The 72,089-nt window shown below is 36.5% G+C and overlaps 1 protein-coding gene across 1 annotated transcript; it reads right to left on the minus strand.

Moving 5' to 3' along the window:
* Positions 1-4,231: 4,231 nt before the first annotated feature.
* Positions 4,232-58,244, minus strand: LOC128663441 (hexokinase-2). The gene is made up of 18 exons (XM_053717768.1): positions 57,737-58,244; positions 45,604-45,766; positions 32,999-33,147; positions 29,718-29,837; positions 25,605-25,700; positions 22,022-22,121; positions 20,142-20,325; positions 18,010-18,165; positions 13,004-13,237; positions 11,972-12,276; positions 11,586-11,734; positions 11,350-11,469; positions 10,541-10,636; positions 10,208-10,307; positions 9,384-9,567; positions 8,232-8,387; positions 7,100-7,333; positions 4,232-6,726 (listed from the first exon to the last, which is right to left on the minus strand). Exons 1-18 carry the CDS (start codon positions 57,797-57,799, stop codon positions 6,582-6,584), a joined length of 2,754 nt encoding a protein of 917 aa, XP_053573743.1. The 5' UTR covers positions 57,800-58,244; the 3' UTR covers positions 4,232-6,581.
* Between the last annotated feature and the right edge of the window lie 13,845 nt (positions 58,245-72,089).

Here is a 72,089-nt window from a genome sequence, read left to right on the forward strand (position 1 = left end):
TCTCTAGATTAGAAACTCTTTGTAGCCGGGTCCTCCTCCGTTTGTATCAATAGGGATATATATATATATATTGTATTGTGTGCCTAAATGGCTGCTGTGTAATAGTGCTTAAGAGGCAAAGGACTGCCCTCTGCTATTTATTAATGTGTAATTAGTGCAGCTTTTAATTGTCTGTAGCACCTGGCAGCATTAACTTTGAAAGCCTATGACATGTGGGAGCAGAGCAGAAGGCAACATCATTGGTACAAACACCTGATCAAGGTCTATGAAGCTTTAAACATGGATTACTAAGCACATTTAGAAAAACTAAGGCCTAGATTTAGAGTTTTGTCGGTAAAGACCTGCGGTGCTAACGCTGCTTTTTTTTCCAGCGCACCCTTAAGACAACGCTGGTATTTAGAGTTGTCTGAGTGGCTGCGTTAGGCTCAGAAAAGGGAGCGTTAAGCATAATTTAGCGCCATTTCAACCCTCAATACCAGCGTTGCCTACGATAGCGGTGAGCTGGGAAAACGTGCTCGTGCACGATATCCCATAGGAAACAATGGGGCTGAGCTGGCTGAAAAAAACCTAACACCTGCAAAAAAGCAGCGTTCAGCTCCTAACGCAGCCCCATTGTTTCCTATGGCGAAACACTCTCAAAGTCTACACCTAACACCCTAACATGAACCCCGAGTCTAAACACCCCTAACCTTACACTTATTGACCCCTAATCTGCTGCCCCCGCTATCGCTGACACCTACATTATATTAGTAACCCCTAATCTGCCTCTCCGGACACCGCCGCAACCTACATTATAGCTATGAACCCCTAATCTGCTGCCCCTAACATCACCGACACCTATATTATATTTATTACCCCTTAATCTGCCCCCCTCCCAACGTCGCTGCCATCTACCTACACTTATTAACCCCTAATCTGCCGACCGGACCTCGCTGGCACTATAATAAATGTATTAACCCCTAAACCGCCGCACTCCCACCTCGCAAACACTATAATAAATTGTATTAACCCCTAATCTGCCCTCCCTAATATCGCTGCCACCTACCTACAATTATTAACCCCTAATCTCCCGCCTGCAACGTCGCCGCTACTATAATAAAGTTATTAACCCCTAAACCTAAGTCTAACCCTAACCCTAACACCCCCCTAACTTAAATATAATTTTAATTAAACAAAATAAATGTACTATCATTAAATAAATTATTCCTATTTAAACTAAATACTTACCTATAAAATAAACCCTAATATAGCTACAATATAACTAATAATTACATTGTATTTATTTTAGGATTTATATTTATTTTACAGGCAACTTTGTATTTATTTTAACTAGGTACAATAGCTATTAAATAGTTAATAACTATTTAATAGCTACCTAGTTAAAATAAGTACAAAATTACCTGTAAAATAAATCCTAAGTAAATACACCTAAAACTACACTATCAATAAATTAATTAAATAAATTAACTACAATTATCTAAACTAAAATACTATTAAATAAACTAATCTATAATACAAAAAAAAAAAAACACTAAATTACAGAAAATAAAAATTTTTTACAAGAAGTTTAAACTAATTACACCTAATCTAAGCCCCCTAATAAAATAAAAAAGCCCCCCAAAATAATAAAATGCCCTACCCTATTCTAAATTACAAAAGTAATCAGCTCTTTTACCTGTAAAAAAAAATACAACCCCCCCCAACATTAAAACCCACCACCCACATACCCCTACTCTAACCCACCCAAACCCCCCTTAAAATAACCTAACACTAACCCCCTGGAGATCTCCCTACCTTGAGTCGTCTTCACCCAACCGGGCCAAAATCTTCATCCAAGGTGCGCAGAAGAGGTCCTTCATCTGGTAGAAGTCTTCATCCAGACGGCGTATTCAATATTCATCCATCTGGAGCGGAGCCATCTTCCAAGGAGCCAACGCGGAGCCATCCTCTTCATCCAGAGTCTTCTTAAACAATGACGGTACCTTTAAGTGACATCATCCAAGATGGCGTCCCTTCAATTCTGATTGGCTGATAGGATTCTATCAGCCAATCGGAATTAAGGTAGGAAAAATCTGATTGGCTGATTGAATCAGCCAATCAGATTGAAGTTCAATCCGATTGGCTGATCCAATCAGCCAATAGGATTGAGCTCGCATTCTATTGGCTGTTCCAATCAGCCAATAGAATGTGAGCTCAATCCGATTGGCTGATTGGATCAGCCAATCGGATTGAACTTCAATCTGATTCAATCAGCCAATCAGATTTTTCCTACCTTAATTCCGATTGGCTGATAGAATCCTATCAGCAAATCGGAATTGAAGGGACGCCATCTTGGATGATGTCACTTAAAGGTACCGTCATTGTGTAAGAAGACTCCGGATGAAGAGGATGGCTCCGCGTCGGCTCCTTGGAAGATGGCTCCGCTCAGTTCCGGATGGATGAAGATGAAAGACGCCACCTGGATGAAGACTTCTACCGGATGAAGGACCACTTCTGCGCACCTTGGATGAAGATTTCGGCCCGGTTGGGTGAAGACGACTCAAGGTAGGGAGATCTTCAGGGGGTTAGTGTTAGGTTTTTTTAAGGGGGGTTTGGTGGGTTAGAGTAGGGGTATGTGGGTGGTGGGTTTTAATGTGGGGGGGGTTGTATTTTTTTTTACAGGTAAAAGAGCTGATTACTTTGGGGCAATGCCCCGCAAAAAGCCCTTTTAAGGGCTGGTAAAAGAGCTGATTACTTTTGTAATTTAGAATAGGGTAGGGCATTTTATTATTTTGGGGGGCTTTTTTATTTTATTAGGGGGCTTAGATTAGGTGTAATTAGTTTAAACTTCTTGTAAAAAAATTTTTATTTTCTGTAATTTAGTGGGGGTTTTTTTTTTAGTATTATAGATTAGTTTATTTAATTGTATTTTAGTTTAGCTAATTGTAGTTAATTTATTTAATTAATTTATTGATAGTGTAGTTTTAGGTGTATTTGTAACTTAGGTTAGGATTTATTTTACAAGTAAGTTTGTACTTATTTTAACTAGGTAGCTATTAAATAGTTATTAACTATTTAATAGCTATTGTACCTAGTTAAAATAAATACAAAGTTCCCTGTAAAATAAATATAAATCCTAAAATAGCTACAATGTAACTATTAGTTATATTGTAGCTATATTAGGGTTTATTTTATAGGCAAGTATTTAGTTTTAAATAGGAATAATTTATTTAATGATAGTAAATTTATTTAGTTTAATTAAAATTATATTTAACTTAGGGGGGTGTTAGGGTTAGGGTTAGACTTAGGTTTAGGGGTTAATAACTTTATTATAGTAGCGGCGACGTTGCGGGTGGGAGATTAGGGGTTAATAATTGTAGGTAGGTGGCGGCGATGTTAGGGAGGGCAGATTAGGAGGTTAATAAAATGTATTATAGTGTTTGCGAGGCGGGAGTGCGGCGGTTTAGGGGTTAATACATTTATTATAGTGGTGGCGAGGTCCGGTCGGCAGATTAGGGGTTAATAAGTGTAGGTAGGTGGCGGCAACGTTGTGGGGGGCAGATTAGGAGGTAATAAATATCATATAGGTGTCGGCGATGTTAGGGGCAGTAGATTAGGGGTTCATAGCGATAATGTAGGTGGTGGCGGTGTCCGGTCGGCAGATTAGGAGTTAAAAATGTAATTATAGGGTTTGCAATGTGGGGGGGGGCCTCGGTTTAGGGCTACATAGGTAGTTTATGGGTGTTAGTGTACTTTATAGCACAGTAGTTAAGAGCTTTATGTTCCGGCGTTAGCCCATAAAGCTCTTAACTACTGACTTTTTTGGCGGTAGGAGTCTTGTCGGTAGAGGGTCTACCGCTCACTTGTTCCAAGACTCCAAATACCAGCGTTAGGCAAATCCCATTGAAAAGATAGGATACGTAATTGACGTAAGGGGATTTGCGGTAGCCTCGAGTCTCGGAATGAAAGTGAGCGGTACACCCTTTCCTGGCTGACTCTAAATACCAGCGGGCGGTAAAAAGCAGCATTAGGACCCCTTAACACTGCTTTTGACGGCTAACGCCAAACTCTAAATCTAGGCGTAAGTTCTTTGTTGTCTTCTATTTTTACTGTCCTTTTATATATTAAACTGTAGTTGGATATCATTCATACAGTGTTGTACCATTACAATACACATTAGTCAGGGCTAATCTACAAACTTGTTGAAGCAGTTGGTAAAGGGAAATAAAATAAAATAATAACAAAATGTTGGTTTAATCTTTCTACAAAGCAATCTGCATCTTTATTAAGTTACAATGTATATAAAGCAAATAAACAGCAAATATAAATAAACACACATTTTATATGTACATGAAACAAAAGACCTTCTTTTGAGAAACATAGATACAGTGCATTAAATGGAAGCGTGCTAAGAAATTCCCAAAAAGACTGCCCCATGATAATGTGTGGAATGTGACCATCAAATATAAGTCAGTCTGTGGTACTGCAGAAAATGAGACATGCTGGTATAATCACAAAAACAGACAGCAATTCTAATGAAGTTGCATACAGATCTTAATGAATTTATTTACAGTATTTATGTACACCCACCATCATATATTATTTACATATAATTATATATGGACATTGATTCATGGTATGCCATTCTCCTTATTCATGCATTGGGTACATATAAATACCTAATAATATGAATGTATGTGGGTATGCCTGTGCATGTGTGTAAATTAAGCATATTTAGTAAACAATGTTTAATAACCTATCCAATAGCTCTCTTCTCTCCTCTTCACTAGTAGGAAACAATAACCATTAGTTCATTGTTTTACCTTTCTTATCCATTTGGTCACATACCGTTCCAGTCCTCATTCCCACTAGTACCATTAATATTCAGTTTGTTTAACAAATACACTTTAACCAAATATAGTCAATTCATTATAGCGTCAATACTTGTTACAAAACAAAAATATTTATGAAGCTATATTGTAATCACAGATTTATGATCATATGTAATAAGTACTTAGGTGACGTGCCTGTTTGTTAATCATGTCTGATTATGTATATCTCCAATACGTCTTTTTCTGTATTATACTCTAGAAATGTATTAATCTACTTGATACATAAATCTATGTATCCTTGTATATGAATAGAATATTCTTTGGCAGTCATACACATCTTAATAGCAGCAAGAAAATATTATGAAATGCTCTGGTCTAAATATCCCATCATGCACTGTAAACACATTCTACCTAATAATGAATTTAGATTAAAATAATACACTATTCCTATTCTGAAATAATAAAATGTGTAAACTAGATCATCAGGCTCCATATGGTTTAATCTCACACAGAGGAATTTTTAACATTGCCTCCATATGTTTATGCTTCAAAAAGCCACTGCACTCTCTTCTGTTAGTTTACGCTGAAAGCAAAATCCTCTGTTATTAAATCCTCTGATTTGGTTAAGCCTTCAAGTGTTACAGGATATAATTACCCCCACTCAATAATCTCCATTTTACATTTAAATAATTTCTCCAACAAGCTACAATTTAACAGTTCTTCTAAAAGCAATTTTAAATAAAACTAAAATAAATAAAAACAGAACATCTCTTACATGTTTGCTTCCTAGAAAAATATGCTGAACAGGATCTTTCACTTAAATAAACAGAAAATTCACTAATACATCGCATAGAATATGTTACAGTCTAACAGAAAAACATTACATAAATATTTTCAATACGATTACATTACTATATCTTAAATTTATGTAATAAAATAGATGCTATTTATTTTCTACATATTTCTGAGTCATTTTAAATTTTGTAAAAAAAAATATTCAACTTTCTCAGTGGAAAAATATTGGTATTCGGCCTTTAAGGATATTGCATAATTTATATGCATTTTTCTTAAATACATTTGAAAAATAAAATAGGATTATTAAACAGATAAAAATATGGAGTGTACTCATTTTAGGTCTAAACATTTTAAAATATGTGTCTCTGCTAACTCAAGGATATCCAACTGGTAGGGACAGCCTGTTATGTTAGAAACACTAAAAACATTTTCAGCTCAGATGGATCAATAGTGTTTTAAAATCTCGTTCCTTGAAAAAAACAGTACCACTCCTGACATTTTCACACATTTGCAAACATACAATAGCATTCCAAATATTAGTCAAAGAAAATATTATTTTGTTAAGCAGTAAACTATTTTTGTGCCAGGTCAAAAGAGCATCTTCTCCACTATCCAAACAGCTTTCTAAAAAGCCTTAATAGTACCTTTGCAGCAATGCATCAGCATCTAACTCTAGCCACGAGCATTAGCAACAAGAGTCTGTAACATTTTATTTCCCAACAATGGTCCTATAAAACCATAATAAAATAATATTGACCTATTTACATAAAAACACCAGGTGCAAATGGAAAGTGTTGGTAAAATATTCTTCATCTACAAGCAGGATTCTTGGTGGTAGGCTGTCTATAGGGAGCAGGAGATGGATTGGTAGAATTTGCCTCTCTGGCCAGTGCACCAGAGTCTATGGTTGAGAATGGTCAGAACAAGTCTTAGTAGAGGAATGCACACAAATAAACCCTTGTAAATGTCTCCATCCTAGCGTTGGCCTGCTTCACGAATCCTACATGCCACTGCTGTAATCAAAGCTGCTCCTTTACCGCTTCCGTCTTCTGACTGAACAAATGTCACGTTGCATTTTGGAGAAAGTTCTTTCACAGTCTGATGCATTACAGAAGAGAAACTGGAAATGAATAAAGAAATATTATTTAATGAACCAAATATAAAAAGAATGTTAGATTTTTGGAATAGCCTATCAGCAGAGTGGTACCAGATAAAACGTTAACACAATTAATAATCGTGTGGCTAGGTAACGTCTGAAAATGACTAGGCCTAAGGTCTATTCTTTTTAAGCTTGTTGCAAATGATTATTTTATATTAAAACACAATTGTCTGGCATGTCCTGTATGGTGGTAGATTACATTTATTGTAACAATAGATAGATAGATAGATAGATAGATAGATAGATAGATAGATAGATAGAGACAGATAGGTAGTCATTATTTACAAGCTATTATACTGATACAAAAACTGTGAATTAACAACTCATAACTTACTGTGGGTGAAGTTTATAGAGGGTCCCATCCACTCCTACAGTAATTTTCATGGTGTCGAGTTTTCTGTTTTCGCGAATCTTATCTACCACTGCAGCCACACCAGCTCCACATAATTGACCAGCTCTCCGAGCCACTACCGTACACACTTCCTTCACGATGATACTGTCATCACATGTGCTGTTCAGACCCAAGTGCTGAAGGATTGAGCGGACCTGAAGCAATGCAAGGCGGTCACTGAAAGGAAAAGAGATGTTTTAGGTCATTAAGTGCCATTATCAAACACATAAACACTAACCACTTGTGAAAGACAAAAACAAGCTCCATGGAGTTATTTCTCCTTTCAGATTGGCATGAACTTGCAGATTTCAATTTACTATTTTAGTAATAAACAGTATTACTGGATTAATCCTAATAGCAGTCAGATGCCCATGGGCGCAGACAGATATTTGGCCAGTTTGGTCAGTTGAGGCAACTTTTCAAATTGCTTGTTATTGTCTTGTATTCTGGTTGCTTTTCAAATTCTGAGACTGCACTTGGGAATTAATGGGTACGTATACAGCATGTATTATAAGGTCACATACTTGTGGAGGTGAAATAGACATTTACAGGTTTCACACCTGAGATATACGTCTGGCCTTTGATGTACATAATTTTACTGGTTAAGTTAGTAGACATGGCGGTAGTAACATGCACTTTATCAGGCCCATTTATCAAAGGGCTTGCGGACCTGATCCGACACTGCGGATCAGGTCCGCAAGACCTCGCTAAATGCGGAGAGCAATACGCTCTCTGCATTTAACATTGCACCAGCAGCTCACAAGAGCTGCTGGTGCAACGCCGCCCCCTGCTGACTCGCGGCCAATCGGCCGCCAGCAGGGAGCTGTCAATCAACCCGATCGTATTCGATCGGGTTGATGTCCGGCGATTCCTGTCCGCCTGTTCAGAGCAGGCGGACAGGGTTATGGAGCAGCGGTCTTTAGACCGCTGCTTCATAAGTTGTGTTTCTGGCGAGTCTGAAGACTCGCCAGAAACACGGCCCTTCAAGCTCCGTACGGAGCTTGATAAATGGGCCTGATTCACTCTGCATATATTTCATATCCCAGCACTATGCTTTGTTTTTGTCTTCACTCACCTTTCAATCTGAGACAGGAATTTGGTTTCAAAGATACCCCTTGTTTTCAACCTTTCAGAAATCTTCCCACGGAAGAGAAGACCTCTTTTGGTGAAGTCTATCAGAACATTTCTAACGATTTCCCCTAGGTACATGCCACTGATCATCTTCTCAAACCTGCAACATCAAAAAAGACATTTTAAAATGTTATACACCAAGTGTTTTTTACAGACCATAAAAATCTATTAGAACTCAAAAAAACAGAAATATAACTGTAATTTATTTGGGACCTTGATGTGCATATACAGAATGTATACTATGAAATTGATGTTATTACTATTTTATGATATTCTATTTACCTTTTTTTTCAGTCTGGTTATTTCTTTAAAAATATTATGTGAAATATTCTAGTTTATTTGAATTGAGACCATTTAACTGATTAAATGTATTTAAATTATGATTATTCTATAATCAAGATTTTGGTAAATGTGCAAAAACTATATGAAATTTATTTATTTTTATTTTTGTGGGGTGACACGGGTTTACACAAAAATTTGGTAGCAAAATATACACTTCTACTGTGAAAATAAAATATGACATCAATTTGTTTCAATATAAATTAATGCAGTCCTATTTGTTTAAATAGTGACATTTTGACAATATGAACAATTTTATGTATTTCTGAGAATTTTTAAAAACAACATTTTGTAAATATATAAACACTCAATATTCTGATATTGTATTTTATTGTGTAGAATTTTAATAGTTGAAAACTAATTTGAGCTATAGTTTAACTTTTTATAAACCAGGAAATGATTGTGCTCATTAACATATGACATGAGGAAAAAATCTCAAGTATTTTTAAAAAACTAAGCTATGGGTGGTGAAACAGGCCCAAATGGTTTACAATAGATCAACGCAGGTGAATTTACAAAGCTATAAAAATCATGTAAAAAAAATATCTGTGGAACCCCAATATAAAGTATAAGTGACTTTTATATGGAGCAAAGCCATTTGAAAACCACACAATGACTTAATTTAATTATGGACTGAAATGGCTTAACATTTGAAAACCAAATGTAAAATGTTGATCTAATGAGTTGGAATAGACTTTCCTATGCTTTCTATCAGTAATGAGCTTGATATCTAGGATTTTCTGCCTCCTTTACAAACCTCTGTTTTCCAGAATTTAAGGACAGCTCATCAACAGCTCTGTCAAACTCTGTGCGGAAGTCTTCCAAGCAATCATTGTCCCCAAACGCGCCCCATTCCATATTGATGCACATCCTACCCTCCTGACCTTCCACCAGCTCCACATTCCTCATCTCCTCCATGTAACAAGCATTGCTGCCAGTTCCTATAAATAACAAACAAATAGACCCTTATAGTCCATTTAAATCCCTTACTCTAGTTCAGGGGTGTCCAAACTTTGCTCTCCAGAGGTTTTGGAACTACATTTCCGATGATGCTCTGCCAGCATTTTATCTAGCTGAGCATCATGGGAAATGTAGTTCCAAAACCTCTGGAGAGCAAAGTTTGGACACCTCTGCCCTAGTTTTACTGGTTTTGTCAACATTGCAAACTTTCCAGAAACCTACAAATGTATTAAAAGAATGATCTTAGCAGTCTATGTGGTTTTCTAATGCATCAGACACTACAGCATTCTATCATTTTGAAATTGGGCTTTGCCACTGTTTACACTGAGTGCTGCCTATTTCATTACTATATTTAATTTACCTCCTTTTTTAAAATATTTATTGTGTATCATTTTTATGGTTATTTCTTATAATTTTATAATTCTATAATTTGAAGTAAAATTTAGATTATCCATAGGATAAACAGGAACTGGAAATATTAATTTCTTAATTTCTGAAATTCTTCTTCTTTATCTAAATGGCATTTTAGGAAAGAGCAGAAATTTGGTCTGTGCTCTTTTCTTAATCCCTTTAATAACAATACGGTGTTCCTGTTTATTGACAGCATTATTTTTCTCTTACCAACAATAAGTCCCACTTCACAGTGAGGGTCTTCATAGCCGCAGGTCATCATTGTGCCTACTGTATCATTCACAACAGCAACTACATCTAGATCAAACTCCTGCCGGTCAGAAAAATAGAATTAAAAAAATACCTACAGTGACATTGCTAAACTAATTTTAACATATGGGCTTAATCTATATAATCAACTAGGAATTGATTATAAATAATGCATTTGTTATGTAAGGTTGATTTTAGAGCTGCCTAATTTGTTACAGTGTTGTGTTTTTTTTTTATTTAATTGTTATTTATTTTTTTTTAATAAGAAAAACCATTGCATTGAAAGATACTTACTTCTCGTCTATGGATAGCTTCCTTCAGCAGATTCACTACATCTTCTCCTTCACAGCCTGACGCCTTGAATCCTTTTGTCCACTTCAAGAGAATTCCCTGATGAGGATCAGAAAGATAGATCAGCTCATTAACCGAGATTAACTGATATGTATATATATAAGATACAAATGTAACCTGCTCAACGGAGCGCCCCTGGGGTATGTGAAAACAAGTCCTGAGATTATAATCGGCACTGATAGAGTGAGGGTATATGTGAAAAGTGATATAAAAATGTAGATAACATCCTAGGCGGCAAGCAAATATTCCCAGTGCGTCTGCACACGCACAAAATAGCAACAGTCCATCCAATGTAGGGAAAAATAAGCGCTCCAAGCCCACAGATGTATAAAAGTTCAATTTTATTCCAAACATAGTTTGGAATAAAATTGAACTTTTATACATCTGTGGGCTTGGAGCGCTTATTTTTCCCTACATTGGATGGACTATGTATATATATATATATATATATATATATATATATATATATATACCCTTATTTTTATAGGCTACAACAAAGGTTACTAAAATCTTCCTTTTTGATATGGATTTTGAATAGTGTACAGGTATTTGCTTTCTCTTGTTGGTAAATTGTGGCTAAACTCTTTCCTGCAACCACACATTCATATTAGGATTGTGGGTAAAGAACAGTCTAGAAGATCATACTATTCCTTATAAAAATTACATATTTAAGAGGTAATTATTTTCCAGGGAGTGAAAGGTGTGCGTTACAGTCATATATTATTAGGATAACATACAGTCATAGCAATTACCTCATCAAGGCTGTTCTGATGGCAGGGGAAAGAAAAGGTGAATCCCAAAGGCAAGCGTATTCCTTTCATACCCATGTATTCCAGGAAATCCGAAATGCATTGAACAATGTGATCAAAAAGCTGAAAAGAAATGATGATTGTCAGTCCATAGTATATAACCAAATGTGGATACTAATGCTCCATGTCTAGATTTGCAGTGAAAAAGGGAAGACTGTCACAAGTTGTCATCTACTCACCTCTTCTCCAGTGCCCTGCATGACGTCTTGAGGAATGGCATAAATCTTGTTGTGCATTTCTACTCCACGTCTCATGCCATTACGAACACGAACCAATAGCACACGGAAATTAGTGCCTCCAAGGTCCAACGCCAGGAAGTCTCCCCTCTCTAAAATGCAACATTTGAATAATTAGAAACTGAAGCATAGAGTGTACTTAGAATAGGTGCATTTTACTAAAGAGGATGTTTCCCACTAAAACTAGACCGTTCTAAATCAGGCATATGGCTTAACAATTTGAGTTCATGATGACACAATTAAAATATCTTGTGCCATAGGTGTACCACCACTGTACTAGTGTTCTTCTTGACCCTTAAGTGTATTCAGAAGTTGTAACGACTTCTCACCTGTGCCATCAGGGGTGGCCCTTACATAGGTTGGTAACATCTTGACTGTGGCACTTTCATGGCTTTCTGACTTTAGCCCTCTCTCCATCTCAGTCCTCATTATTTTCTTTATCTCCAGTAACTGCACATTGTTAAGTTTTAAGGAGTCAAGAATTGTTTCCCGTTCATGCTGCTGGTCTGCTAAACGATAGGCTACAGCCGTCACCATTGCTGCACCTTTTCCACTGCCATCCTCTGAGCGCAGGAATCTAACATCACAGTCTGGCACTAGGCGGCGAACAGTCTTTTGCAGAAGTCTGGCAAAACTTTACAAAAACTAACTGGTCAGTATAATGCCATAGACACCTTCATCCACCCTAAATTGAACCCTTGGGTGTAGCTAAATTAGTGGAAGATAACTGAGGTGGAACTTCTTAACCTTTTGCCCGGTAGCACATTTCTTTCAGGTTACACCCCTGACAAAACTGCATCATTTCACTATATTAATATCTCACATTTCTCAGATTCTTACTTAAACAAGATCTTTTGAGTCATCAATGGGAAAGTTCTTTTGATTTGATTTTCTCAGAACTTTCCTTCTACATGTCCATAGTCTTACATTATATAATTCATTGAGATATTTATATTACTTGTAAAAGTTTCCCTATTGGCTTACTATTTATAACATATAAAATTTGATAGATACATGATTGGTCAGAACTTTTCTTCTACATGTCCATAGTCTTACATTATATAATTAATTGAGCTATTTATAGTACTTGTAAAAGTTTCCCTATTGGCTTACTATTTATAACATATAAAATTTGATAGATAAATGATTGGTCAAATTGCATATTAAGGTTTTTAAACAATTTAACTTTTTAACTTTTTACATTAAAATCAGCTTGTCTATGTCCCAAATAAATATAGAGGTAATAAGCAACAGTGTAATATATGCTCCAGATATTACATTTGTGGTCTATTTCAGCCAGTACTTCTGTTAAAAAGCGTTTGGAACATATGTGGTTTATTCTTTTTTGCTACTTTACTTACTGTGGATGTTTCTTGTAAACTGATCCGTCTACTCCTACTGAGGTCCGAAGTCTCTCCACTCCCTTGTTCTCCTTAATACGCCTCAGCACCGCAGCAAGGGTGGCCCCACAGAGATTAGCAGAGCGCATGGACACAATCTGACAGATGCGGTGTGTGGCAACACAGTCCTCATGGGATGGCTCCAAACCCAGTTTGGTCAAAATTTCATGTGCTTTCTGTATCCCTTCTTTGTCTCTGAAAAATAAAAATGGCTCAATTAACAATCTAGAAGTTTGGGTAAGAAACAAAAGGATGAAAGAATGCATCATTGTAACCAAGGGCACAGCTCGGCTCTAGGCCCACTAAGCTTTTGCCTTCGGCAGAAGCAATCATGAATCAGAACATTTTGAGGGGTAGTTCTATGATGCCTTCCCACTACTATGCTCGCCAAAAGTTTTATTTATTCCTTTTATTACGAATTATTAGTTCCTGGTTTTCTAGGCAGCTTTACCTAGCATGGGAGCACGCTTCAAGTAGTTCAATGGCACAAGCGGGCTCACTGTGATTAGACAGTTAGCCAGTGATGCTCTATTTGAAAAAATAATGGCTTCTCACTAGAGGTATAAAGTATAATTTTAGGTGACAAATTAGGCATTTAAAAAAACAACAACAAACAAAAGGCTATTCTCATGTTACATAATTCTGCATATTGTGCAGAATTACGTAAGATTTTTCCCAGCGTTTACTGTCCCGTTAATAGTTTAATTCATGCACTCATGCCATGTGATTTCTGATAGTGTTCTACTAAATGAATTCTTTATAAAGGCAGTGCCTTTTGAACATGCCATGCAGTATGATGTTTAGGTACATGACTGTACCTTTAATGCAACACAAACATAATTGCATGGATTTTACTAAATGGAAAAAAATTTGGTGTTGAACCCTTTGAGTGCTAAGCACTTTCCCACCTGGGTGCTAAGCACATTTGAGGGTTTTTTAATTTTACATCTTTTAAAATATTTTTTTTTAATTTTTTTTTATACTTTTTTTCTTTTCGTTTCGGATCCCCAAGACTTATACTGTTAGAAAGGTTAGGCGATTACCTTTCCAACGGTGGGTCTTGGGGGTCTGTAGCTGCTTAGATGCCTGAGATACAGGCTTCTAAGCAGCATGCCCCCTTTCCCTATATTGTCCATTGTCTTTTTTTAAATAAAGTTGCGCGGTGACGTCATCAAGTCATTACGCATGACGTCACCACGCAAAACGGGAAGCCCCGGCGATGCCTGTCACTCTAAAGGCACGATCGCTGGGGTAGGAGCGGGTGGGAGCCCTCAGATCTCCCTCAAGGTGGGAGAGTGCTAGCGATGTCTCTGAGCCGTCGTTAGCACCTGAGTGAGAAACTCTGCGACGGCTCAGAGCCGTCGTTAGCACTCAAGGGGTTAAAGGGACACTGAACCCAAATTTTTTCTTTCATGATTCAGATAAAATCACGTAATTTTAAGCAACTTTCTAATTTACTCCTATTATCAATTTTTCTTCATTCTTTTGCTATCTTTATTTGAAAAAGAAGGATTCTAAGCTTTTTTCTTGGTTCAGACTATGGACAGCACTTTTTTATTGGTGGATGAATGTATCCACCAATCAGTAAGGACAACCCCGGTTGTTCACCAAAAATGGGCCGGCATCTAAACTTACATTCTTGCATTTCAAATAAAGATACCAAGAGAATAAAGAAAATTTGATAATATGAGTAAATTAGAAAGTTGCTTAAAATTTCATGCTCTATCTGAATCACGAAAGAAAAAATTTGGGTACAGTATCTCTTCAACAATATTGCTTTGTTTCCAGTTTCTAACTGACATTTACATTATTATATTATGAAGTATACCATAAGGTCTCTGGGCTGGCGTCATGATTTAAGAATGCTCATCAGCCCTTCTATTTCTCTGGTGGAATTCTATGAAGCCACTTTTTACTCTTAAAACAGGGTGTTTCACTAAGGATGCTTATACTGCATTTTTGTATGGTTCTTCCTGTGTACTTTGTCTTCCATTGCAAACGTTTACATAGCAGAGAGCTCTCATTATTTCTATGGGAAACATCTCACCAGTCACAAAGACAGCACATTCGTTTTTATAATTCCATGAGGGCTACTACCCCTGTGAGTGCTGGCATGGAAAACCAAGTCTAGACTGGCACATTTTATAGAATTGGCTCCTAAGTGGTCTTTCTAGCCTTCCCAGCTTCACTTGCTTTATCACCCTCTCCAGCTCCACCCATTCTTATGTTGTTCTAAGCAGCTAATTTACTAAAGCTCATTTATATTTCCATCACTTAGTAAATCACCTGCTGTGGAAGCTGCTGAAGCTAAAGTTTTCAGCTGGAGGCTGGAGGGACTTCTCAGTATATTTTGTCCACTGTATTATAGTAAAAATTGTCATTGTGCAATACATGTTACCAACACTAGATGGCTCTCTATATTTCCCATCTTCACTAGTTTAAAAAAAAAAATACAGAGACTAAAATAGAACTTTAATATATTAACCCCTTAACGACTGAGGACGTGCAGGGTACGTCCTCAGAAAAAAGGCAGTTAACGCCTGAGAACGTACCCTGCACGTCCTCAGTGTGGAAAGCAGCTGAAAGCGATCCTGCTCGCTTCCAGATGCTTTCCGGTTATTGCAGTGATGCCTCGATATGGAGGCATCCTGCAATAACCTTTTTAAGCCATCCAGTGCAGAGAGAGCCACTCTGTGGCCCTCTCTGCACCGGAGATCGGTGGCTTGCGGCGTTGGTGGGTGGGAGCCGGACCGGGAGGCGGGTGGCGGCCATCGATGGCCCTGCTGATGTGGAGGGGGGCGGGATCGTGGGCGGGGGTGACCGGGGGCGCGCACGGACGCGCGCGCGTGCACGGGAGGGCGGGGGCGGGCGGGCGCGTGCACGGGGAGGGAGCGGGTGGGAACCGCTACACTACAGAAAATCTTTAATAAATCATGTTAAAAAACGGTCTTAAAAGTATAAAAAAAAATGATAAGCAAGGTGGTGGGGGTTTGTCTGTGTGGGGGGGGAAGCTACACTACAGAAAAAAAAACAAAAAAATAAAAAAAAGCACTTTTTTTTTGCAAACTGGGTACTGGCAGACAGCTGCCAGTACCCAAGATGGCCCCCAATAAGGCAGAGGGGAGGGTTAGAGAGCGGTTTTGGGGGGGATCAGGGAGGTTGGGGGCTAAGGGGGGGATCCTACACTGTAGCATATGTAAATATGCTAAAAAAAATTAAAAAAAAATTAAAAAACCCTTTTATTTTAGTACTGGCAGACTTTCTGCCAGTACTTAAGATGGCGGGGACAATTGTGGGGTGGGGGAGGGAAGGGAGCTGTTTGGGAGGGATCAGGGGGTCTGATGTGTCAGGTGGGAGGCTGATCTCTACACTAAAGCTAAAATTAACCCTGCAAACTCCCTACAAACTCCCTAATTAACCCCTTCACTGCTAGCCATAATATACGTGTGAGGCGCAGCAGGATTTAGCAGCCTTCTAATTACCAGAAAGCAACGCCAAAGTCATATATGTCTGCTATTTCTGAACAAAGGGGATCCCAGACGAGCATTTACAACCATTTGTGCCATAATTGCACAAGCTGTTTGTAAATGATTTCAGTGAGAAACCTAAAATTGTGAAAAATTTAACGTTTTTTTTAATTTGATCGCATTTGGCGGTGAAATGGTGGCATGAAATATACCAAAATGTGCCTAGATCAATACTTGGGGTTGTCTACTACACTACACTAAAGCTAAAATTAAGCCTACAAGCTCCCTAAAAACTCCCTAATTAACCCCTTAACTGATGGGCATAATACACTTGTGGTGCGCAGTGGCATTTAGCGGCCTTCTAATTACCAAAAAGCAACGCCAAAGCCATATATGTCTGCTATTTCTGAACAAAGGGGATCCCAGAGAAGAATTTACAACCATTTATGCCATAATTGCATAAGTTGTTTGTAAATAATTTCAGTGAGAAACCGAAAGTTTGTGAAAATATTTGTGAAAAAGTGAACGATTTTTTGTATTTGATCGCATTTGGCGGTGAAATGGTGGTATGAAATATACCAAAATTGGCCTAGATCAATACTTTGGGATGTCTACTAAAAAAATATATATACATGTCAAGGGATATTCAGGTATTCCTGACAGATATCAGGGTTCCAATGTAACTAGCGCTAATTTTGGAAAAAAATGGTTTGGAAATAGCAAAGTGCTACTTGTATTTATGGCCCTATAACTTGCAAAAAAAGCAAAGAAGATGTAAACATTGGGTATTTCTAAACTCAGGACAAAATTTAGAAACTATTTAGCATGGGTGTTTTTTTGTGGTTGTAGATGTGTAACAGATTTTGGGGGTCAAAGTTAGAAAAAGTGTGTTTTTTTCCATTTTTCCTCATATTTTATAAATTTTTTTATAGTAAATTATAAGATATGATGAAAATAATGGTATCTTTAGAAAGTCCATTTAATGGCGAGAAAAACGGTATATAATATGTGTGGGTACAGTAAATGAGCAAGAGGAAAATTACAGCTAAACACAAACACTGCAGAAATGTAAAAATAGCCTTGGTCCCAAACGGACAGAAAATGGAAAAGTGCTGTGGTCATTAAGGGGTTAAAGGAATACTAAACCAAATTTCTTTCTTTCATGATTCAGATAGAGCATGCAAATTTAAGCAACTTTCTAATTTACTGCTATTATCAATTTTTATTCGTTCTCTTGGTATCTTTATTTAAAAAGCAGGAATGTAAAGCTTAGGAGGTGGCCCATTTTGGTTTAGCACCTGGGTTGATGGCAAAATGTAAGTTGGTAAATTAGAAAGTTGCTTAAAATTGCATCCTCTATCTGAATCATAAAATAAAAAATTGGGTTTCATGCAGGACTGGTACAGATTGTAATGTATCTTATATAAAAACAGATTCCCTTCCAAGATTTCAGAAACTAGAAAAAGTAGTAATTAGACTACTATATAACAGCTCTCTTACTTCTCAATGGCAGAGACAAATCCAGTCTCAAAATGGCCCCTGGTCAGTAGGTCAGCCGTGATTCTGCCTTCAAATAGCAGGTCTTCTTTAGCCATCTTGACCAGGATAAGTCTAACCAGCTCTCCCATGTACATCCCACTGATCATCTTCTCAAACCTGTAAAGAGAGGATTTTTTTTAACTTATTAGGGCTAAAATAACACAATAGAATGATCTTTTTTTCTGAAAACCACAAGCCATACATTAACCTTATCCTTCCTTTTCTACACTGGCAGTCATATGGGTTAATTCCCATTGGTATTTTTCTGTGATTATTTTTTACTGTTATTGTATACATCAATCAAATCACATTTTAAAGTATACTGGGTTACATTCAGCAAGGTAAGAGCTCTCACAGGAGACAAAAAAGAGTAAGAGCTTTCAAATAGTTTATAGCCAACAAGAAATCAAATGTATTTCCTTATAAAACAGTTCTAGAAAGTTAGTTTTGTTTAGTTTTTCTAGGTATTTAACTGGCATCCTTCACAAATTAAACTATTTTCTATAAATGTCTAAAGAAATGTAATTAAGAATATACAATTACACAAAATCTAGTTCAGGACTAGCAATAGTGTCTGAGCATAAATCTGCCAGCAGGGGGTGCTGCTTGCATGCACACACAATGACCATAATTATAGCCATACTTTTCCCAGTAGGATGCTGCTATGAGCTCTGTTACAATAACATTGGCTTTTTTTCCACAATATTCTGCTGCAAAATAACTGACTGTAACAGACAGAAGCAAACAATAAAAATGCCTTTACAAAAAAATTGTTTCCCCATTATTATGCTGAATCTTTTGTTACGTTTACATTTGTATGACTTTATTAGCTTAATACTTTACATCAGACATGACTTGTAAATACATTCACAGAGCAAAATATGCATCTATAGAGTTGCTGTTTATCCTGGCTTCTAACTTTGTGTTACAGTCAGGGGCGTAACTATAGGGGTCTCAGTCGTGACTGGGCTCATACATCTAAGGGGCCCATCTGGCCCTGCAATCGGTAGTGGCATTGCTACAGGCCTCACATTTTAAGGAAAGTGTATTTATTTGACTTTACAATATAGTGTCAGAGTTTCCAAGAAGGACAGCACAGTGTTGTTATGCAGAAGAAGTCTGTACAACTGCTTATCCCCTTGTGCAGACAAACCAAAGGGACGAATAACCCACAGTCAGAGAGCAGAACCTTCTTTTCCTATAGTGCCGCTAACTCGGGTTCTGCTTATTGGAAACTGCAAAAAAAGGCCCTGCATAGCCTTTGCCTTGGGACCCAGTGAGGTCTAGTTACACCTCTGGTTACCCTCCATGGATCCTGCAATGTGCAACTGATCTTAAAGGGACACTGAACGCAAAAAAAATCTTTTGTGATTCAGATAGAGCATGCAATTTTAAGCAACGTTCTAATTTACTCCTATTATCAATTTTTCTTTGTTCACTTGCTATCTTTATTTGAAAAAGAAGGCATCTAAGCTTTTTTATTAGTTCAGAACTCTGGATAGCACTTTTTTATTGGTTGATGAATTTATCCACCAATCAGCAAGAACAACCCAGGTTGTTCACCAAAAATGGGCCAGAATCTAAACTTACATTCTTGCATTTCAAATAAAGATACCAAGAGAATGAAGAAAATTTGATAATAGGAGTAAATTAGAAAGTTGCTTAAAATTTCATGGTCTATCTGAATCACAAAAGAAAAAATTTGGGTTCAGTGTCCCTTTAATTTAAAGGGACATGAAACCAACATTTTTTCTTTCATGAGTCAGATAGAGAATACAATTTTAAAAAGTTTCAAATTTACTTCTATTATCAAATAGAAGTAAATACACTGCTGAACTTACCTTAATGCTTTTCAAAAAAAGGATAACAAAAAACAAAAAATTATAGTAGAAGTAAATTGGAATATTGTTTAAAATGGTATTTACTATCTGAATCATAAAATAAAAATGTGGGGTTTAAGAGGCTGCTTGCTAGAACTGTGTATCTATCAATGGGCTTATTTACTCTGATGCAAGATGTATTTTAAGGATACTATGCAGGTGACTCACAAAGATTTGCAGCTCATAGTAAAGCCCACATACTAGAATACTTACAGCTGCTTGCCTGGATTTAATGACCCCATGTCAATTTCCCGGTCAAATGGGGTTCTAATGTCTTCTAGGCACCCATCATCTCCAAAGGCTCCCCATTCCATATTCACACACATCCGCCCCTCGTCTCCCTCTACAAGGTCAAGGTGGCGCATGTCTTCCATATAACATGCATTGGTTCCTGTACCTGTGTGAAAGAAACATCAGTCTTGAAAATAACGTTTATAGAAATGAGCCTAAAGGTGGCACAGAAAGCTCATATTCCTCCATACAAAAAAACGTGTTTAGCCACCAATCAGCAAGCAATATCCAGGTGCTGAACTTAAAATAAGCTGTCTACTAAGCTTTTATTTCTGCTTTTCAAATAAAGCTATCAAGAGAACGAAGAAAAATTGATAATGTTGCTTAAAATGTCATGTTCTATACGAATCATGAAAGAACAAATTTGGGTTTAGTATCCGTTTAACTCACTAGTGCATTAGTGCAGGAACATTAGGTTCTTCCAAAAAACTGAAATATATTTTAAAATGCCCTCTTTTAGATGCAGCAAGTAAAATGTGCCTTAACTTTCCCTTTAATAGAAGCCTTCAAATACATTAAAGGGACATGAAACACACATTTTTTCTGTCATAATCCAGATAGAGCATACAATTTTGTACAACTTTCCTATTCACTTCTGTTATCAAATTTGCTTCATTCACTTGGTATTTTTGTTGAAGGATCAGCAATGCACTACTGAGAGCTAGCTGAACACATTAGGTGTGCCAAGAGGTATATATGTGCAGCCACCAATCAGCGACTAGATCCCAGAAGTACTTCCTGAGCCTAACAGGAGCCAATTCTTTTTTTCAAAAAGTTACCAAGAGAACAAAAACATTTAGATAATAGATGTATATTGGAAAGTTGTTTAAAATTGAATGCTTTATCTGAATCGTAAAAGTTTATTTTTGACTTTACAGTCCCTTTAAATGATTTAATGAGGGTAATATTTTATAGTTGGAAATTACTAAAGCGAGATTGCAGATTCAGAAGTCAGTTGTAAATAAATAGCCTTGCAGCAGAAGTGCTAGAGAATGCTGTAAAGGAGTTCAGGAATACACTTTACATAATCATGGCTTGTCCTAGCAATCCAACAGAAGTGACCCTGACAGCCATCAAACCTTTTATAAGACAACATTAGTTGTGTATATTTTCTAAAAGATGGCAGATTTGCAAAACTATTTTTACTTTGAAAAATAAACTAAGCAATCTACAGCCTAGAAATCTCAGTATAATCTTGTACTGCTCCCTGATTGTTCAGTTCAAGTGAAACATAGGAAATACAGAGCAATGAATTCCCTGAGGTACAATATAAAAGTTTTGTAAACCATGACTGCATACTTTCCATAAAAGAAAATTCTGTAAAATCAAAAACCAATTTTTATCAGTGTGACTGACAAAAAAGTGTGCAAAACGCTACAAGAAATTAAAAGAACATGACCTTTATTCAGAGAATATATTACTACAGAAAGAGAACGCTATTTCTGTTCACAATTCTCCTTATAACCGTCTTTCTGTTATTCATTGAAAGGACATTAAACTTCTCTTGTTTTGTATAAAAATTGTGCTTTGTCCCAAGATCCCTAGAGATGCCAAAAAGATAACTGTAACCTGCAAATGCTGCACATAAATAGCTGGTTTAAGCAATGTGCAGCATTCTGAATACCGAGGTTACTAATTTTGCTTTTGGCCTCCATAGGGAGCGTGGAACAAAGCACAATTTTTACACAAAAGAAAGTGTTGTTTAAAGTCCCATAAGTAGTGTCTGCTTATTTCATTTTGTAGTTATGTAAATAATGTGATTAGAGAACTGCAAAACACAATCAGCATATTTGTTTTCTTACCAACAATAAGTCCAATTTCACAGTTATGGTCGTCATATCCACATGTCATCATTGTCCCCACTGTGTCATTAACCACGGCTACAATGTCAATATCAAAATCCTGGGGAGAGGAAGGAAAACTGAGTAAACAATTCCAGCCAATACAATATTTATTACAGCTTATCTCTGATATAATCGGTTTTATTTTCTGAGCAGGAATACATAATATTACCAAAAGTACATACAGTATACAAAGGTATCACTAGAGAAAAAAAAACTTAGGCCCTTGGGTAATGGGTGTCCTTAGGAGTTTGGAAAATATATTGGGAGCTAAGGGGACTAGTACTGAGAAATTGGTTGTGGCTAAGGTTAATTGCACTTGGACAGTTTGTTTTTTGCAGTATGGTTGCTTGGGTGGGCACAGGTGTGTCAATTATGATGTTAGATGTATATTAAGTGTAGTGGTGAGTTTGGGGCAATTGAAAGCAGGGTGTCTGGAGGGGTTTACAGTTAATAGCCTAGATGGTCATAGTAAAAAGCGTTTGGGGGTCTGGTCTGTTTAGGGAAACAGCACTGGTGTCTGAGCAGTAATGGGGTCGGTTGGTCTTTACCATATGGTCATTAACCAGTAATTAGCTGGTAATTATTAAGTGACACACAAAATACCAATTTAACTCTAAAATAAACAAAAATCTTTTTAATACCGACTCCATTTTTTTCCATCAATAGGAGTTAGGTAGGGATAGGCGAATGTGTTTATATTCAAATTCGAATGTTAGAACAAATGTTATTGTAGAAATTCGATTTACATAATCGAATGTTGATATGAATGAATATTCTTAAATATTCTATAATCAAATGCTATTTACAGTTTTCAAATGTCAATTTCTATTTGGAATGTTTATAATTAGATCAAATGTCCCCATTCAAAATTTCTAAAGTAACATTTCGATTTAACAAATATTATTCAGAAGTTCAAAAGTTCATGTGGTATGGAATTTTGTAAATTGATACATAATAGATACAAATATATCAATTCAAATGTTTCTATTTCGAATATTGCATAAATTGAATATTACATTTAAAGGAATAGTCTAGTCAAAATTAAAGTGAATGTAAAGTAAACTGGTCACGTACACTGCTAGGCATATATATTAGCTATACATAAACGTAGTCGCTAAGTTTTTTTTTAATCACAAATATGGCTTAATGTATAAATAGGTTTTACATTTTATACACTTTCTATGCCGACTCCTCCCCAATGATACTTCCTGCTTTTTCAGTCTTTGACGATTAGAGCGGTCCAGACAACTCTGTACGTAGCTCTGAAGCGCGCATATCCACTAAAGAGAAGAATTTTTATTTGCTGCATGCGCAGATTATAGAGTGGGTGTGTTAGAAAAAGGGGTTGGACCCCCGGGGGGGGGGCAACGTTGAATAGAGGATTGTTGAATTGTCATCCAAGATGAAAAATTACAATAATGTGGGTGGGGGAACGGCAGTAATATTTATTTGTTTAAAATGTTTAATATTGAAAATATAAGCCTTGATTAGTATTAGGATGAATTAAACTTATGCTTACTTGTGATAAATTTTAAATCACCGTTGCGCACTCTGCTCGACTTTACGTTCACTTTAAACTTTCATGATTCAGATAATTTTAATCAACTTTCTAATTTACTCCTATTATCAATTTTTCTTCATTCTCTTGCTATCTTTATTTGATGTAAGCTTAGAAGCCGGCCCATTCTTGGTTCAGCTACATTTAGATACCAATCAGAAAGTGCTACTCAGGTGCTGAACCAAAAATGGGCCTGCTCCTATGCCTACATTCTTGCTTTTCAAATAAAGATGACAAGAGAACGAAGAAAAATTTGATAATAGGAGTAAATTAGAAAGTTGCTTAAAATTGCATGCTCTATCTGAATCATGAAAGTTTAATTTTGACTAGACTGTTCCTTTAAAGAAAGCATTAGAAATACTATTATAAATATATACATTTTTCGAATATTGCATAATTAGAATCAAATTATTAGAAAAATTTGATTAGAATATTACATTTAAAGAAATATTACATTAAACAAATGTTAGAATGTTGTACACACATTCAAAATTCGAAACAAACAAATGAATGTGTTAACATTTTGTTTCATTTATTGAATGTTGCAAAACATTCGCCCATCCCTAGAGCTAGGCCACGTGTATTTAGTAATTCAATTCATCCCCATGACATGTTATATTCCTAGTATTCGCTGGATGAAAAAATGTTAAATATCCAAATGCAAAACACATGTAAAGCCCCTCAGATTTATTGTCTTCTCCTTTCTCCTTTATACTTCAGCTTTGAATTGTAAAACCATAAAATAATCTTTGCACAGTTGCACACAAAGATAAAAGGCAAACACTTCGAGGAATTATTTCATAGCACGATTAATTCTACTCCAGCTGAGAAGTTTAAAATTTTTTCTTTAAGTTGATCAGTATCTATCTCATAGTAATAAAACAATATATTTGAAGGAAATAACCTACAGAAATATTCATATCACAAGGAAGCAGATGTCTATTATGTTAATGACAATATGATAAAAGGGAAATACTTTCACTATATTTCAAATCAGCTTTGTATGTATCACTAGCGTAAGAGGAAGCTTAGTAACAATATCATATCCTGTAATTTTTCCATGTTCATTTCAGCCCACTCACTTGTGAATAATATGTGTACTATGGGTGTGGCTAGTCTAGCCATATGTTGTTTTTGTTTTTTTTGCAGTCATAAATTAAGCAAACGTAAAGTGAGATTAAACTAACAATTTAAAGCTCTATAAAATGTTTAATAATGTAAAAAGTTAATGTACATATTAATAATAATTTACTAATTTCTCCTGTTATTTCAAATGGTATTCTTGTTACTACCCCAGAGATCATGGAGTGCGTGCTACACACTTCAGGACTCTGCAAAATGCTATAGTTACAGAGACTGACTGATCGGTGTAAAAGCTTATTTTTATCCCTCTCTACCTAGCCTCAACAAATGTGATAAGATAAACAATAATCAAGACCTCTTCAAGTGGTGTGTCCCTAGATCTCAAAACAATGCAGATTTTAATAACAAAATTAATATCAAAATGACCGTTTAAAAGGACATTTTACAGTAAATGTATCTTCCCTTTAATATATTCCCAGTGATCCAATTCACCACCTGCAGCGCATTAAGTTGCTTGCAAACTCCTTCATCTTTATTTTGTTATTTGAAATAGCTGCCTTAACCAGTTGAAACTGCCACCTATACTGCAATGTTCAATACTGTAGTATTGGTTACAGAAAAACTATGTAAACAAGAGGCAATGTTGGGAATAACTTTTCCAGTTGGGAGAGTGAGCTCAGCCTATTTGAAACTGTTCATGCAGTAGCTTTGAATACAATTAATTCTTAGCAGCAGTTTGCCTGAGTACATTGTCCTTTAAATGTATTTGCAACTTGGGATGTGGATTTTTTCCAATTCAGTGATTAATAGTTGATATATATTATGTATATAAAAAGCTATAACATAAGTTCAGCTTGGAAATTGGAATCAAGATGGTGATACAGCAATGCACACACTTACCCCACGTCTCTTAATCGCACTACGTAACAGGGTTACAACATCTTTTCCCTCCACTCCACAGGCCTTAAAACCTTTGGTCCAGTTCACCAGGATGCTCTACACAAGAAGAGACAGAAAATAAATACATTGTGTAGATTTTAGAGAAATGGTTGTGTTAGACAAAGAGCTGATACCATGAAGCTGTAGGATTTGGTGTCTCCAGTGTGTGAAGTGATAACCTGCTACTGCACAGACAAATTTAGGCCTAGATTTGGAGTTTGGCGTTAGCCGTGAAAACCAGCGTTAGAGGCTCCTAACGCTGGTTTTAGGCTACCGCCGGTATTTGGAGTCACTCAAAATAGGGTCTAACGCTCACTTTTCAGCCGCGACTTTTCCATACCGCAGATCCCCTTACGTCAATTGCGTATCCTATCTTTTCAATGGGATTTTTCTAACTCCGGTATTTAGAGTCCTTTCTGAAGTGAGCGTTAGACATCTAACGACAAAACTCCAGCCGCAGAAAAAAGTCAGTAGTTAAGAGCTTTCTGGGCTAACGCCGGTTTATAAAGCTCTTAACTACTGTACTCTAAAGTACACTAACACCCATAAACTACCTATGTACCCCTAAACCGAGGTCCCCCCACATCGCCGACACTCGAATAAATTTTTTTAACCCCTAATCTGCCGACCGCCACCTACGTTATCCTTATGTACCCCTAATCTGCTGCCCCTAACACCGCCGACCCCTGTATTATATTTATTAATCCCTAACCTGCCCCCCACAACGTCGCCTCCACCTACCTACTTATTAACCCCTAATCTGCCGACCGCAAAGTGCCGCCACCTACGTTATCCTTATGTACCCCTAATCTGCTGCCCCTAACACCGCCGACCCCTATATTATATTTATTAACCCCTAATCTGCCCCCCACAACGTCGCAGCCAGCTACCTACAATAATTAACCCCCAATCTGCCGACCGCAAAGCGCCGCCACCTACGTTATCCTTATGTACCCCTAATCTGCTGCCCCTAACACCGCCGACCCCTATATTATATTTATTAACCCCTAATCTGCTCCCCTCAATGTCGCCTCCACCTGCCTACACTTATTAACCCCTAATCTGCCGACTGGAGCTCACCGATATTCTAATAAATTTTTTAACCCCTAAAGCTAAGTCTAACCCTAACACTAACACCCCCCTAAGTTAAATATAATTTACATCTAACGAAATTAATTAACTCTTATTAAATAAATTATTCCTATTTAAAGATAAATACTTACCTGTAAAATAAATCCTAATATAGCTACAATATAAATTATAATTATATTATAGCTATTTTAGGATTTATATTTATTTTACAGGTAACTTTGTATTTATTTTAACCAGATACAATAGCTATTAAATAGTTAAGAACTATTTAATAGCTAAAATAGTTAAAATAATTACAAAATTACCTGTAAAATAAATCCTAACCTAAGTTACAATTAAACCTAACACTACACTATCAATAAATTAATTAAATACAATTCCTACAAATAAATACAATTAAATAAACTAGCTAAAGTACAAAAAATAAAAAAGAACTAAGTTACAAAAAATAAAAAAATATTTACAAACATAAGAAAAATATTACAACAATTTTAAACTAATTAGACCTACTCTAAGCCCCCTAATAAAATAACAAAGCCCCTCAAAATAAAAAAAATGCCCTACCCTATTCTAAATTACTAAAGTTCAAAGCTCTTTAACCTTACCAGCCCTGAACAGGGCCCTTTGCAGGGCATGCCCCAAAGAATTCAGCTCTTTTGCCTGTAAAAAAAAACATACAATACCCCCCCCAACATTACAACCCACCACCCACATACCCCTAATCTAACCCAAACCCCCCTTAAATAAACCTAACACTAAACCCCTGAAGATCTTCCTACCTTATCTTCACCCTGCCAGGTTCACCGATCCGTCCTGAAGAGCTCCTCCGATGTCCTGATCCAAGCCCAAGCGGGGGGCTGAAGAGGTCCATGATCCGGCAATCAGATTGAGCTTGCATTCTATTGGCTGATCGGAACAGCCAATAGAATGCAAGCTCAATCTGATTGGCTGATTGGATCAGCCAATCGGATTGAACTTGATTCTGATTGGCTGATTCCATCAGCCAATCAGAATATTCCTACCTTAATTCCGATTGGCTGATAGAATCCTATCAGCCAATCGGAATTCGAGGGACGCCATCTTGGATGACGTCCCTTAAAGGAACCGTCATTCGGCTAGTAGGCGTCGGGAGAAGAGGATGTTCCGCGTCGGAGGTCTGCAAGATGGATCCGGAAGAAAGAAGATTGAAGATGCCGTTGATAGAAGACTTCATCCGGATCATGGACCTCTTCAGCTCCCGCTTGGATGAAGACTTCATCCGGATCATGGACCTCTTCAGCTCCCGCTTGGATGAAGACTTCAGCCGGATCATGGACCTCTTCAGCCCCCCGCTTGGGCTTGGATCAGGAGATCGGAGGAGCTCTTCAGGACGGATCGGTGAACCTGGCAGGGTGAAGATAAGGTAGGAAGATCTTCAGGGGCTTAGTGTTAGGTTTATTTAAGGGGGGGTTGGGTTAGATTAGGGGTATGTGGGTGGTGGGTTGTAATGTTGGGGGGGGGATTGTATGTTTTTTTTTACAGGCAAAAGAGCTGAATTCTTTGGGGCATGCCCCGCAAAGGGCCCTGTTCAGGGCTGGTAAGGTTAAAGAGCTTTGAACTTTAGTAATTTAGAATAGGGTAGGGCATTTTTTTATTTTGGGGGGCTTTGTTATTTTATTAGGGGGCTTAGAGTAGGTCTAATTAGTTTAAAATTGTTGTAATATTTTTCTTATGTTTGTAAATATTTTTTTATTTTTTGTACTTTAGCTAGTTTATTTAATTGTATTTATTTGTAGGTATTTTATTTAATTAATTTATTGATAGTGTAGTGTTAGGTTTAATTGTAACTTAGGTTAGGATTTATTTTACAGGTAATTTTGTAATTATTTTAACTATTTTAGCTATTAAATAGTTCTTAACTATTTAATAGCTATTGTACCTGGTTAAAATAAATACAAAGTTACCTGTAAAATAAATATAAATCCTAAAATAGCTATAATATAATTATAATTTATATTGTAGCTATATTAGGATTTATTTTACAGGTAAGTATTTATCTTTAAATAGGAATAATTTATTTAATAAGAGTTAATTAATTTCGTTAGATGTAAATTATATTTAACTTAGGGGGGTGTTAGTGTTAGGGTTAGACTTAGCTTTAGGGGTTAATACATTTATTAGAGTAGCGGTGAGCTCCAGTCAGCAGATTAGGGGTTAATAATTGAAGTTAGGTGTCGGCGATGTTAGGGAGGGCAGATTAGGGGTTAATACTATTTATTATAGGGTTAGTGAGGCGGATTAGGGGTTAATAACTTTATTATAGTAGCGCTCAGGTCCGGTCGGCAGATTAGGGGTTAATAAGTGTAGGCAGGTGGAGGCGACGTTGTGGGGGGCAGATTAGGGGTTAATAAATATAATATAGGGGTCGGCGATGTTAGGGCAGCAGATTAGGGGTACATAGGGATAATGTAAGTAGCAGCGGTTTACGGAGCGGCAGATTAGGGGTTAATAATAATATGCAGGGGTCAGCGATAGCGGCAGATTAGGGGTTAATAAGTGTAAGGTTAGGGGTGTTTAGACTCGGGGTACATGTTAGGGTGTTAGGTGCAGACGTAGGAAGTGTTTCCGCATAGCAAACAATGGGGCTGCGTTAGGAGCTGAACGTGGCTTTTTTGCAGGTGTTTGGTTTTTTTTCAGCTCAAACAGCTCCATTGTTTCCTATGGGGGAATCGTGCACGAGCACGTTTTTGAGGCTGGCCGCTTGCGTAAGCAACTCTGGTATCGAGAGTTGAAGCTGCGTTAAAAATGCTCTACGCTCCTTTTTTGGAGCCTAACGCAGCCTTTATGTGGACTCTCAATACCAGAGTTATTTTTATGGTGCGGCCAGAAAAAAGCCGGCGTTAGTTTTTCGGGTCGTTACCGACAAAACTCCAAATCTAGCCGTAAGGTTGTACAGTCATCAAGTGGAAACCTAGCATGTAAGTACAATAGTATAGTATTTACCTCATCCAGCTTTGTCTGATGGCAAGGAAAGGAAAATGTAAATCCCAGGGGAAGTTTCTTGTCCTTGATGTTCAATTTATCCATAAAGCTGGCCAGACATTCAGCAATGTGGTCAAACAGCTAAAACAAAATAAAAATCTTGATTATGACAATGAAAAGTGTTTTTATCGAGAGATGTCCCTATCTAGCGATAGAGCTGTCATGTGTATCTCTATGTGCCAATGGGAATTCACGCTGAAGTATGCAGTGCGCAAAAAAGGATTTCAATAAAGATTCAATATAGATATAAACATATTTTGCTTTGTGTAAAGAAATATATTTTATTTTCTTTGATCATGAACTAGATAATAAAGTGTGTATAACAAAGTGACATTGCTAAGTGTTCAGTACCTGCTAGGACTTCGTTATATCAATTGTAGTGACATATTTAAGGGGCACTCGTACATTGGTCAAAAATATACTAGTGGCAGAGATATGTTTAAGAGGTCTGTCTTCTTTATAGCTGCAAGTGCACTGATTTTAAATTACTTTTTCAGTTCATGAAGTCTACTCTTGGGAGGTTTGGTGATCCTTTTTTATGCTGGTGCTTTTATATAGCATTTATTCAGTGTTTAATGTTCCTTTAATGTGTCTCTAAGCCCATACGTGATGTTGTCATGTATTGTTTGTAAACTGAAATACTGAACTAACAGGGAGCACTTTTAAAGTCCTAAACACATTTTACGGACAATCTTGATTCTAGCGAGGTGTTTACTACTAATGCTCTAAATACTTAACAGCATTTTATTCTGGTACTATGCTTGTTTCGGATTAGGGGCCTGATGATCGAAAGCTCCACCATGGTGAGATTATCTAATAGGTCTAGTAAGTACTGTAGGCTCCCTTGTTGAATTTTAGAAAGTCACACTTTAGCCTGAGAGCTGTTTTTCTTAGTAAACAAGGTACAGGAGGTTACATACATTACAATTATTGCTTAAACAAATTATTGTGTGATTTCTCTCTTTAACGGTGTGTTTTTTGTTCATAAGGGCCCACTAGGGGGCTCAACGTCGGCAGCAACCACACAGAGAAGAACACTGCAAGTGAGCCAATCAGGACACAGCTATGTAATCCCCAATAAAGGAGTTCATAGTTAGGGACAAACATTAGTTCAATAATAAAATGATCTAGTGCAGTGTTTCTCAACTCCAGTCCTCAGGACCCTTAACAGGCCACATATTCATTATATCTTAACTAGAGCACAGGTGAAATAATCATCTGATGGGTGAGAGCAGGTTGGTAACCATAGTTACTGATCAGCTGATTATTTCACCTGTGCTCTAGTTAAGATATAATGAATATGTGGCCTGTTAAGGGTTCTGAGGACTGGAGTTGAGAAACACTGATCTAGCGCATAACTAAAGTTTCAATTTGGCATATTATATCCTTTTAATGTTTTGTTGTAAAGTTTTTTTATTTAAATAGGCCCATATGCTTTTTATAAAGAACACGAGGACGGCTAAAAAAAGAAAACACCTCACTGACATTTATGCCCTATTTAAGATATAAAAAAAATTTTTAAAAGTACTTTGCAGTATCCAAATATTCCACATTTTCAGAAGTGGCTTTCCTAACTCATTATTTTCTTTGTCAAGCTCCTAAAACCACACGTCAAATTAACTCAGCAAATCAAAGATGACAGGAGCTGACATGAGCAGAGCCAGGATTGTGCAAGCTATTGTATTTGGACCATCATGTTTTTATACACAAAATCACTTGCTGGCAGGATAACTAAACTTGCGTGCAACCGCTGGGTAATGGGTAACACGGAGGAGCTTCACAAAATGCTGAAGAGGGCAGATTTTGGAGGGTAATCATACACATGCAACTCACAGCTAGTTGTGAGGCTAATCTGTTACAAAACAAGACAAACAAATGAAGGACTGTAGTGCATTAAAGGGACACAACCCAATTTTTTTCTTTCATGATTCAGATAGAGCATGCAATTTTAAGCAACTTTCTAATTTACTTATAAATCTTTTTATGTGCACACTTTCTGAGGCACCAGTTCCTAGTGGGCATGTGCAAGAGTTCACTGTATATACAGTAGATATATGCGTTTTTTGATTGGCTGTTGGCTACCACATGATAGAAGTGGCTGGGAATATAGAAGTATCTTTGAAATTTCTCAGAAAAAAAATCTACTACAATTTTGAACTTCAAACTAAGTGTTGTTGCATTGTTTGTTGATTATGCAATTCCACAGTATTTAATGATTCTTTAACCAATTAATCAATAAATGAACCACAGATAGAAGACTCTCAGAATTGAAATTTAATGCCAATTACTAAAAAGGGACATTGGGAACATATTAAAAGGGAGAAAAAATTATACTACAATTACCTATTTTACCTGCTGGTGTGTTTTAAAATACATTTAACTTTATTTAGTCATTTGAAATAGTTGTCTCAGCCTATTAAAACCACCACCAATACTAAATATACAAATAATTTTGTATTCTTTAATGAAAAGCTATGTAAAAAATAATCCACAGTCCAGTAGAGTAGGAATGACATTTATTAAAATGTTAATTTTTATTTTCTCTCTTTAAGTATCAACCTTTGAATATTGGCAAATAGATAATATAAGGGGGCATTTGTGTATAGAGAAATAGAAAAAATAAGGATGTCTGCTCTTTCTGCAAGCTCAGACTATTTTAATGGATCATGTTTTCAATTAGCAAAAACAAAGATAAACCTGATACATTTATAATACATTTTATACTCTGCAACTGGTATAACAAGACATTGGAAATACATTATGGGGGAAACAATTTTCAGTACAATGTTCCTTTAAGACAAACAGTGAGAGAAACCTTTAAAAAGAATCACAGGGGAATGTGATAAATATAGGGAAAAATGGAAAACATAAAATAGTATAAGCAGGGTAAAATATTAGAGATCAAAAGGAAAACAATCAAATCTTAAATTAGGACAATACCAGGGTTTCCAGAAGTGTGAGTGATTATCATTTTATAATGATATCAGCTGATGGATTTGCTAGTGATTGCTAATTTTGCAGCATATTCTATACATATAAATCAGTTGGGGGTGGGTGGGATGTTAGGGAGGGTGGGAAGTGGATAAAATCAATTCCTATTTTGAAAGAGGATGGGTGAGAGTGTGGATGTTAAAAACAAAATGGAGTCTAAGTGGATAAAGTGAGGAAATTTTATTTTGTCATCAGTTAGCTCTTACATATGTCAAGCACATAGGTCTAAATATCCTTCTTAACATTCTCACCTGCACTCCGCTACCTCTCATCATATCCTCAGGTATGGCGTATATCTGATTCTCCATTTCAACTTTCTTCATTCCATTGTCACAAACCTTGACACGCAGCACTCGAAAATTTGTTCCTCCTAAATCCAGAGCCAAGAAATCTCCATTTTCTGTTGGGCAAGGCAGAGAGGAAAGACATAAGAAAAAAACTAAACGCAAAGGCTTGAAGACAACAACAAAATAGCATATTAAAATGTTTTATCTCAATTATATTTATCCCCAATAGTTTGATTATTAACCTACAAAATATAAAGGACAGATTTGCCCAGTTTTCTGTGAAAATCCGATATTTCAGTTTTTGCAATTCCACAAGAAAACCGAAACAAAACCCCAAGAGATTTCTTAGTAATTTTCTAGGAGCAACAAGAAAACAGCTGTAGTTGTAGCAGCAGTAGGGTTATGAGGAAGGAATGTGTGGTTTTGCAATGGAATTATTCATTTAGTTTGGTTGAGGAGACATTTCAAGGTCTTAGCAACAAGCTATTGAAATTAGTCTGGTTCAAGGGTTGTATCAATAGTTATAAAACACAAATGGCTTAGTGCATAACTTAGTTTTGGAAATTGTCAGTCCCACATATAAACAGTATTATCAAAGTTCATTGATAGGTCTAATAATTTAATTTTTTTACAATTAAATAAACATCAAATGTTAAGCAGAGCACTCATTAACAATGACATTTATAATACAGAAATATGCAATGCAATACATTTTCATTGCCTTACAACAATAAAACATGTCTATTATGGCTATATATTGCTTATAATAGTCTACCAATAAAGTAAAAGCTAATTAAAGTGATGGTTAAAATGACGTGTTTTTCTTTTTTCTCAATCTGAGCATATAATAGTATCCCCCAACCCCCCTGGAGTGGGGGCTGAAAGACATAATACTTTAAAAAAAAAAATATATTGAGGGTTTGATAGTCCCTAAATTCTTGCCAACACGAGTGGTGTCTCTGATATTATTTCCTTTAACTCTGTTTGAGAGGTTGCCCCACTGAAGTGGCAACTCCATATCATATGTGGTTCATAATATGTGTTTTTCTTTATTTTGTTGCTTTTTGACTCTCTAATTTGTATATTCGAATTATGCTATTTTGTTGATATATGTCAGATACACTGTCTCGGATCTGTGTTTTTCTTTTTCCCTCAATAAAAAACTTTGATTAAAAAAAAAAAAAAATGACGTGTTTTAAAATCAGGTCCGAAATCTAAGCAATAGATGGACTTTAATTGATCACTTCTAATGAAGATGCTCTGTAACTTACTTTTTATCCTAGCCGTGCCATTCTAATACCCCGCTCTCCAGCTTCCCACTTCAAACTTATAGTTTTGTGAGTTAACGGTTTAAACTGTTCTCCAAATAGCGCTCTAGCTATAAAGAACGTGCCATATGGCTAGAGCACTAATTGGAGAACAGTTCAAACCGTTAGCTCACAAGAGTTTTGAAGTGGGCGGCAGGAACATGGGGTATTAGAAGGTATTAGTAAGTTACAGTGCATCTTCATTAGAAGCGAACAATTAAAGTCCCAATAAATATCGCTTAGATTCCGGACCTGATTTTAAAACATGCAAAGTTTACCATCACTTTAATTCAGTTATATGTGTTACTGCTGATAGTTCTATAGAAAACATTACTTGGCTTTTTTTTTCTTTTCTTAAAGGGGCATGAAAGTAAAAATGTAACTTTTATGATTCAGGTAGAGCTACAATTTTAAAGGGACATCAAACAAAAAAAATATTTGAAGGGTTCAGATAAAGCATACAATCTTAAACAACTTTCCAATGTATTTCTATTATCAATGTTGCTTCATTCTCTTACTATTCTTTAATGAAACAGTATCAATGCGGTACTGGGATCTAGCTGAAGACATCGGTAAGCCAATGACGACAGGCATATATGTGCAGCCAGCAATCAACAGTTAGCCCCCAGCTCCTGAGCCTACATAGGTATGCTTTTCAACAAACTATACCAAAAGAACAAAGCAAATTAGATAATAGAAGTAAATTGAACAGTTGTTTAAAATTGTATTCTTAATCTGAATAATGAAAGAAAAATTTTGGGTTTCATGTCCCTTTTTCAATTTACTTCAGTTATCAAATGTTCTTTGTTGACTTGTTATCCTTTGTTGAAAAGCATCCCATGATAGGTTTAGAGCAGTAATATAGTTGTCATTATGGCTTTAGACATATGCCTCTTGTTGGTTCACCAGAATTGTTCACCTTGTCCCAGTAGTGCATAGCTGCTCTGTAGTTGACTTTGCAGGTGTTAAAGGGATACTAAACCCACATTTTTTTCTTCCATGATTCAGATAGAGCATGCAATTTTAAGTAACTTTCTATTTTACTACTATTATCAATTTTTCTTTGTTCTCTTGGTATCTTTATTTGAAAAGCAGGAATGTAAGCTTAGGAGCCGGCCCATTTTTGGGTTAGCACTCTGAGCAGCGCTTGTTGATTGGTGGCTACATTTAGCGACCAAGCAGCAAGTGCTACCCAGGGGGCTGAACAAAAATGGGCCGGCTCCTAAGCTTACATTCCTGCTTTATCAAATAAAGATATTACCATATGCACGCAATATTTCAATAAAATGATCCATCACAGAGCATTTTCATTTTACACTTTTTATATTCTTTTAATATATATACAATTTTAAACAGACTGTAATATTTTGTAAGTATTTATAAATAACAAAAAAATAAAGATATGGAATTGCTATTGAGACGTGGATGCTGCATGCAGACACCTAAGATTTGCTGTGTGAAACTCATATCCTCTCTTTTTACCACAAGAAAATGTCGCTCCCTCTGCACTCCTCTTATGTAACCTGTACGCTCCAATACACACAGTAGATTGAACCATTTTTTGTCTGAGCACATTATAAGGATTTGATGTTCACTGCAGTTCCTTGTGTCATTGATATAGTAGTGTCCCAGAAATCTACAGAGCACCTTCTGATTCTAACATAGTACATTAGTGGTTTCAAAACAGGATAGGCGCAAACATACTTAACAAAGAGGTCCTGTTGTTAAGATTTTCGTAATATAAAAATGTATGAAAATATAGCATAAATATTGCAATAAAAGCCCTGCTAATATGGTGTTTGTTTGTTGTATCAAAGTTTAAACAAGTGATCATTTAAAATCAGCCCCAGCAGCTTTAGGGACTGAGTTATGCTACATAATTAATTATGCAAATGTTTGCTAATTGTGTGGCCTGTATTTCTTTCCAAGAAAAGGGGAATCCCTTAAAGGGACAGTGTACACCAATTTTAATATAACTGCATGTAATAGACACTACTATAAAGAAAAATATGCACGGATACTGATCTAAAAATCCTGTATAAAACCTTTTTAAAAACTTACTTAGAAGCTCCCAGTGTAGCATTGTTGATGATGTAGTCTGGGACACCCACTGAAAGGGGCTGAGTAAACAAAAAGAACAGACACTTCCTACCTCCCCCCTTCCCTGCATATGAAAAGACAGATAACATGAACAGGAGTCTGTAAATGCACGTATACAGAATGGCACTGCCCATTTAGTGAAGGATAATTATGACCTTAGATAACCTTTCCATGAGAAACCAATGAAAGTGCTGTGCTGGCTTTGCTGCACTCCCCTGAGCCATTATCCTAACACAATGTAGCCTCCACTGAAATGTCAACAGCCAGCATTATCATTGTATGCTGTACACAGCCTGTTTTTGATATAAACAGTGTTAGACAGTTATTGGTTTGACAATAGAGATTCCTATATAGGATTCTTAGACAGAATCCAGTTGTATTTTAACTTCCAGGAATCCAATCAGAAAGGTACAAATTAGATTGTGAGCAGTTTAAGGTAGCCTAGTGTTTTACAAATATTTCAGGTGCCTATTCCTGTTTCATAGTAATGCAAATCTTTTGAGACTTAAAAGGAACAAATAGTATTATGGATTATAGATACATAATGGATAGGAGTAAAACACAGATGAGAGCAAAGCCTATGTACAAAGAGCCTTACAGTGTGTCTTCTTTACATAATATTCTTATTGTTTATTTATTTTATTGATACAAAGTAATTTGATCAAATTAGATATCTTTTCCACTAACTAACTTTCAGTTTTCGTCCAGCAGATAGGCTGACAAATCTTAAACAGACATATGGAGAGGTACAGTCAGACAAAGAAAGACAGATATGGACATACTATGCACTTCAGATCTCTAGTGTCACCGGATGCTCTCATACGAAACAGAAATGCAGGACAGCTGTGAATGGAAGCACATTCTATATGAATAGTTCTACTGTAAACTAGCCTAGCAAAGTCACAGTGTATATGTATCCCTGTGTATAAGAATATAACATAAAACTATACTTTATGTTTTAGAATATTTGAATTACTTGTAATAAAGTTTTACAAGATCATATGACTATTAGCAGTGCATATCAGTTTTATAACAGAGGCTTTTTTTTTTTTTTGCTGTAACGTATAATTGAAAATGCTTCTAATAAAACATAATTGTTTCAGTGATAGCTTTTGCAGTGCACAGTGCATGTGTACATATGACCTATCTAATTGCATTTAAAGGGCCATTAAACCCAAAAAAATGATTTCACGATTCAGATAGACAATACAATTTTAAACAACATTCCAATTGACATCAATTCTAATTTGCTGCAATCTTTGTATATACTTTGTTAAAGAAATAGCAATGCACATTGGTGAGCCAATCACAGAGGCATCTATGTGCAGCCACCAATCAGAAGCTACTGAGCATATCTAGATATGCTTTTCAGGAAAAAATATCAAGAGAATGAAGCATTAATAGAAGTAAATTAGAAAGTTGTTTAAAACGGTATTCTCTATCTGAATCATGAAAGAAAAAATGTGGGTTTAATGTCCCTTTAAGTACTGCATCTGCTCAGAGAACAGCAATGGTATTTGATTCAGAGTACATGGAACATATTTACATATGCTCCATGCATAGTACAAGCTATCACTGAAAGAGTGATAACCTTTACTAGAAACATTTTCCTTATACACAAATATTTCACAAAGGCTTCTACTCAAATCAAAATGTATTTATGTGCATTTAAAAGTTGGGTTTATTTATCTTATATTACATTTTGTGATTAGTATTGTATTTTATTGTAATACTGTTTGGAATGATAATATTTGTTCTTTTCTTTTTCCTTGAAAAAAAACTGAACCTTTTCAAGAACAAAAACAAATGAATGAATAATAAGTTACTGGAAGCAAATTAAGCTGTACATGGTATAAAAATAAAAATAATAATAATCCTGTGCAAGACGTACTGTGATGTTTCCTGGGTGAGCAGATTATGTTGAGATTTCAATAGCCACTTCCATAAATAACAGAAATACAATACATAGGAAGGAAGAGAAAGGTTCATTATCTGAAATTAAATCTTTATACTAAAATCCTCTAAAAAAGACCTTATAGATGAAAGCTATGTGTTATATGAGGTAAATAATGTGTGCTGAATATAATAGCATAGAAGGAGCAGATGGAATTGCAATAGGGAGAAGCGATATGAAGTGATAGGAAGAGGTAAAGAAGCTGAAGGGGCACTAATCATTTTTTATGCATTGGTAGGCTCTGGAGCAGCAGTGCACTGCTGGGAGCTAGCTGCTGATTGGTAGCTGCATTTATATACTTTTTTATCAATAGCTCAGCAGCAGATGTGTTCAGCTAGCTCCCAGCAGTGCACTGCTGTTCCTGAGAATACCTATGTATGCTTTTCAACAAATGTTAACAAGAGAATTAAGCAAATTTGATGATGGAAGTAACTTGAAAAGTTGTTCAAAATTGCATGCTCTATCTGAATCATGATTTTTTAATTTTGCACTTTATTATCCCTTTAAGCACTGGATAGGAGTTGCATATAAAATAAATGTCTTAAAAACTAAATAAATGTGCCATTTTGTCAGCAATATTTAAATTATTATACAGCCAAGGTATATATCCATTAAAAAGTCTCCTTAGTATGTTTACCTTGCCTTTTTGCTGTAGCCAATTACGAAAATATGTAAATAAGCTCCTGCGCTAATTAAACTCACTGTGTAGTATGCTGCAGGACCAGCATGCTGGATTCTGCAAGGGAAGTGGAAAAGCATAATTTTCTATTTTAAAGTATGAGAAAAGCAGGCAACAGGACCAGTCAACACAGTAGATTTGCATAATCAACAAATGCAAGATAACAAGACAATGCAATAGCACTTAGTCTGAACTTCAAATGAATAGTAGATTTTTTTTCTGACAATTTTAAAAGTTATGTCTATTTCCACTCCCCCTGTACCATGTGACAGCCATCAGCCAATCACAAATGCATACACGTACCATGTGACAGCCATCAGCCAATCACAAATGCATATACGTTTATTTTGTAAATTCCTGCACATGCTCAGTAAATATATATAAAAAAGGTTGTGCACTTTTTTTTTAATAGAAATAAATTGGAAAGTTTTTTTTAAATTGCATGCTCTATCTGAATAATGACAGTTTAATTTTGATTTGAGTGTCCGTATTTATTATGCAGCTAATTAAAGACAATGGGCTAGATAACAAGTACCAGCTATTAAGAGTGGCTGGTTTATGCTAACTCGAGCTCGTGGTAGTAATTTGCTCTCTGAAAATTAACCAGAGGTGAGACCTCTGGTTAATTTAAAAAATGTCTCCCAGTTGCCCACAAAATAAAGCGTTTTGATCCTTTTTATTAATACAAAATATGAGTGGTTTACCGTCTAGTATACTTTTCCAAATGTTGTGCTTATAATAAGAGTAGGCCGCCTGAGATACAGATGTAAAGTATTCTGAAAGTGGCTATCTAAATATGTTTTCTAAAAGGGTGTACATGTCTGACACTGTGAATTGGTTTATAATGGAGCAGGGGTGTCCATGTACTGAGGAATATTAAAATAAGCCCTGAACAGAACTAGGCATTTTAGAAAAAGTTAAAAGGAACATGTAAGTCAGTAATAGTAATTGTTGCACAGTTTTGTCAGATAAACTATTTCTTGATATTTATAGGGTCAGCTTACCCTAAATTTTTCTCCCCTTTATTTTATTCCCAATTATCCATTTTACCTGCTGAATTGTATTAAATTGTACTTTACCTTTAAATAATAGCTACTTTACCTTTATATAACCATTTTGCTTGTGGTATCTGTACCTATACTCAACGGTTTTATACTTAAAGGGACAGTCAACACCAAAAATGTTATTGTTTAAAAAGATAGATAACACCTTTACTACCAATTCTCCAGCTTTGCACAACCAACATTGTTATATTAATATACTTTATAACATGCAAACCTCTACATTTCTACCTGTCTCTACGCCACTACAGATAGCCTCGTATCACATGGTTTTTTATTTGCTTTTCACAACAGGAGACTGCTAGTTCATGTGGGCCATATACAGTATCTCACAAAAGTGAGTACACCCCTCACATTTTTGTAAATATTTTATTATATCTTTTCATGTGACAACACTGAAGGAATGACACTTTGCTACAATGTAAAGTAGTGAGTGTACAGCCTGTATAACAGTGTAAATTTGCTGTCCCCTCAAAATAACAACACACAGCCATTATGGTCTAAACCGTTGGCAACAAAAGTGAGTACACCCCAAAGTGTCTAAATTGGGCCCAAAGTGTCAATATTTTGTGTGGCCACAATTATTTTTCAGCACTGCCTTAACCCTCTTGGGCATGGAGTTCACCAGAGCTTCACAGGTTGCCATTGGAGTCCTCTTCCACTCCTCCATGACAACATCACAGAGCTGGTGGATGTTAGAGACCGTGCACTCCCCCCATCTTCCATTTGAGGATGCCCCACAGTTGCTCAATAGGGTTTAGGTCTGGAGCTATGCTTGGCCAGTCCATCACCTTTACTCTCAGCTTCTTTAGCAAGGCAGTGGTCATCTTGGAGGTGTGTTTGGGGTCGTTATCATGTTGGAATACTGCCCTGCAACTAAAACTCCAAAGGGAGGGGATCATGCTCTGCTTCAGTATGTCACAGTACATGTTGGCATTCATGGTTCCCTCAATGAACTATTGCTCCCCAGTGCCGACAGCATTCATGCAGGCCCAGACCATGACATTTCCACCACCATGCTTGACTGTAGGCAAGACACACTAGTCTTTGTACTCCTCATCTGGTTGCCGCCACACACGCTTGACACCATCTGAACCAAATAAGTTTATCTAGGTCTCATCGGACCACAGGACATGGTTCCAGTAATCCATGTTCTTAGTCTGCTTGTCTTCAGCAAACTGTTTGCAGGCTTTCTTGTGCATCAGCCATGCAGATCAATTTTATGCAGTGTGCGGTGTATGGTCTGAGCACTGACAGGCTGACCCCCCACCCCTTCAACCTCTGCAGCAATGCTGGCAGCACTCATACGTCTATTTCCCAAAGACAACCTCTGGATATGACGCTGACCACGTGCACTCAACTTCTTTGGTCGACCATGGCAAGGCCTGTTCTGAGTGGAACTTGTCCTGTGAAACCGCTGTATGGTCTTGCCCATGCTGCAGCTTAATTTCAGGGTCTTGGCAATCTTCTTATAGCCTAGGTTATTTTTAGGTAGAGCAACAATTCTTTTTTTTTCAGATCCTCAGAGAGTTCTTTGCCATGAGGTGCCATGTTGAACTTCCAGTGACCAGTATGAGAGAGTGTGCGAGAGCGACACCAAATTTAACACACCTACTCCCTTTTCACACCTGAGACCTTGTAACACTAATGTGTCACATAAGACCGGGGAAGGAAAATGGCTAATTGGGCCCAATTTGGACATTTCCACTAAGCGGGTGTACTCATTTTTGTTGCCAACGGTTTAGACATTAATGGCTGTGTGTTGAGTCATTTTGAGGGGACAGCAAATTTACATTGTTATACAGGCTGTACACTCACTACTTTATATTGTAGCAAAGTGTAATTTCTTCAGTGTTGTGTGTGCTCACGACCGTGGGTTCTGCACAAGACAGAACTAATTGGCTAAAATTCAAGTCAATAGATAACAAATAAAAAGTCATGTGATCAGGGGGCTATCAGAAGAGGCTTAGATACAAGGTAATCACAGAGGTAAAAAGTATATTAATATAACGGTGTTAGTTATGCAAAACGAATGAGTAATAAAGGGATTATCTATCTTTTAAAACCAATTCTGCTGTAAACTGTCCCTTTAAGTAAAGGCTATAGAAAAGCTGTGTAAACATAGCAAGCAGAAAAAAATACACTCTCACTGGGAGGTAGGAGAGATAAGTAATAAGATTTTAATTTCCAAATGTTCTCTCTAAGAGTCTAATATTCAAAACATTGCTGGCATGGAGAGAAATCACACAAAATCTTTTTAAGACCTTGTATTGTAATGTATGAGTCTCAGTTTCATACAGAACACTACATAGCAACGTAAACATTTCTCAAGATCAAAATTTGTGTTTTTAATTTTTTTTTAAAGGGCCTTGTCTGGGCAACGAGTTTTTGAATATCAGGCCATCAGTATTGGGATTTGGTATACAAATAGACATGATATGAAAGCATTTGTGTGTACAGAAAGTGATAAAATAAGGAGATATGATTTCGTATTTTGATGAGTTGTGGTGTCAAAGAACAAAATCAGTTATTTTGTATACAAAATAAACCTAAACAAGCAATTTCTCATACATTTCACACTTTGTTGGTGGTACAATAAGTCAATGGGAACAAAAGCAATTTTACAGTATACTGTCCCTTTAAAGATAGATAATATTTGCATTTGTTATAGATGTTTTGTAGTTCTGTGTATCTGTGCGTCGCCTTGATGATATTATACTTACACAATGCACTAATTCTCAAGTGAACTCTATCACCTGCATGTTTGATCTTGCGTGAAACCACTGCTGTCATAGAAACATTACGCCTCATATTTGTGGCAGGAGTGGCTGTCACATGAAAACCTATAGTATGGACATGGTGACTGCCACACGAGATGTTTAAACAGTGGGTGTCTACTCCAGTCTGTTTCAACAGGTTACAGCCAGAGACAAAGGCTCTGTCAAATCCTTATATGGAAAATGGTGGGAGGTGAGCCAACTGCAACTCTATTGGTGTAATTCCTGTGATCCTAGCCTGGCAAACAGGTGACATTATGCAAACATTATTGTTTAAGGATATGGGGAATTAACTGCCAGGAGAACATCTGCAGACATTGCTCTATTAACCAGTTCACTGCCAGATAGCCTGAAGTATAATGTTATTAAATGCACCTTTTTTTGGTTGTTTGTTTGTTTAGAGAAAAAAAAAGAGAGAAAATTATATATATATATATATAGATAGATAGATAGATAGATAGATAGATAGATAGAGAGAGAGAAAATGAGTAAGAAAAATATATAGAAAAAGAAGAGAGGAAGAGAGAGAGGAAGAGAGAGAGGAAGAGAGAGAGGAAGAGAGAGAGGAAGAGAGAGAGGAAGAGAGAGAGGAAGAGAGAGAGGAAGAGAGAGAGGAAGAGAGAGAGGAAGAGAGAGAGGAAGAGAGAGAGGAAGAGAGAGAAAGAAAGAAAGAAAGAAAGAAAGAAAGAAAGAAAGAAAGAAAGAAAGAAAGAAAGAGAGAGAGAGAAAATGAGTAAGAAAAATATATAGAAAAAGAAGAGAGGAAGAGAGAGAGGAAGAGAGAGAGGAAGAGAGAGAAAGAGAGAGAAAGAGAGAGAAAGAGAGAGAAAGAGAGAGAAAGAGAGAGAAAGAGAGAGAAAGAGAGAGAAAGAGAGAGAAAGAGAGAGAAAGAGAGAGAAAGAGAGAGAAAGAGAGAGAAAGAGAGAGAAAGAGAGAGAAAGAAAGAAAGAAAGAAAGAAAGAAAGAAAGAGAGAGAGAGAGAGAGAGAGAGAGAGAGAGAGAAATATAGTAGAATAGGGTTTATTTGATATCAAATAAATTGAAGTGCTAAACGTCTCCTTGAATTGTAAAGGTTAAGAAGGTACTAGTTTAGGCGTATTTAATTAGTGCCTGGAATGTCTAGCTTTGCAATGTCCAATACAAAGAGATCTTGTGAGCTGGGGGAGTTGGTCATCACTCTTGGAAACTATGCCAAAGACATTGTCTTTGAGTTATTTTACCACTTGCCAAGATGCCAGGCTAAGACAAGCCTACACTGATCCCCTATTATTTTTCCTTACGATGACTGAGCATATTCTGTACACAACTGATCTTAATCAGAGAAAGATTTTGTTTAGTTATAAATCTTCACAACATATGAACTGCGAACAAAATATGCAGAATAAACAGCAATTGCAAATTTGTATATTTTAATTATAAAAAGAAGATATTTTATTGTACACATTTCTATTTAAAGTATTCTAGAATGTGCAAATGTTTTCTATTGAGTTGACTATGTTTTAGATATTGCAATGCGTTTTCTATGACTGGTGGTCATAAAACATTTATTTTGTATACAGACCGTCTGTAATGTTCTGCTGACCTGCTGCTATGCATATCTAAAAATAAATATCCCTTAAAGCAAATATGCGTCTGTTGGCATGCACATGTCATTGATGACATCATTGAGCACAAGTGGGTTTAAAAGTCAGAGATGATCTAATATACCTTTAATAAAGAGCGACATCAGAGTAAATCCGCCCAGGCTTCAGGTCAAATATAAGCTGCCTTGCGCTCAGATGACTTAGTACGTTTTCTTTGCCTTTTTTATTTAGGCACAAGAGAACATTTTTGCATTAACAGACTGAAATAGTTTCTTGTGTGTCTAATAGAAGCATTCTTCATTTACATTAAAGGACCATAATTGTTGAAACATTACATGATCTAATTCATTAGAGTATGTCAATTTAAGACTATCGACCCTGCACTACTTGTGTGTTTAAACCCTGCAAAGGGAAAGCACAAGTTACACATCTGAGTTGCGCAATTCAGATGCAGGGCATAAACACATAGTAGTGCAGGGTTGCTAGGGGCAAGCATTAGCGCAGGAGTTAAACAAATCGCTAGGGGCAAGCATTAGTGCAACAGTAAAATCTATATAGAGCCTTTGTTTACGCTAGCATGTTTCTTTAACCAATGCCATTAAAAAAAAATTAAAAAAAAGTATTTTTAACAAAACTAATAACAACAGAACCAAGAACCCATATAACAATTATTTTAGAATGCAAAATGAAATCACTGAAACTGTGACCTCAATTAAAAGGACAACGTACTGTCAATTTTTCTATTAATTTCTTCCCAGTTATCCATTTTAGCTGCTGGAGTGTATTAAATTGTTTACAAATGGTTCCTTTTCCTTAGTTCTGGAATTTGAAAGTTGATTTTGCCTGTGGTAACCCCACCTATACTGAACATTTCAATACCTAATTATTGGCTATATAAAAAGCTATGTAAACGTAGCCAGCCATACTGGGCTTTGCTATATAGACAGAAATAAGATAAAGAAGCCTGTGTGTGTATAGAAAGTGATAAACAAAACATATTTCTCATACATTTCATACTGGTTACTGGTATAACAAGTAATTGGAAAGCAATTTAACAGTACACTGTTCCTTTAATATTCAGGCAGCAGTACTCAGAGCTCTTTCCTACCTGTCCCATCTGGGGTGGATCGTACAAATGTGGGAAGCATCTTCACACAAGCAGTTGGGTTGGTCTCAGCTCCAAGTCCCATCTCCATCTGCTTCCCAAAACGATTTGACACCTCCATGAGGGTATCATCAGACAGGCGCATGTGATAAAGGTATTTGTCAACCTGTGGAGATAGAAGATTAGGACTTTAAATTAAAAAAAACAACTTTATTAAATCAAGACAGTTTGGCAAACCATTTGGGCTAATCCATAGATTCCTTATTTTGTATCACTTGTTTTATTGCTTGTAATTGGGGATCCAGCATCATTTGGATTTCATTTAAAAACACAATAATTTTGAGATATTTAGACAAATTCTTTAGTGTAACAGATACTTGTGTTAACATAATTTGGTCATGTAGCCCCTTCACTTCTTAAAGGGACGTAACACCCACAATTTTTTTTCTTTCATGATTCAGGTAGAGCATACAATTTTAAACAACTTTCCAATGTACTTCTATTATTAATTGTGTTTCATTCTCTTGGTATCCTTTGGCGAAAGAGTAGCAAACAACACTACTTGGAGCTAGCTGAACACATCTAGTGAGCCAATGACAAGAGACATATAACTGCAGCCACCAATCAGCAGATCTGTTGTGCATTGCTGCTCCGTAGCCTACCTAGGTATGCTTTTAAAGAAATTATACCAAGAGAACAAAGTAAATTAGACCATAGAAGTAAATTGGAAAGATTTTTAAAACTGAATCACAAAAATAATTTTAACTTTATTTGGACTTAAAGGGACAGTCTAGGCAAAAATAAACTTTCATGATTCAGATAGAGCATGTAATTTTAAACAATTTTCCAATTTACTTTTATCACCAATTTTGCTTTGTTCTCTTGGTATTCTTAGTTGAAAGCTTAATCTAGGAGGTTCATATGCTAATTTCTTAGACCCTGAAGCCCACCTCTTTCAGATTGCATTTTAACAGTTTTTCACCACTAGAGGGTGTTAGTTCACGTATTTCATATAGATAACACTGTGCTCGTGCACAAGAAGTTATATGGGAGCAGGCACTGATTGGCTAGACTGCAAGTCTGTCAAAAGAACTGAAAAAAGGGGCAGTTTGCAGAGGCTTAGATACAAGATAATCACAGAGGTTAAAAGTGTATTAATTTAACTGTGTTGGTTATGCAAAACTGGGAAATGGGTAATAAAGGGATTATCTATCTTTTAAAACAATAAAAAATCTGGTGTAGACTGTCCCTTGAATTACTCCACTTTACTCTTGTGCCCAAATCTCTTATTCCAGACTTCAGTCATGTATAATGATTCTGCCTTCTGAACAACATCCAGTGATGCATGTTTACAGAACATCTTTAGTGAATCTTTAATTTGTGAATTTTTCTTGCAATTAAGTCCTTTTTTAAAGTGATATAATCACACGAGATCACTAGTACAAGCAAAGATGCAATGCACAGGAGTATTTAAGGCCCCAAAAGCAGCTCCTGAGCAGGAAATGGCCCATGAGCCAATCAACAGTGTCATATGTGTGCAGTTACCAATCACTAGCCGTGTCACACTCAGGAGATGCATGTTACGGCTCCCAAGTAAGACTTTATCCAGGGGTTAAATGCAGTTAGGAACAACAGACACAACAACGTACAGACATATGGATGATAATAGGTGAGACATATATTAATAATATCAAGCCTAAAACATACAAAAGGTCGATCATATTTCCAGCAGGTCAGTTAGTGATGTGAACTTCTATGCCACTGAGCTGTGGATCAGTTTAATCCCCTTTTGATGATGATCTTTAAAACTAAAAGTTAAAAAGTACTAAAAAAAGAAACCAGATTAAGAAAATAACTATAAAACCAATAATTAGATCAACCCTTTTACGTCAGTCATGCAATTTCCATGCACATATGACATAGGAAGTACACGTCTTTGCTAATTGGTTGCCAACACAAGATGAAGGAGTGAAAGGTGAAATAAGCGCATAGATGCAGAAATTAAGCCACCCAATAGCCTAGACTGTACATGTTTCTTGCCCAATAAGAACTCACGTCTAGCCTAGACTGTACATGTTTCTTGCCCAATAAAAACTCACGTCTAGCCTAGACTGTACATGTTTCTTGCCCAATAAAAACTCACGTCTAGCCTAGACTGTACATGTTTCTTGCCCAATAAGAACTCACGTCTAGCCTAGACTGTACATGTTTCTTGCCCAATAAAAACTCACGTCTAGCCTAGACTGTACATGTTTCTTGCCCAATAAAAACTCACGTCTAGCCTAGACTGTACATGTTTCTTGCCCAATAAAAACTCACGTCTAGCCTAGACTGTACATGTTTCTTGCCCAATAAGAACTCACGTCTAGCCTAGACTGTACATGTTTCTTGCCCAATAAAAACTCACGTCTAGCCTAGACTGTACATGTTTCTTGCCCAATAAAAACTCACGTCTAGCCTAGACTGTACATGTTTCTTGCCCAATAAAAACTCACGTCTAGCCTAGACTGTACATGTTTCTTGCCCAATAAAAACTCATGTCTAGCCTAGACTGTACATGTTTCTTGCCCAATAAAAACTCACGTCTAGCCTAGACTGTACATGTTTCTTGCCCAATAAAAACTCACGTCTAGCCTAGACTGTACATGTTTCTTGCCCAATAAAAACTCACGTCTAGCCTAGACTGTACATGTTTCTTGCCCAATAAAAACTCACGTCTAATTTTGCCTGAAAAATAAAGAATTTAGTTGCAAACAATGAAAGCAGGAAACAAGTATGCATAGTATTCAACACTGTAATATATGGTTGTAAAAAGCATCATAATAAACAGTGAAAACTCTATATATTCACTCTCTATCAGTTAGAACTCCTGGCTCTATACATTCCCTCTGTAAGTCACTGGCTATATAACTGGATCTATCTGGAATTACTGGTTATAAACTTGTGCTACAAAGAAAGTACTAAATATTTATTGTTCATTTGAGGGAGGCAAATATTCTGGCATTCATGCAGCACATACCATACACTGGCCTCTGCATACAGACTGAGGAGATGCCCTTTGGGGGTAGGGAACCTTTCTGGATACATTTTTCTATATGTATAGTGCAGCTTCCACCTAAATTACTCATTGTTTTGGTTATGGGGTTCAGGGAGACGCATATTTCCCAGTGCCTAGGGCATCAAGTTTAACATATTTATCTGCGATATCAGCAAAGGGCTACAGGGGAAAGTATGTCTCTTTGCAGATGATACAAAAATTTGCAACAGAGTGGATGTTCCAGGGGGGGTAGACAAAATGAGAAGTGATATACAACAATTGGAGGATTGGACAAACGACTGGGATCTAAAGTTTAACACAGCAAAGTGTAAAATAATGCATTTAGGGAAAAAAAATCCAAATGTTAATTACAGACTCAATGACACTTTACTGACTGTTACAGACGAGGAACAGGACTTGGGAATTATTATTTCAGATGATTTAAAACTTAGTAAACAATGTAGTAAGGCAGTGAGTAAGGCTAGCAGAATGCTTGGATGTATTGGTAGAGGTATTTGCAGCAGAAATAGTAAGGTTCTTATGCCACTTTATAGATCATTAGTTAGGCCTCATCTTGAGTATTGTGTGCAGTTCTGGAGGCCATATCTTCAGAAGGATATTAACAAACTTGAATCTGTGCAAAGGAGGGCTACCAAAATGGTACATGGTCTAAAAAATAAAACTTACCAGGATAGGCTCAATGACCTAAATATGTATAGCTTAGAGGAGAGAAGGGAAAGAGGTGATATGATAGCAACTTTCAAGTACATTAAAGGGTTTAGTAAAACTGAGGCTGTGGGTATTTTACATAAAATGGAAAATTCAAGAACAAGGGGTCATGAGCTCAAGCTAAAGGGTAGTAGATTCAGGAGTAATTTGAGGAAGCACTTCTTTACAGAAAGAGTGATTGATTTATGGAATAAACTTCCTCAAGAGGTAGTAGCAACAAACACTGTGGGGGACTTTAAAAATGCATGGGACAAGCATAGGGCTATCCTACGAACTAGATAAGTTTATACTGTTAGGTAAGGTGGGGCAGACTTGCTGGGCCTATGGCTCTTATCTGCCGTCAATATCTATGTTTCTATGTTTCTATCATAAAAATTAAACACCAATCAATATGATTTTTCTTTGTTACTATACAAATGAATAATAATAAAATATTGCAATGCACCTAAATAAACAACATTATCCATATTTGTGCTTTGTATCAACAATGGTAAGATTCTATAATAAATATTCTAAATAATTTATTTTGGTTCCTAAATATTTCTTAAATGAGCATTTTAAAATCGAATAGCTTTTTCTCTTGTTAAAGTGTTTTTTGAAATGTTCACGTGCTTATAATCTTACGTTTTCTTTTCAGGCTTATGCAGTAATGTCCCTCTCAGCCAATAGAGCTGTGAGAGTTGTCAGTGTACGAGAACAAACCTAAACATTACACTATGTCATGTTCATGTTCTCTTTACATAACAACAATAAAACACAAACTCTTCTACTGTTCTTTCGCATGTATAACAGAAAAAAAATTGCTTTTCATGTCTCTTTAAAAAGCAACTGACTCTGCTAAATCCAATTCCTAATTAAAGAATTAGAGGAGCAGACACACTTTATTGTATAATAGAGCACACCTTGCCCAAACCGGTTGGTTTTCTCAAAGGCATTATAATGCCAAATCTGCATTCACGCCCCTTTGAATGTCTTTCACTATCACATGCTTTGCTTTCATAAGAAGTATAGTCTTACTTCACTGAATAGCATAGAATTTCCCAAACATTGCTAACCAAATGAGTCATGCAGCTTCCTGCAATAATCGCTGTCTAGTTTCAGAGAGCTATGTAAAGCAAAGGGGCCCTCCACTTGCAGTGTGATTTCTCAGAAGTAGGAAGTTGGTATTTTCCACTAAAGAGCAACTATCTCTTCTGTATGGCTGACGACTGATCTCTGCGTAATGCAGCTATAATAGCACATTCAATAAACCTACATCTAGCTTCTAAACCATAGCTTAAAGGGACACTGAACCCAAATTTTTTCTTTTGTGATTCAGATATAGCATGCAATTTTAAGCAACTTTCTAATGTACTCCTATTATCATTTTTTCTTTGTTCTCTTGCTATCTTTATTTGAAAAAGAAGGCATCCAAGTGTTTTTTGTTTCAGGACTGTGGACAGCACTTTTTTATTGGTGGATAAATTTATCCACCAATCAGCAAGGACAACCCAGGTTGTTCACTAAAAATGGGCCGGCATCTAAACTTACATTCTTGCAGTTCAAATAAAGATACCAAGAGAATGAAGAAAATTTGATAATAGGAGTAAATTAGAAAGTTGCTTAAAATTGCATGCTCTGTCTGAATCACGAAAGAAAAAAATTGGGTTCAGTGTCCCTTTAATCAGTCCTCCAGTGCCCATTTTCATTATAGTTGCATGTGTTTTTTTAACTTTTCATACACATATATTTTAATATGAATTGAATAGGGGTTCCAATGTCTCTATCCACTGTGAGTTTAGTCAATCTGCCTATTTGAAACAGAAATGCATCCTGTTATATATAAAGGAATTTCTGATATTTAGAAATAAAATTCATTATTTTGTAAGTGTTATTTTTTTTTATTAATTACTTTCTTTTACTATGTGTTTAATCCCTACAAAGGGATTAAATACAAAGTAAATTTGAGGCTTTGTGCTAATGAGGATGGTGAAACTGTCAGGAACATGCATATGATCCAGTCAATAACGTTATCAGGAACAGAACTGGAGTGTTCCAAAAGTAGAACTTCGCTTAACTCTTTTGAAGCAGTTAAATGCTTAGTAGAAAAGGGACTTTTTAACACTAGAATGTTCATTTAAAAGTCAATTAAATACAGTAGAATTATATAATTAACAAATGCATAATAAAAATACAATGCAATAACAGTCTGAATTTCAAGTCAGCAGTAAATATTTCTGACAAAATTAAAATTTACTTTAATTTTCCGTGTCCCCTTGCAACATGTGATAGCCGTCATTCAATAACAAAACAAATATACGTATATACTGTGTATTCTTGCAAATGCTCAATAGTAGCTGGTGCCTCAGAAAGTGTGCATATAAAAAGATTATGCACATTTTGATAACTGCAGTAAATTGGAATTTTTTTATGTTTTAATTGCATATTCTATCTGAACCATTAAAATGTTATTTTGACTTTAGTGTCCCTTTAATTAGGTTTCTGTGAGCCTTAAGAAAAGTGCCCATACTTTGACCTGACTGCTCCCTCATACACTGTACTGCCGTGCTTCAGTGAATGTGAGTCACGGCATCTATGCAGAACTTATACAAAAGTAACCACATCAGCCACTAAAACTAAATTCTTGCTGATTGGTGGATAAACTCATCCACCAATAAAAAAGTGCTGTCCAGAGTTCTGAATAAAAAAAAGCTTAGATGTCTTCTTTTTCAAATAAAGAAAGCAAGAGAACAAAGAAACATTGATAATAGGAGTAAATTAGAAAGTTGTTTAAAATTGCATGCTCTATCTGAATCACGAAAGAAAAACTTTGGGTTCAGTGTCCCTTTAAGTAGCAATGCTTTGCAAAAAATGCATTAAGGCAACAAGAGCAATGCACTGAACTGGAACTCTGCACTTGAAAGGTTTTTCTTACCGATTGGCTTGAGTACCTCAGGCCAGGGCTTTCAGTTACAACACTAGTAACATTTTCATTTATGTTCTATTTGCAATGTCTAAACATGTGTGTGTGTGTGTATATATATATATATATATATATATATATACACTGTATATGTGTGTAAATATATATATATAATTATATGTGCCATTAATCGTTACTGGACATGAAGTAAACATCTTAGGTGTGATTGTGTATATGTGTGTGTCTGATTTGTGTGTGTATATGTGTGCGAGAGAGATTGTGTATATGTGTGTGTATGTGTATATATGTGGGCCAGAGAGTTTGTGTGTGATTGTGTATGTGTGTGTTTGTTTTTGTGTGTATATGTGTGCGTATGTGTTTGTGAGACAGTTTGTGTGTGTGTATATGTGTGCGTATGTGTGCATGTGAGAGAGAGTTTGTGTGTGTGTGAGAGAGAGAGAGTTTGTGTGTGTGGGAGGGGGGTGCATATGTGTGCTTATGTGTGTGTGTGGAGGTCAATTTTTATGATTCTTATATATTATAGTTCCCTCTTGTTCAGCACTATGACATATGATGACACTTTAGATACAAATTATAATAAAAACAAATTATAACACCAACAATATAGAGGTATGGTGTTCTATATAGCTGTGATCCCTGCTAAATGACCAATAATATCAGGCTAGAATTCTGTACAAGGCTCTGTGACTATCTGATAATGTGCTAATGAAGTGGTGTTGAGTTATAATTAAAATGTGCGGCTGGTTGTGATAGAACTATGAGGAAGGGGGGAGCACTCAAATTTCAGATGATGTCAGAAAGAGGAACGTGATTAAATGCAGGTTCCCTTCAGCCTCATGTCCTCCTTTTCAGCCAATTAAAGAGCAGAGCTACCAATGTATTTAACCATTTATCTTTCAGAAGGGATTGTAGGGCAGCCCTCTGCCGACGCTGATTAAACAGCTATTATAGATACTGTTGAAGGCAACTAAGGACATTTTTACTTTGTCAAATACTTCTTATGAATGACAGTGTATTTTAACAAAAAATGCCTAGGGAAAAAATACAAATTTGATAAAAGGAGTAAAATGAAAAAGCTTTTTTTTTTATTTCACACTGCATCTAAATCATTAAAGTTAAACTTCCATGTCCGTTTTAAAATGAGGGGGATAGCTGGAATATATGAAACCTGGTAATTTCTGTACTAGGTATTCACTGCTATCTCAGTTTGGGGTTATCAATGTTAAACAAATGCAACAATAAAAATGAATGTTAATTCCTAATAGATTTAATCAATAAGTCAAACATTACTATTCTTCCCTGTAAGAGTTAAAACATTAAAGGGACATGAAACCTAGCATCTTTCTTTTATGATTCAGATAGAGCATGCAATGTTAAGGGCCTCATAATATTTATTATGTATCAGGGTCTTCATTTAAGCTGTGTAGTGAAGGTGCTGCATAACTACATGTATTGCACGTCAGACATGTGATCAGGAAGGATATGAGCCATTCATACTACTGCAAACAGGGAAAAAAATGATATGCTAATAGTACTTTTGTTTGGACTGCCTCTCTGTGAATCATCAATGGCATTGTCACCTTGATGAGGATGGAAATTCCACAACCAAGTACCACAGAGGGACGTGATAGTGGGGGGGGGGGGGGGGGGGGGGTTAGTACGCACAGCTGCTACTGTGCTAACGAGAAAAAGAGGATACTGTGTATGGTGGGATGTGAAGTGATCATCCTTTTCAGTTTTGCAAGGTGTTAATACAAATGTTTAGACTCTAAAACAGATTATTTTTAACATTTTTGTACAATAGCAAAAGGGAAAGGATAAGATACAGAATTACATATGATAATTCCTCTTACTGCATAACCATTTTCTATTCCCTTTTCATTACCCTTTAATGAGAAATTCACATTTTTAAAATAAAATTATCTGCTTTGTTAGAGCATTTTATTTTAAACAGATTCCTGTTTACTGTATATTTAACTCAACCAAAAGGTATAAACTTATAGTCAAAGTTGCACTTCTGGAATTCCGTCATTCTGCTCCTAATGACAGTACAGCCAGGGACTGGACTATACGCAAGTATACCTGCGTATTATTGGCTCACCAGCTGTATCCTCAACTGGAGCAGAATAGGAGTAGAACAAAGTATTTATTCCCTTTTGCATAAGTTAAGCACACAGTAAAATAAAATTATTTTTTAAAAATTAAATGCTCTAATGACACTGAGAATGTCATTTTTACACTAGACTGTCCCTTTAAGGTGTTTCATGCAACCCCTCATATAACTTATTCCCTATCTTCATTCACTCCCTGTAAAGCTTTTATTATTACTGCATATAAATTTATATTATTTCTCCTACTATTGTTCCAGAAAAATGCTCTGTATAATGGGTCCTAGGACTCAGTACCATTGTTTCCAGTGTTCCCATTCTAATAATTTATTCTTAATAATCGCTCCATATGTTTAGCAAGGTCATTGTGACATTGCAGCTGATTTCCGCTTTCAAAGGTCAGAATCTTCAACATAAGCTTAAATTGTCTGTGTGTCATCTTTTGACATTCCATGGACTATCCCTTAGCAACCTCTCATTACCAATCATCTGCAGAGAGCAATACAATGAAATGGATCAATTGCACGAACCTTTTCATTGAATAATTAAAATGTAGGAAAAGAAAGAATCCTGAAATAACTATTAAAGGAACAGTCTAGGCCAAAATAAACTTTCATGATTTAGATAGAGCATGTAATTTTAAACAATTTTCCAATTTACTTTTATCACCAATTTTGCTTTGTTCTCTTGGTATTCTTAGTTGAAAGGAGGTTCATATGCTAATTTCTTAGACCTTGAAGGCCACATCCTTTCAGAATGAATTTTAACAGTTTTTCACCACTAGAGGGTGTTAGTTCATGTATCTCATATAGATATCACTGTGCTCGTGCATGTGTGTGAAGTTATCTGGGAGCAGGCACTGATTGGCTAAACTGTAAGTCTGTCAAAAGAACTGAAATAAAGGGTCATTTCGCAGAGGCTTAGATACAAGATAATCACAGAGGTTAAAAGTATATTAATATAACTGTGTTGGTTATGCAAAGCTGGGGAATGGGTAATAAAGGGATTATCTATCTTTTAAAACAATAAAAATTTGGGTGTAGACTGTCCCTTTAAGATAATGGGGCAAAAAGACGAGGGATTGACAATTTAATCCTACAAATCAGCCCTAAACATACTAAAATTACACTATTTTCAACACCATATTATTGATACAGCACATTTAAATAAAATAAAAAAATATTTTGCATTGTTCTTTACATTAAAGTAGAAGTTCTTATGGCGACCTTGAAATGTTTGGCTCTGTGGTAATATAGGGCTTCTCTGAAGGAAACCCCATATTTTCATTATCAAAATTAATTTGTTGTCAACAAAGGATGTTTGCTGACTTTTAATCTTTATTCTGCCTGATAGTTTTGATTATCTATTTTGTCCTATTGCATCAACGTAGCTCTAATAAGTTTCCTGTTTCTATCGGGATTTTAATTTCCCATTACCAAAGAAAACCTGTAGAGCAAATAAGGCAGGCAAATACAGCATGTGAATGAATCTTCATTCTATCTGTCCAAAGCGATTAGGGTTTTCTTCTTAAAGGGATATGAAACCAATTTTTTTTTTCATGATTCAGATAGAGCATGTGCTTTTAAATAGCTTTCTAATTTACTTCTATTATCAATGTTTCTTCTTCTCTTTGTATCTTTTGTTGAAAAGCAGGAGGGTAGGCTTAGAAGCCGGCCCATTTCTGGAGCACTATAGGGCAGTGGTTTTGCAAGAGTGTTATTCATTTATAAGAGCACTAGAGGGCAGCACTATTTCCTGCTATGTAGAGCTTCAGATGCCTACCTAGGTATCTCTTCAACACAGAATATCATGGTAACAAAGCAAATTTGATAATAGAAGTAAATTGTTGGGTGGGGGGTTAAATGGTATGCTCTGTCTGATTCACAAAAGCATATTTTGGGGTTTCATGTCCCTTTAATGGGACATTAAACAAAGAAAAATGATATTATGCATATGAAAAATCATTAAACAAGTGCTGATTATTTTTATACTCAATCACCTCAATCACCTTACATGAGAGGTACTCATGGTTAATAAAATAATATTATTGACCAAATGGAAATCACACACTAAACAGCACATTAATAACCCTGTGTGTTGCCTCAGCCTTTCTATCATCCATTCCTAATCAGTTCACTCCAACATTTGTACACCAATCCATACAGATACACAGATAATGCACGTCTCTTTTTTTTTTTTTTACTTTGTGACAGAAAAAACAGGGGCTTCTTTTACCATACATCAGGATAAATACAAACACATATATCGATGATACTTATTTTAAACGTACAATTAACATATAACAATGAAAAAGTGCATATTGATTTTTTTTCTATTCCAACCCATCTATTGTATATTCATGTACTGTATGTATCACCCACAGCCCTAATTAATAGTGACATCCTAAGGCAGGTGCTGGGATGCACTGTTGGGTGCAACAACTGGATGAAAATCACAGCTCTATGGGAAGAGCAGACTCAGTTGTTCAAGCCACAAATATTGAACAGCGCCAGAAACTAATAGGTTGTATAATGTTGGCGGCAGGATATTTCCTTAACAGTGCCTCACTCAGCAGCAGCAGTACAAGTTCCCCCCACTGAGAGTGGTCTTAACATAAGGTGAATGTGATTACTATTTTAAGATATCCATTCCCAAGAAATACAAGATCCCTTACCAGGACCTATAGCTCTAACAGCTTTACAGACAGTAAATTATGGCTACACTTACTGGCATATTTAAAATATATCATTAAAATATATCTCTAAGTCTTGTCTTATGACATCAATACATCCACAGAAGCATAGAAGGACTTGTAGATGCTTTTACAAGTAACCATTTGGAAAGTAAACGTGGAGCTTGGGTCTCATTTCTGGGAAATTAGGGGTGGTCCTTAACCAACCAGCCACTACTTGGTATTCCCTTTTTAGCAGAGCATTATAGCCATATATTAAAACTTTATACATAAAATAATGCAGTGTATACAATGGTAGCCTTTATATTCTCTCTTTCACTATCCTAATATGTATTGCACATAAACAAAAAAGGCTTCAGTTTTCTACCATTGTTAAATTATGCCTGGATGAGTGTAATTTATACTGATAACAAAATACAAAATATAGTAAGTATACAAGATTTTATAATTTGTGACATTTTCTCAAAAAAGATACCTTAATTTAACAGATAAATATCTCAAATAAGTTTTAAATCATATATATATATATATATATATATATATATATATATATATATATATATATATATCACTCATATATTGGCAACATGCTTATAATGTGTAGGTACATACTATCAATATTAATAAGTAAAACATAATACGCTTACCTTTTGCACCTGGTCATGGTTGAGTTCTGTGAAAAAGTATGCTAGTAAGTGAGATGCTATCATGACTTGAACACTGTAAATTAATATTTAAGTTTACAATAAATAGTAATATAAACTTTCTTATTCTGTAATATATTTTTCTTTTCTACTCCTCTCTCTCTGGTCTCTCAGCAATGCCCGGCTTTTTTTCTGACTCTCTTTCACAATGTGGTCCTTTGAGTGATGACTCCCATCCGAGCCAAGCCCCTAGTTGACGTCACTGCATCCTGCACCCCCTCCCATTAACTATACTCTTGCCGGAGACAGTTTCCTATTATGAAACTGCACGTAAGAAATTCCCATTTTACACAAGCTGATTTAACTCATTTGCTGCTGAAGGTGTGTGTGTTTGTACGTGTGAAAGTGTGTTTGTGTGGATATGTATGTTTGCCTGTGTACTTTGTGTGAGTGTGTGTGACAGTGTGTATGTGTGTTTGTGTGTGTGACAGTGTGTATGTGTGACAGTGTGTATGTGTGTGTTTGTGTGACAGTGTGTATGTGTATGTGTGACAGTGTGTATGTGTGTGTTTGTGTGACAGTGTGTATGTGTGTATGTGTGTGTTTGTATTGTCTGTGCTTTCGATGTATTACGTTCCCTCTTGCTCAGCGCAATTAAATGACAGCACTTTAGATATAAAATATGACAGAATAAATAATAATAATACCAATAATATAAATTACGATGTGTTATATACAAGATGGTGATCTCATCTCAGACATGATTTAATATCAAGTGGTCAAACTTAAAATAGATTTACATCTCGAAATATATACAGTATTTTAATTATTCAGTACATAGGCAATCGATATTGAATATATATATTTTTTAATATGAGGGAGAATGCATTGCAATCAATAATATAACTGGATTAAATACGACGGAAAATAGTGAAAACATGTATATATTTTACTTGCATACTCACATAATGTATACAAATACTGTACAAGCTTCAAGGGTTAAAAATGTAATTTAACCGGCACGATACTTGATTGGCTGATTCTAGGAGGTGTGCGAGGGTAAGGCAGGAATCAACCAATTAGAAACATCGCGCTCGGTAGCCTAATTGACTGCTTACGTCATGGTCTCCTCACCACACGTGAGATGGGCGGGGCGATGCCACATGGAAGGATGACAGGGGCTCCCCCTCCCGAATCATGTGATGGATAGAACGTGGCCTTAGATGATGCTGCAGATGCTGCACTTATATTAATGAAAAAGGTGACTTATCTAATGACAGTATAGTAATGAAATGGTGAAGGTTTTGTACAACCGAACTATATGCATAATAAAAACGTACAATTGTTTATTTTTGCACCCATATTCGTTTGTATAGTTCGAATATTTGTTAAACGTCAATGAATGTGTGACAGTGCAAAAGTAAACTATGTTATTACACTAAATATTGAGTATATTATGTCACATGTTTAAACCATTTAACAATCCCAGATTCACTCATTGAGACAGTGTGCCCTGATATATTTGTGCTGATCATTATGCTATACTACAGGGTTCTTCAAACTTTTTCCCACAAGACCCAGTGCCATGATACCACATACCTTTGGGACCCAATTTTTATACTTGGTCTTGAAATTTCGTAAGAAATAAACAACATGATAGCTGAAATTTTTGGCAAAGAGACTAAAATATGTGCATGCTTTATTCTGATTGTAGTCAAATTTGAAAGTGTTGTAAAACATAATAACACACACACTCTTATTTTTATACAACACACACAAACACACTCATACAACACACATTTTCATGTAACACACATACAACACACACTCTCATACAACACACACACTTTCATATAACACACACTCACCCCATACACTCTCTTACAACACACACATACACACACACTTTCATATAACACACACTCTCTCATACAACACACACACTTTCATATAAAACACACACACTTTCATATTACACGCATACCACACACACACATTTATACAACACACATACCACACACACACACACTCATACAACACACACACACTCATACACAACACACGCACAGCACACAATCTCATGCGACACAACACACACACTCCTAAAACACACACACACAAGTCGCGACCCAGTACACATGGTGTTGTGACCCAGTAATGGGTCCCGACCCGTGGTTTGAAGAACCCTGCTCTACTATGTACGTTCCATGTATTAGGTTGAACTAAAGTATTTACCTACCTGTCATATTTATTTTCTTTCATGTAATTGGCAAGAGTCCATGAGCTAGTGACATATGGGATATACAATCCTACCAGGAGGGGCAAAGTTTCCCAAACCTCAAAATGCCTATAAATAAACCCCTCACCACACCCACAATTCAGTTTTACAAAGTCTGCCTCCTGTGGAGGTAGTGAAGTAAGTTTGTGCTTGATTTTCTTCTGTGATATGCGCTTATCAGCATTTTGAAGCCCGATTCCTCTCAGAGTACAGTGAATGTCAGAGGGGCGTGAAGGGAGTATCACCTATTGAATTCTATGGTTTTCCTCACAGGAAATATTTTCATAGGTTCTCTGTTATCGGTCGTAGAGATTCATCTCCTACCTCCCTTTTCAGATCGACGATATACTCTCATATTCCATTACCTCCACTGATAACTGTTTCAGTACTGGTTTGGCTATCTGCTATATGTGGATGGGTGTCTTTCGGTAAGTATGTTTTTATTTCTTAAAGACACTCTCAGCTATGGTTTGGCACTTTATGTATTAATGTAAAGTTCTATATATATCTATTGTACTTATATTTGCCATGAGTCAGGTTTATGTATATTTCCTTTTGCAGTTTCAAAATTGTGAAAAACATATTTAGGAAGTTATGTTTCTTACCTGGGGTATAGTCTTTTCTTCAAAATTGACTGTTTTCATTAATTTTTGAGGGCAAAATTTAGGCTCGCAAGGCCTCAAAATGCTGATATTTATTGGGTCACTCTTGATGCGAGAATTTTTTTTGCACGAAGGTACGTCCGGTGACGCAAATTCGTCATTTCCGGCATCTTAGTTGACGCCAGGTTTCCTTGCACATGGTTGCGTCTGCTATGACGCAAGTTGTGTCATTGCCGGATGTTGTTAGCGCCCCAAAAAATCGTTTTGCATTGCACGTCATACTTGGCGCCAAATAGTTTTATTATTTAAATCCCTTTTCCTATATGCCTCTTGCCTGTTTCTATGCTCAGAGGGCTATGCTGTTTGCTTTTTTCCCCCCATTCCTGAAACTGCCATATAAGGAAATTGATAATTTTGCTTTATATGATTTTATTTCTCTTACATTTGCAAGATGTCTCAATCTAATCCTGTCTCAGAAACCACTGTTGGATTCCTGCTGCTTGATAACAGTTCTACCAAAGATAAGTGTATCTGTTTTAAATTAGCAGATATTATATCTACAGCTGTAGTATGTAACAGCTGTCATGATAAGCTTTTACATGCAGAGAATGTATCCATCAGTACTAGTACAATGCCTGTTGTTCCTTCAACATATAATGTACATGATATCCCTGTGAATATTAAAGATTTTATTGCTGATGCGATTCAGAAGGCTTTGTCTGCCATTCCGCCTTCTAATATACGTAAAAGGTCTTTTAAAACTTCTCATAAAGATGATGAATTTTCAAATGACTGAAAACATACTGAATTATCCTCCTCTGATGAGGATCTATCTGATTTAGAAGATCCTACCTCAGATATTGACACTGACAAATCTACTTATCTCTTTAAGATGGAGTATATTCATTCCTTGTTGAAAGAAGTGTTAATTACTTTGGATATTGAGGAAACTAGTCCTCTTGATATTAAAACTAGTAAACGTTTAAATTCTGTTTATAAAATTCCTGTGGTTACTCCAGAGGTATTCCAGTTCCTGATGCTATTTCTGATATGATTTCAAAGGAATGGAATAGGCCTGGTACTTCTTTTATTCCTTCTTCTAGGTTTAAAAAGTTGTATCCTTTGCCAGCAGCCAGATTGGAGTTTTGGAAAAAAATCCTCAAAGTTGATGGGGCTATTTCTACTCTTGCCAAACGTACTACTATCCCTATGGAAGATTGTACTTCTTTTAAGGATCCTTTAGATATGAAACTTGAATCTTATCTAAGAAAAGCTTATTTATTTTCTGGCTATCTTCTCAGGCCTGTATTTTCTATAGCTGATGTTGCAGCTGCAATAACCTTCTGGTTGGAAAGCTTAGCGCAACAGGAAACAGATTCTGATTTTTCTAGCATTGTTCGCTTGCTTCAACATGCTAATCATTTTATCTGTGATGTTATTTTTGATATCATCAAAACTGATGTTAAATCTATGTCTTTAGCTATTTTAGCTAGAAGAGCTTTGTAGCTCAAATATTGGAATGCTGACATGCTATCTAAGTTTAGATTACTATCTCTTTCTTTTCAAGGTAACAATTTATTTGGTTCTCAGTTGGATTCCATTATTTCAACTGTCACTGGGGGGAAGTTTTTTTTTCACCTCAGGATAAAAGATCTAAAGGTAAATCTAAAGCTTCTAATCGTTTTCGTTCCTTTCGACAGAATAAGGAACAGAAACCAAATCCTTCCCCCAAGGAATCTGGTTCCAATTGGAAGCCTTCTTCATGTTGGAATAAATCCAAGCCTTTTAAGAAACCAAAGCCAGCCCCCAAGTCTGCATTATGGTGCGCCCCTTATTCCAGTTCAGCTGGTGTGGGGCAGATTCAAATTTTTCCAGAACATTTGGGCAGATTCTGTCCAAAATCATTGGATTCAGAGCATTGTCTCTCAAGGGTATCGAATAGGATTAAAAAAGAGACCTCCGGTGTGAAGATTTTTTCTCTCTCACGCATTCCAGCAAATCCAGTGAAGGCTCAGGCTTTTCTGAAGTGTGTTTGAGATCTAGAGCTTTCAAGGGTAATTATACCAGTTCCGTCTCAGGAACAGGGTCTGGGGTTTTATTCAAATCTATTCATTGTCCCAAAGAAAGAAAATTCATTCAGGCCAGTTCTGGATCTGAAAATTGTGAACCATTTTGTAAGAGTGCCAACTTTCAAAATGGTGACTATAAGGACTATTCTGACTTTTGTTCGGCAAGGTCATTATATGTCCACGATAGACTTACAGGATGCATATCTTCACATTCCGATTCATTCAGATCACTATCGGTTTCTGAGATTCTCTTTTCTAGACAAGCATTACCAATTTGTCGCTCTTCCATTTGGCCTAGCGACAGCTCCAAGAATTGTTTCAAAGGTTCTCAGTGCCCTACTCTCTGTAATCAGAGAGCAGGGTATTGCAGTGTTTCCTTATTTGGACGATATCTTGGTACTAGCTCAGTCTTTACATTATGCAGAATCTCACACAAATCAACTAGTGTTGTTTCCTCAAAGACATGGTTGGAGGATCAATTTACAAAAAGTTCCTTGATTCCTCAGACAGGGGTCAACTTTTTAGGTTTCCAGATAGATTCAGTGTCCATGACTCTGTCTCTAACAGACAAGAGACAAATAAAATTGGTTTCAGCTTGTCGGAACCTTCAATCTCAGTCATTCCCTTCAGTGGCTTTGTGCACCAGCTTTGTATGCTGAATCAATGGTGCAGGGATTATACAAAGATATCACAATTATCCTTAAATCCCAATGTTCGACTCTCTCTGACTTGGTGGTTAGACCACCATCGTATAGTTCAAGGGGCCTCCTTTGTTCGTCCAACCTGGATTGTAATCACAACAGATGCAAGTCTTTCAGGTTGGGGAGCTGTCTGGGATCTCTGACAGCACAAGGGGTTTGGAAAATCTCAAGAGGCGAGGTTACCAATCAATGTTTTAGAACTCCGTGCTATTTTCAGGGCTCTTCAGGTTTGGCCTCTATTGAAGAGAGAACCATTCATTTGTTTTCAGACAGACAATGTCACAACTGTGGCATATGTCAATCATCAGGGTGGGACTCGCAGTCCCCTGGCTATGAAAGAAGTATCTCGGATACTTGCTTGGGCGGAATCCAGCTCTTGTCTAAATTCTGCGGTACATATCCCAGGTGTAGACAATTGGGAAGCGGATTATCTCAGCCATCAGACTTTACATCCGGGGGAGTGGTCACTCCATCCAGATGTGTTTTTCCAGATTGTTCAGATCTGGGGTCTTCCAGAAGTAGTTCTGATGGCTTTTCATCTGAACAAGAAACTTCCCAGGTACCTGTCCAGGTCCAGGGATCCTCAGACGGAGTCGGTGGATGTGTTAGCAGTTCCTTGGTTTTACCAATCTGCTTTTCTCTTCCCACCTCTTGTTCTTCTTCCAAAATTGATCTCCAAGATCATGATGGAACATTTGTTTGTGTTTCTGGTAGCACCAGCATGGCCTCACAGGTTCTGGTATGCGGACCTTGTCCGGATGTCCAGTTGTCAACCATGGCCACTTCCTTTAAGACCAGATCTTCTGTCTCAATGACCGTTTTTCCATCAGGATCTCAAATCATTAAATTTTAAGGTATGGAAATTGAACGCTTAGTGCTTAGTCATAGAGGGTTTTTTGACACAGTGATTGATACTATGTTACAGGCTCGTAAATCTGTTTCTAGGAAGATTTATTATCGAGTTTTGAAGACTTATATTTCATGGTGTTCTTTTCATAAATTCTCCTAGCATTCTTGCATTCTTTTAGAATTCCTAGAATTTTACAGTTTTTTCAGGATGGTTTGGATAAAGGTTTGTCTGCAAGTTCCTTGAAGGGACAAATCTCTTTGTTTTATTCACAGAAAGATTGCTAAACTTCCTGATATTCACTGTTTTGCTCAGGCTTTGGTCCGTATCAAGCCTGTCATTAAATCAATCTCTCCTCCTTGGAGTCTTAATTTGGTCCTGAGAGCTTCACATGCTTCTCCTTTTGAGCCTATGCATTCTTTGGATATTAAACTACTTTCTTGGAAAGTGTTATTCCTTTTGGCTATCTCTTCTGCTAGAAGAGTTTCTGAATTATCTGCTCTTTCTTGTGAGTCACCTTTTCTGATTTTTCATCAAGATAAGGCATTTAAATTTTTACCTAAAGTTGTGAATTCTAACAACATTAATAAGGAAATTGTTGTCTCCTCTTTGTGTCCTAATCCTAAGAATTCTTTGGAGAGATCCTTACATTTTCTGGATTTTTTAAGAGCTTTGAAATATTATGTTGAAGCTACTAAAGATTTCAGGAAGACTTCTAGTCTATTTGTTTTCTTTTCTGGTTCTAGGAAAGGACACAAAGCTTCTGCCATTTCCTTGGCATCTTGGTTAAAGCTTTTGATTCATAAGGCTTATGTGGAGTCAGGTCAAGCCCCACCTCTAAGAAACACAACTCATTCTACTAGATCAGTCTCCACTTTGTGGGCTTTTAAGAATGAAGCTTCAGTTGATCAGATTTGCAAAGCAGCGGCTTTGTCTTCTTTGCACACATTTACTAAATTCTACAGTTTTTATGTATTTGCCTCTTCGGAAGCAGTTTTTGGTAGAAAAGTTCTTCAGGAAGCTGTTTCAGTTTGATTCCTCTGCTTATGTTTTAAGTTTTTTTCTTTTCAATTATAAGAAAAACTTATTATGTTGGTTGTGGATTTAATTTTTCAGCGGAAAATGGCTGTTTTTATTTTATCCCTCCCTCTCTAGTGACTCTTCTGTGGAGTTCCACATCTTGGGTATTACAATCCTATACGTCACTAGCTCATGGACTCTTGCCAATTACATGAAAGAAAACATAATTTATGTAAGAACTTACCTGAGAAATTAATTTCTTTCATATTGACAAGAGTCCATGAGACCCACCCTTTTTATTGTGGTTATGTTTTTTGTATAAAGCACAATTATATTTCCAGTTCCTTTTTTGATGCTTTTTACTCCTTTTTCACCCCACTACTTGGCTATTCGTTAAACTAAATTGTGGGTGTGGTGAGGGGTGTATTTATAGGCATTTTGAGGTTTGGGAAACTTTGCCCCCCCTGGTAGGATTGTATATCCCATACATCACTAGCTCATGGACTCTTGCCAATATGAAATAAATTAATTTATCAGGTAAGTTCTTACATACATTATGTTTTTGCCTCGTGACCCCCTTTTTGGATTGAGCACATTTGCTTAATGCTAAACAATTTAAAGACAGCTTGATAATCAAGCAGCTAAAATATTGTGTTGTCTTCATAACAGAACTTCCATAGAGAGATAGTTTGACATCAAAATGAAAAAGGGAAATAGATTTGAAAGCAAATACCAAGCTATTATTACTAATCTAAGTTAATCAATCTTTTTCTTCATATATTCTCTTACACTTAAGAAATAATTCAGCCATAAGCAGGTATTATATAAAAGCACTTTTTTAAAATAATAATTTATACATGGAATTTGTAAATACTTATCTTACAGTGATGAGTGCAATCTGAAGCAATAAAAAAACAAAGAAACAAATCTGCTAAATCAAAGAAACATTAATGTAATTTTTAAAAACTGTTCATTAGAACTTATTTACTGCTTTGCAACACACCAGCATGCAAAATAATTGTAGCACTGCTGATTGGGTCAGCAGCGGTTTGGGCCAAGCAGTGCTCTGCAGCTCCTGAGCTGTATTTTAATATTGTGTTTAACCCTGCTTCGAGGGTCAAATACAGGGGTGAACTGGGACAGGTGGCAGTTTCCTAACCCCCCCAGCTATTGTTGATGATGGATTTAGGGCCAATGCAGAAGGTGCAGTGCGCAGAAGTTGTTTTTGTTTTTTGGTAATCCATTTAAATTTGTATCTGTCTTTCTGTTTGTCTATAGCATGTGTATAAATCAATTTATATATATATATATATATATATATATATATATATATATATATATATATATATATATATACACACAGTGTTTTTTTGTAAAAGAAAAGGTGCCTTTATTCATTGATTAGTGATAGATATATTCTGCTCAGTAACTTTGAGAAAAGCTAAAGGACAATATTATTTACAATCGACTAGATTACGAGTTTTTGTCGGTAATGGTGTGCGGGGCTAACAAGCCTTTTTTTCTTACCGCTCTCTTAAGCCAACACTGGTATTACGAGTTTTCTGCAACCCGGCGTTAGCCTCAGAAAAGTGAGCGTTAAGCAAAATTTAGCTCCACATCTCACCTCAATTCCAGCGTTGCTTACGGTAGCGGTAAGCTGGCAAAACATGCTCGTGCACGATTTCCCCATAGGAAACAATGGGGCTGAGCTGGCTGAAAAAAAACCTAACACCTGCAAAAAAGCAGCGTTCAGCTCCTAACGCAGCCTCATTGTTTCCTATGGGGAAATAAAAGTTATGTTTGCACCTATCACCCTAACATGAACCCCGAGTCTAAACACCCCTAATCTTACACTTATTAACCCCTAATCTGCCACCCCCGACATTTTCGCCACCTACATTATATTATTCACCCCTAATCTGCCGCTCCGGACACCGCCGCCACCTACATTATACTTATGAACCCCTAATCTACTGCCCCCAACATCGCCGACACCTACATTATATTTATTAACCCCTAATCTGCCCCCCCAACGTTGCCGCAACTATATTAAATTTATTAACCCCTAATCTGCTGCCGCCGCCGCCAACGTTGCCACCACTATAATAAATTATTAACCACTAAACCTAAGTCTAACCCCCCCTAACTTAAATATAATTTAAATTAAACAAAATAAATTTAACATAATTAAATAAATTAATCCTATTTAAAACTAAATACTTACCAGTAAAATAAACCCTAAGCTAGCTACAATATAACTAATAGTTACATTGTAGCTATTTTAGGATTTATATTTATTTTACAGGGAACTTTGAATTTATTTTAACTAGGTAGAATAGTTATTAAATAGTTATTAACTATTTAATAACTACCTAGCTAAAATAAGTACAAAAGTACCTGTAAAATAAACCCTAACCTAAGTTACAATTACACCTAACACTACACTATCATTAAACTAATTACCTAAACTACCTACAATCAATTACAATTAAATAAAATAAACTAAATTACGAAAAAAAACAAACACTAAATTACTGGAAAATTTTTTTTTACAAGAATTTTAAACTAATTACACCTAATCTAACCCCCCTAGTAAAATAAAAAAGCCACCCAAAATAATAAAATTCCCTACCCTATACTAAATTACAAATAGCCCTTAAAAGGGCCTTTTGCGTGGCATTGCCCCAAAGTAATCAGCTCTTTCACCTGTTAAAAAAAATACAATACCCCCCAACATTAAAACCCACCACCCACACACCCAACCCTACTCTAAAACCCACCCAATCCCCCCTTAAAAAAAACCTAACACTACCCCCTTGAAGATCACCCTACTTTGAGCCGTTTTCAGCCGGGCACAAGTGGTTCTCCAGAGGGTCCGAAGTCTTCATCCTATCCGGCCAGAAGAGGACATCTAGACCGGCAGAAGGCTTAATCCAGACGGCATCTTCTATTCTTCAAGACATCCGACGTGGAGCATCCTCTTCATCCGATGGCCGACGACTGAATGACTGTTCCTTTAAATGACGTCATCCAAGATGGCGTCCCTTGAATTCCAAGTAGAAAGAATGGGACAGGCGCAGCCTGACTCAAGTGAAATACAATTTATTTGAACAGTAAGTGCACAAGACAAGTGGCTACTTACAAACATAAAAACATTCAAAGCATGTGTTAAAGCAATTTCCAAGGTGAAGACTGCCGCAAAAATTCACACTGTACTTGTTGAAAACACCTTCCAAGTGGATGCAGTGTTAATGCAGATAGTCTTAGAAAATGATTTCATCATTTTCTAAGACTATCTGCATTAACACTGCATCCACTGACACCACTTGGAACACATGCTTTGAATGTTTTTATGTTTGTAAGTAGCCACTTGTCTTGTGCACTTACTGTTCAAATAAATTGTATTTCACTTGAGTCAGGCTGCGCCTGTCCCATTCTTTCTACTTTCAGTTCTTCTTTGATGCGATCCACGGACATCCATTACCTGTCACAGGGAGCAACTGATCACCCTTGAACCCGGAAGGAGAAAACTCACAACGCTGAGCTAAACAGCTTGAACCATCTCTCCTCCAGCTCAAAGGAGAAACACCGGCTCTTTCACCCCCATAGAAGTTCCAGGACCGTAAGCGCCAAATTTTTGGCTTTCTTTGCCTAACTGTATTCTCTGTCCCTTGAATTCCGATTGGCTGATAGAATCCTATCAGCCAATCGGAATTAAGGTAGGAAAAATCCTATTGGCTGATGCAATCAGCCAATAGGATTGACCTCGCATTCTATTGGCTGATTGGAACAGCCAATAGAATGCAACCTCAATCCTATTGGCTGATTGCATCAGCCAATCGGATTGAACTTCAATCCTATTGGCTGATTGCATCAGCCAATAGGATTTTTCCCACCTTAATTCCGATTGGCTGATAGACTTCTATCAGCCAATCGGAATTCAAGGGACGCCATCTTGGATGACGTCATTTAAAGGACCAGTCATTCAGTCGTCGGCCGTCAGATGAAGAGGATGCTCCGCATCGGATGTCTTGAAGATGGACCTGCTCCGCTCCGGAAGGATGAAGACAGAAGATGCCGTCTGGATTAAGCCTTCTGCCGGTCTGGATGTCCTCTTCTGGCCGGATAGGATGAAGATTTCGGATACTCTGGAGGACCACTTGTGCCCGGCTGGGTGAAGATGGCTCAAGGTAGGGTGATCTTCAAGGGGGTAGTGTTAGGTTTTTTTAAGGGGGGATTGGGTGGGTTTTAGAGTAGGGTTGGGTGTGTGGGTGGTGGGTTTTAATGTTGGGGGGGTATTGTATTTTTTTTTACAGGTGAAAGAGCTGATTACTTTGGGGCAATGCCCCGCAAAAGGCCCTTTTAAGGGCTATTTGTAATTTAGTATAGGGTAGGGAATTTTATTATTTTGGGGGGCTTTTTATTTTATTAGTGGGATTAGATTAGGTGTAATTAGTTTAAAATTCTTGTAATTCTTTTTTTTCTTTCTGTAATTTAGTGGGTTTTTTCCGTAATTTAGTTTATTCAATTTAATTGTAATTAATTGTAGGTAGTTTAGGTAATTAGCTTAATGATAGTGTAGGTTAGGGTTTATTTTACAGGTACTTTTGTACTTATTTTAGCTAGGTAGTTATTAAATAGTTAATAACTATTTAATAACTATTCTACCTAGTTAAAATAAATACAGAGTTGCCTGTAAAATAAATATAAATCCTAAGATAGCTACAATGTAACTATTAGTTATATTGTAGCTATCTTAGGGTTTATTTTATCGGTAAGTATTTAGTTTTAAATAGGATTAATTTATTTAATTATGTTAAATTTATTTAGTTTAATTTAAATTATATTTAAGTTAGGGGGGTTAGACTTAGGGTTAGACTTAGGTTTAGGGGTTAATAAATTTAATATAGTAGCGGCGACGTTGGGGTCGGCAGATTAGGGGTTAATAAATGTAGGTAGGTGTCAGCGATGTTAGGGACGGCAGATTAGGGGTTAATAAAATTTAACTAGTGTTTGCGAGGCGGGAGTGCGGCGGTTTAGGGGTTAATATATTTATTAAAGTGGGGCAATGTCCGGTCGGCAGATTAGGGGTTAAACATTTTAGTTAAGTGTTTCCGATGTGGGGGGGGGGGGGCTCGGTTTAGGGGTTAATAGGTAGTTTATGGGTGTTAGTGTACTTTTAGCACTTTAGTTAAGAGTTGTATGTTACGGCGTTAGCCCATAAAACTCCTAACTACTGACTTTTAAATGCAGTAGGAGTCTGGACAGGAGAGGGTCTACCGCTCACTTTTTCAGGCGATCGTAATACCGGCGTTATGCAAATCATATTAAAAAGATAGGATACGCAATTGACGTAAGGGGATTTGCGGTAAGCTAAAATCGCGGAAAAAAAGTGAGCGGTAGACCCTTTCCTGCTTGACTCGTAATACCAGCGGGGGTTAAAAAGCAGCGTTGGGACCCCTCAATGCTGCTTTTTAAGGGTAACGCAAGACTCGTAATCTCGCCGAATGTTTGTTATAATTTTGCAGCCCTTCTTGAGAAAAATTATAGTATTGTAAATAGAGTATTTACATGATGATTACTAAGATTACCTCTTATGAGTTGGCAGAGGTGGGGGTACTCAGTAATGGTGAGTACCCCCACAAAAAGCCCTGTATATATATATATATATATAATTTTTTTTTTATGTGTTTGTGGATTGATATGCCTGAGACACTAGATAGTTCTTGCCCTCCCTGCACCAAACGTTGCCAGTCTTTCCCTGCCCATTGCAGCATTGCTTGTGATAAAATCACACACTCTAATAAAGTAGAGCATGTCAAGTCGAGCGGGAACGCATGGGAACAGAGTTCCTGCACTATTTTTTCAGGAGGAACTAAGTTCCCTCTGGACATAGAACAGAAATGCTTCAACAAACACTGTTGCTGCTGGTGGGAGGAGCTGGAGCACAGTCTGGTTAGAGGGATAGGGAGATCCTCTAGCAATGGGCAGTAACAGTTACTACAATACACTAAATGCAAGCCTGTCAGCGGTCCTGCTTTGTGATCACCTTGTACTGTGTGTAACACATGGTGCTTACATTTCTGCAGAAATTTGTTTTAATTTGCTTTCATAAACTAAAATGTATAGAATATATATATATATATATATATATATATATATATATATATATATATATATATATATATATATATATATATATATATATATATATATATATATTATAACAATATTAACTGTGAGGTGGGGGGGTGGATGTCTTGGTGAGTTCCCACACTTTTTTTTGTAGGACTTGTCCCTTGAATGTTATCACTGTATTGGCACTTTATATGTACATATTACAAAACATATTTGTATATGTAAAATCCAGAAACTTTCTAATACTTAAAAAGGATATTTTATTTCTTGTGCTAAAACTTGCAGTAAACAGGTAAAATGCATAACATACATGGTCTTTACAGAGATGTCAGTATTAATTGTGTCTTTTGTACAATACTGTAAGTTTATTTGAAATTGCTAATAACAAAATAATAGAAGCAATATATATCTTGCAAAGTCCAGTTTCTTGTAGATGGAACAGTCGTCCATAAGTTCAAACAGGTGTAATAAAACAGGTCATTGCATTTTTAAATAGTAAACAAACAAATACATTGTGCAGTAAACCGGTTGAAACATGCTGAGTGCTGACACTTGTAAAGCTACAAGAAATTGTAAAATCAGGTGGATCAAAAGAATGTTATTTCCCCATGTGTTTGGATCTCTACACATCTCTGTAAATAAGACTAGGTAGTTGTTAAGGGGTCTGATAGTCCAGAGCATGATCTGGCCATTATCCAGAT

The sequence above is a fragment of the Bombina bombina genome, chromosome 6 (assembly GCF_027579735.1).
Source record: "Bombina bombina isolate aBomBom1 chromosome 6, aBomBom1.pri, whole genome shotgun sequence".
Lineage (NCBI taxonomy): Eukaryota > Metazoa > Chordata > Amphibia > Anura > Bombinatoridae > Bombina > Bombina bombina.

Excerpts from the sequence above, each read along its gene's own strand:
- LOC128663441 (XM_053717768.1), bottom strand. The coding sequence starts at position 57,799 with ATGATAGCATCTCACTTACTAGCATACTTTTTCACAGAACTCAACCAT. Across the intron at positions 18,166-20,141 it reads TTAAATCCAGGCAAGCAGCT|GTTTGAGAAGATGATCAGTG; the intron begins GTAAGTATTCTA and ends CTCTCTTTACAG. Across the intron at positions 11,470-11,585 it reads TGCAGGGCACTGGAGAAGAG|CTTTTTGATCACATTGTTCA; the intron begins GTGAGTAGATGA and ends ATTTCTTTTCAG.